This window comes from Tachyglossus aculeatus, chromosome 5, assembly GCF_015852505.1.
Source record: "Tachyglossus aculeatus isolate mTacAcu1 chromosome 5, mTacAcu1.pri, whole genome shotgun sequence".
Classification (NCBI taxonomy): domain Eukaryota; kingdom Metazoa; phylum Chordata; class Mammalia; order Monotremata; family Tachyglossidae; genus Tachyglossus; species Tachyglossus aculeatus.
Genome location: NC_052070.1, coordinates 55,393,110 through 55,461,367, shown reverse-complemented (window position 1 = coordinate 55,461,367; position 68,258 = coordinate 55,393,110). Strand labels below are relative to the sequence as shown.

Below are 68,258 nucleotides of genomic sequence, written 5' to 3'. Positions count from 1 at the left end.
CTTATTGACTTCCATGCTCATTGCCTTCACCAGTTGTTTCAGACATTTAACTCGCGCCTCAAACCTCTGTCCACCTGCGTCCCCCATCTCTTGCCCAAAATGACCTGGCCACATACTTTTTTTAGAAAATTAAAACCATCAAGCATGATCTCCCTAAAATCTCACCTGCTCCTCTCCAGTCCCTCCCTTCTTCTGCCCCTTTTTCACTTCTATCATTTTTCCCCGCAGCATCTAAAGAGATCTCCCATCTCCTCTCAAAATCTACCCCCTCCACGTGTGCCAACCCCGTCCGTTTGCATCTTATTAGAATGCTTGAGTCCTCCCTTCTTCCTCCCTTGATCATCATCTTCAACTGTTCACTCTTCAGTTGCTTTTTCTCCACTGCTTTCAAGCCTGCTCTTGTCTTCTAATCCTAAAAAAACCCTCCCTTGTCCCCGAGGCTCCCTCCAGTTATTGCACCATCTTCCTACCCCCATTTCTCTCCAAACTCTTTGAGCAAATTATCTACAACAGCTGTCTCCATTTCTTCACAGAAACTGTCCTCTCAAAGGTCACCATTGATCTCCTTGCCAGATCCAACAGCCTCTACTCCATCCTGATCCTCCTTGACCTCTCAGCTGCCCTTGAGACTGTTGACCACCCCCTTCCCCTGGTAACATCCAATGTCGCCTTCACTGACACTGTCCTTTCCTGGTTCTCCTCCTATCTCTCTGGCCACTCAATCTCAGTCACTTTTGGGGGCTCCTCCTCTGCCTCCCACCCCCTGAATTTAGGGGTCCCTCAAAGCTCATTTCTGGGCTCCCTCCTATTCTCCAGTCTACACCCATTCCCTTGGAGAACTCATTCACTTCCATGGCTTCCACCACAACCTCTATGTAGAGGATTCCCAACTTTACATCTCCAGCCATGATCTCTCTCCTCCTCTGCAGTCTCACATTTCCTCCTGCCTTCAGACATTTTTAGTTGGGTGTTACACTATCACCTCAAGCTTAACGTGTTCAAGCAAAAACTCCTCATATTCCCACCCAAGCACTGTGCTCCCCATGACTTTCCCATCACTGTAGATAGCACCACCATCCTTCCTCTCTCACAAGCCCATAACCTTGGCATTATCCTCGACACTTACCTCTCTCATTCAACCCATATATTCAATCTGTCATCAAATCCTGATGGTTCAAGCCTCACTTCTCTGAAATCTAACCTTTCCTGTCCATTCAAACTGCTATTACATTGATACAGGCACTTACCCTATCCCATCTTCACTACTGAATCAGCCTCCTTGCTGACCTCCCTGCCTCCTGTCTCTCCCCATTTCAGTCCATACTTCACTCTACAGCCGAGATCATTTTTCTGCAATACCATTCAGTCCACGTTTCCCCACTCTTCATGAACTTCCAGTGGTTTCTCATCCACCTCTGCATCAAGCAGAAACTCTTCACCATAGACTTTAAAGCACTCAATCGCCTTGCCCCCTCCTCCCTTACCTCCCTGATTTTCTATTCTAACCCAGCCCACGGCCTTTGCTTCTCTAATGCCAACCTACTCACTCTACTTCGATCTCATCTATCACACCACTAACCTCTCACCCCTATCCCTCCTGGAACATCCTCCCTTTTCATATCCAACAGCAAATCACTCCCCACCTTCAAAACTTTACTAAAAGTTCATCTCCTCCAAGAAGTTTCCAACCAAACAATGGTATTTATTGAACACTTACTATATGTAGAGAGTACAGCAGAATTAGTAGCCATGTTCCCTGCCTATAATGAGCTTATAGTCTAACGGGGGAGACAGATATTAAAATGAATAATTAATAATATGCAATTTAAATTTAAAGATTTGTCCATCTGTAAAGAGGTTATGCCTTCCCTAAGGCCTCATTTCCTCTTCAACTCCCTTCTATGTCACCCTTGTACTTGGATTTGCATGCTTTTATCACCCCTTCCTCAGTCCTATAGCACTTATTCATTCATTCAATCATATTTATTGAATGCTTACTGTGTGCAGAGCACTGTATTAAGCACTTGGGAAGTACAAGTAGGCAACATATAGAGATGGTCCCTACCCAACAATGAGCTCACAGTCTAGAAGGGGGAGACAGACAACAAAACAAAACATGTAGACAGGTGACTAAACATGTAGACAGGTGACAAAACATGTAGACAGGTGCACTTATGTATGCATCCATAATTTATTTCTTCATATTAATTTCTGTCTCCCTCTCAAGGCTATAAGCTCACTGTGGGCAGGGAATGACTCTACCAACTCCAATGTATTGTACTCTCCCAAGTGATGGGTACAGTGTTCTGCACACATGAAGTGCTCAATAGAAATAATTAATTTATTGTCTGAGTTTCCCCTTGGCCAGGCCTTTCTTCCTCCTCCTAAGCCATCCCTGCTTCTTGCTGTGGCTCTTTTCAGTTATTTCATGAATTCCATCACGTCTTCCTGCTCAGAGTTTGCCGGCTAGGCTGGTTTTCTAAGGGTGAGCACTTGGGTGTTCAAATGACTTTTTTACCCAAATCCTCTTCTTTTCCTGCCTCCTTCTCTCCCCTACCTCTCATCACCATGCTTTCTTTTTAGTTGGATGTGATCTGACCACAGAGCTCAGGTTTAGAGATTACTCCATCAAGAAACATTGAGAGTATCACTTTGATTATTTTATTGTGACCTATGTTTGAACAGGGACACATCTTTTAAAGAGAGGATTTCTTTTGTTTTGTATTCACCCAGGGTGATAAAGGATGCTGTTTCTCATCTTCCTCCATCTCTCATACCTCTACAAATCAGTGGAGGTCCCTCATGTGGGATAGAGAAGACAAATTACTACCTGAGTTGGGAAAGTGTCATCAGTGGTTGGTACTCAGGGACCAAAGACTGTAAGCTCATTGTATCAGTCAGCCAATCATATTTATTGAGCACTTACTTTGTGCAGAACACTGTACTAAGTGCCTGGAAGAGTACCATATAACAGATATATTCCTTGCCCAAAGTGAGCTTACAATCTAAAAGGGGATTTACAGTCTGGTAGGGGAGGGGAAAATGTTTGGGCAGAGAAATGTATAATACAGTGCACTCCCCAAGCACATATTATAGTGCTCTGCATGCATTCAGTCAGTCATTCAATTCTAGTTATTAAGTGGTTGCTGTGTGCAGTGCTTGGGAAAGTACAATTCAACTATAAAAAGTGATATTCCCTGCCCATAGTGGTCTCACAGTCTTGGGTGGGGGCATGGTGGAGAAAGAGACAGACATCAATATAAATAAACAAAACTACAGATACATACATAAGTGCTGTGGGGCTGAGTTGGAGGGAATGAGGATGAGCAAAGGGAGCAAGTCAGGGTAATGCAGAAGGGAATGGGAAAGGTGAAAAGGTGGGGCTTAGTCTGGGAATGTCTCTTGGAGGAGATGTGTCTTCAATAAGGCTTTGAAGTTAGGGAAGAGTAATTGTCTGGTGGATGAGAAGGGAGGGCGTTCAAGGCCAGAGGCAGGATGATACCCAGAGGCCGGTGGTGAGACAGGCAAGGCACGGTGAAAAGGTTAGCACTAGGGGAACAAAGTATGTGGGCTGGGTTGTAGAAGGAGAGAAGTGAGATGAGGTAGGAGGGGGCAAGGTGATGGAGTGCTTTAAAGCAAGGGGTGAGAAGTTTTCATTTGATATGGAGGTGTATAGGCAACCACTGGAGATTTAAGAAGTTGGGGGGGCGCAGTTATGTGTCCTGAACGTTCCTGTAGAAAGATGATCCAGGCAGTGAAGTATGGATTGGAGTGGGGAGAGACAGGAGGTTGGGTGGTCAGCAAGAAGGCTGATGCAGTAATCTAGGCAGGATAGGATGAATGACTGTATTAATGTGGTAGCAGTCTGATAGAGAGGAAAGGGAGGATTTTGGTGATGTTGTGAAGGTGGGACCAAGAGGATTTGGTGATGGATTGAATAGGCAAGTTGAATGAGAGAGAGGAGTCAAGGATAACACTAAGGTTATGGGCTTGTGAGATGGGAAGGATGGTGGTGTCGTCTCCAGTGATGGGAAAGTCCAGGAGAGGACAAGGTTTGGGTGGGTAGACAAGAAGTTCTATTTTGGGCATGTTAAGTTTGAGGTGACGAGAGGACATCCAAGTAGAGGTGTCTTGAAGGCAGGTGATGAGAGCCCAAAGAGAGGGAGATCGGGGAGATATAGATTTGGGTACCATCTGCATAGAGATGGTAGTTGAAGCCATGGGAGTGAATGAGTTCTCCAAGGGAGTTAGTGTAGATGGAGAATAGAAAGGGACCCAGAACTGAACCTTGAAGGACCCCCACAGTTAGGGGATGGGATGCCGAAGATAAGTCCATGAAGGAGACTGAGAATGAACAGCCACAGAGATTGGAGGAGAACCAGGAGAGGGCAGAGTCGGTGAAGCCAAGCTTGGATAATGTTTCCAGGAGTAGTGGGAGGTCCATAGTGTTGTAGGAAGCTGAGAGGTCGAGGAGGATCAGGACAGAGTTGAGGTCATTGGGTTTGGCAAGAAGATCATTGGTGATCTTTGAAAGGACAGTTTCTGTGGAGTAAAGGGGACAGAAACCAGATTGGAGGGGGTTCAGGAGACACTTGGAGGAGAGGAATTTGAGACAGTGAGTATAGATTACTCACTTTAAAGAGTTTGGAAAGGAATGGTAGCAGGGAAATGGGGGCAATAACTGGAGGAATCAGTAGGGTCAAGGGAGGGGTTTTCTTTTAGGATAGGAAGACATGGGTATGTTTGAAGGTAGTGGGGAAGAAGCCATTGGAGAGTGAACAGTTGAAGGTGGCTAGTAGGGAGGGAAAGAAGGGTGTGCACAAGAGTTTTGATAAGGTAGGAAGGGGGTCCGATGCACATTTGAGAGAAGGCAGAAGATCTCTTCTAGAGATAATGCTGGGAAGGATGGGAGAATTGAAAAGGGGGCCAGAAGTGGGAAGGACTGAGGAGTGGCAGGGGAAGTTTTAGGGAACTCATACCTGATGGTGTTAATTTTCTTAATAAAGTAGATGGCCAGATCACTGGGGGCAAGTGATGGGGGAAACAGGGGGACTGGGGGCCTGAGAAGGGAGTTAAATGTCTGAAACAACTAGTAAGGGTGATGGGAATGGGTGTCAATAAGGGAAGAGAAATAGTTTTGTGGGTCAGAGTTACACCATGCAAGGATAAACTTGAAGTGGACAAAGTAGGTCTGATATTTAGATTTCCATTAGCAGTGTTCTGTGGCTCAAACACAAGAGTGAAGGAGGTGGATTGTGCAGGTGATCCAGGGCTGTGGGTTAGTTGTACAAGATTGACGAAGGGATAGAGGAGTGAGGGAGTTGAGTACAGTAGAGAGGGTGGTGTTGAGAGTGTCTATTTTGTCATCAAGAGAGGGTAGATTGGGTATGGCGGTTAAGTGGGGTTTGATGAGTTTAGAAAGTTGGATGGGGTCCAGTGATCAGAGGTCTCTTTGGGAAAATAGCACAGATTTATGGGGAGGAGGAGTGTGGGAAAGGAGGCAAGTGAGAAGGTTGTGATGAGATAAAGGGATTTCAGAGTTGGTGAGGGTGGAGAAGTGCAGTGGTTAGAGATGATGAGAAAGAGGATGTGTCCAAATTGGTGAGTGGGGGAGGTGGGGTGGAACAGGAGATAGGCAGAGTTTAAGAGTGATAGAAGGCGGGCAGCAGTGGAGACATCAGGAACAATTATGTGGATATGGAAGTCCCCAAGGATCAAAGCGGGCATGGAGAAAGAAGGGATGTGAGGAAAGGATCAAAATGGTTAAAGAAGTTCGAGGTAGGACCTTGGAGACAATCGATGACAGCTATTAGAATCTGGAGGGGGTGGTAGAGGTTGATGATATGAGCTTCAAAGGAAGGGAAAGAAAGGGAAGGGGGAGGTAGGAGGATGTGAAAGTGGCACTGGGGCACGAGAAAGAAGCCAACACCTCCTCCTTTCCCAGGGAATCTGGGGGAGTGGGAGAAGAAAAGCTCCCCTCTGGAGAGAGCAGCAGGAGACGCTATGTTGTCTGGGGAGAGCCAGTTTCAGCAATGACGAGGAGGAGGAGTGACTGAGACAGGAACAGGATAAGGATGAAGGAGAGCTCCCCATGATAGAGTGGAGGTTCCACAGGCCACACTTGGTAGCAGCTGTGAAGGGGTGTGGGGAGAGTTGAATTGGAGCAAGTTGATGGATGTGCCGCGCAAGGGGAGGGAGGTAAAGGGTGGGGACAAGTACGGAGGAGTTAGATTACAGGGAATGGGTAGGGAAGGTGAGGTGGGATGAGAGGACTGGGAAGGGCAGAGAGGAGCATGGGGGATTGAAGGGTCGTGGTGAGGTTGGTGAGGTAAATGATAGCAATGTAACAATTACAACTTAATATATGACAGCAATAATAACAATCCAGTGATACCCAGAGGAGACAGTTGAATTGTCCTTGGACCATTCAGTGTGAAAAGGCCAGTGACTAGGGGAGCCCTGGGGTTATAGCTGAATTGTCCCTGGGGCTAGGAGATGGAAGAGTCCAGTGTTCAGAGCAATTTTCAGGAGATGACTATATTGTCGTAGAGGGCTTGGGGGTGAAGATGCCTGAGAAAGGGAGTAAAAAAAGGAGTAAATAGCCTGGGTTGGGCAGAGTAGATGAGAAGGCAGGGACCCTTAAAAAATGTACTACTACTACTACTGCTACTACTAATAATAATGGTATTTGTTAAGCGTTTACTATGTGCAAAGCACTGTTCTAAGCACTGGGGAGATACAAGGTGATCAGGTTGTCCCACGTGGGGCTCACAGTCTTAATCCCCATTTTACAGATGAGGGAACTGAGGCACAGAGAAGTTAAGTGACTTGCCCAAAGTCACAGAGCTGACAATTGGCGGAGCTGAGATTTGAACCCATGACCTCTGACTCCAAAGCCCGTGCTCCTTCCACTGAGCCATGCTGCTTCTCTAATCACACTAATGTATGATTGTGGTGGCTGGTCAGCCACACCTTGATCTGATAGCAGAGAAAGAGGGAAGGGGAAGAAAATGGCCACTTCTTGGCCATGGCAGATTGAGAACAGAATGACCCAGAATCCTGGCGGCGGCAGGGAAGGGTAGGCAATAGACAGTGGTTCTGATGGCTGATGACCTGGTCAGGTTGAGGCCGCTTACAGGAGAGATCTTGGAGTTCTTGGAGAGGTCCCTGGCCCAGTTGGGGGTTGATGGTCTGCTCCAGCTTCTGGGCCTCTGGGTGGATAGGTCCTGACTCTTTTGGCAGGTTCCCAATCCAGGGGATGGTTGATGGTCTGTGCCGGCTTTTGGCCCTCTGTGAGGAGAGATCCCAGCTTCCTCGGGCAGGTCCCCGACCCAGGATGTGTCTGATGGTCTTCTCCAGCTTCTGCACATAGTATGCACTCAAATACCACTGATTGAAGAGCATTAGCCTAGGAGAGGCTCTTCATTCAGCCTGAAAAGGGCATTTTATTCATCATTCAACTTAGAAAAGAACTCTGCTCCACAACTAAGAGAACTTAGACTGAACCTAAAAGAAACTAAGCTGTGGATCAGTAGAGATTTCTAAAAGATGAAATTTCCATCCAACATACTGGCCTTATACATCTTCCAACAGTGTTCACTGCCATCAGATATGGTACTTTTAAGATTCTATAGAATGGGGGAGAGCTGGGAAATATGGTTTCTGATCTACAAAGCGACAATTAAAAAAATATGAGCAACAGGACTCAATTTCACAGTAGGTCTCACTGCCACTCACATAAGAACGATCGCTGAAGGCTAAGGCATCCTGGAACACGTTTATAAGGGGAATCTTCCATGGTGGCATGGAACAAGGAAAGTAAATGAAAACTTCACTGCAGCTTTGTTCGGTTGCTGTTCAGGCAGCAGGACTCCGGCTCCTGGGCCGGGTTGTGGTCTGGCTTTCATATTAGCAGCATCTTGGGAGATGCTGCTGCTTCCAGCTAAGCAACTGGGGGCAAAGGCCAAAGGAAGAGGCCACTGCAGTGTGCTTTAAGCAAGAGTGGGTTAGTCTAAATCAGGCTGCCAGAACTTCATTGTAATGTGTCTGCTGGTCCGATCATATCTGCTTTGCTCCAGTTGGTGTGTTTCCTCCCTGATCTGGATGGAAAGAAGCAGAGAGGATGCTAGGAGGCGTACTGGCTCAGGGGACCATATTCCACCACTTGAAGGAGAAGGGCTTCCTACGGACGTTGGTGCCACAGTGGACGTCTCCCTTCCTCTTGTGATAGGTAGAAAAGTCATCAATGAAGGTGCAGTTGAGTCCCAGGGGCTCCAGCAGGGACCGGACCTTCTCTTCCAGGCAGCAGCGACCGTTGATGACGGGCCCAAAGGGCTTGGGGATCCCCAGGTATTTCCCCAAGACCACCATGTTCACCTGCAGAGAGGGGAGAGAGATTCAGGATGGAGACAACAACCAGCACGATCCCGAGTTTACCCCAGATACTGAGCCCAGAGGATGGGAAGGGAAATGCCATTTCAAGTCTTCTGAATTAATTCCGGAGTTGGGGGTCTCTGGTCACTTACTCTCACCTCCAGACCTCAAGGGATGATCTCAGAGTTCTGGGATGGTTCTGCCACTTGGTTACTGAACGAGGTTGGAAATGATCCTTTCACTAACAAATGGCTGTACTATTGCTTTTTGACTGGGTGATTTCATGACTGAAAAGTGCTTTAAGGTTCTGGACTCAAGACAGTTTATCCTTTCAAAAGCTGGAAGGGATGAAACCTCTTCAATTACATGCCACTAAACAATATTAAATAAACCAGGTATTATTTCTGCAACTTATTAAATCCATAATTTATATTAATGTCTGTCTCTCCCTCTAGACTGTAAAGCTTACCGTAAGTGGGGAACATGTCTACCAAATCTGTTATACTGTACTCTTCCAGGCGCTCTGCCCCCAGTAAGTGCTCAATAAATATGATTGATTAATTAAAAAACATTATAAGGCATTTTTGCAAAATGAACTCAGTGAAGTCTTTTCTTTAACCTTATCATATGTTAGCATAGCAGGGATTATAGTCCAACTTTACAAACTGCGATGCTGAGGCAGAGGGCAGTGCAGTGACTTGCCCAGGAATTTATCTGGAATGTATTTATTTATATGAATGTCTGTCTCCCCCTCTAGACTGCAAACTCCTTGTGGGCAGGGAACATGTTTACCAACTCTGTTATACTGTAATTTCCCAAATGCTTAGTGCAGTGCTCTGCACACAGTAAGTGCTCAGAAAGTGATTGACTGGACATGCAGTCAATGGTGGAATCAGAAAAAGAGTCCATATCTAATTTAGACCTCAGGAACTCATTCATTTATTCATTCAGTTGTACTTATTGAGGGCTTACTGTGTGCAGACCATTAAACTAAGTGATTGAATAGTACAGTTCAACAACAGAGACAATCCCTACACAACAACAGGCTCACAGACTAGAAGAGGGGAGATAGACAACAAAACAAGTAGACAGGCATCAATAGCATCAAAATAAATAGAATTATAGTTATATACACATCATTAATAAAATAAATAGAACAATATGCATATATATACTCAAGTGCTGTGGGATGGGGAGGGGGTAGAGCAAAGGGAGGGAGTTGAGGCAATGGGGAGGAGGAGGAGGAGCAGAGGAAAAGGGGGGGCTCAGTCTGGGAAGGCCTCCTGGAGGAGGTGAGCTGTAGAGACACTACTATCTCAGAGTCCACGATGTTGTCATTGGCTGGTCCTCTTGAAGATGTTCTAAAGAATTTATAGTGATAACCCTGGGTTGTTTAGACTCACACCAGCCTGCTCCCCTCTCCTTACCATGTCTGGGAAGAAAGCTTCAGCTTTGCATTTTTTTGAAGAGTTATTTTCAGTGAGCTGGAAAAGCTGTGGGAGATCAATAATGTCTTGTTCAACCAGGCCCAAATCTCTCTTCAAGATTTCTCGGTTCCAGTCGATACAGCTCTGGAGAGATGGAAAGAAACTTACTCTGTTCCTGAGACCAGATGGGGAAAATCTAGTTTAGGCAATAAACTATTTTAAACCATTCAGAAAACAGCGGGAGACAACCTGAGTTGGTTATGTTTTCTTAGACAATGGAAGTAACAGCTCTGCATGTTAGAGCTTCCTCATCCTGTTATAAGATGTTCTACTTAGCAGTCACTTAAATTATTATTAATAATGATAATAATAATCATAATAATAGTGATATTTGTTAAGCATTTACTATGTTCCAAGTTCTGCACTAAGGATGGGGGTAGATACAAGGAAATTGGATTGGACACAGTCCCTGTCCCACGTGGGGCTCATAATCTCAATCCCCATTTTACAGATGATATAACTGAGGCCCAGAGAAGTGAAGTGACTTGCCCAAGGTCACACACCAGACAAGTGGTGGAGCTGGGATTAGAACCCACGATCTTTGGTTTACAAAGGGGGAAATACCAGGTCAAATGACACCTTCCAACTGCTTCACGCCGCCACCTCCCCATCCCAAGTCCAGCTACAATCCAAATTACCCTAAAAACGTGATTGTTTTTTGGCTAACAGCTGGGCTACACATATCAGAGAAACAATCAAGTACCTTCCTATATACACCCATCAAGGAATTATGAATGAATAGTACCTGGTAACACTCCTCCACTTAGTACTTAGAAACTACGTCCCAGGATTCTTTGTTGTCATACCTGCACATATCTATTGTGTGCGCTCAGTGTTTGGTCCGACAAAATGTCATCTATGGTTTTCTTTTCCTTTCCTATTTTAAGGACAAAAAAAGTCATCATCAAATCACCCCCATAGCAACAAAGCGCTCTCTTGATCCCCCTCTGCCTTCTCCAGACATCACTCCGGCCTCTTGTTCCAATTCCTATCCACACCCCTGCAGCTCTTGACTTTAATTTCCCTTCCTCCAACATTCTCCTTCACTCCCCAGAGTGCACTCTCTAAGGTCCCTTGACCAAATCCCACTGGGCTCTACTTTGTCCTCTTTTCCTTGACCTCTCAGTTGCCTTTGGCACTGGGGCACACTTATTTTGTTAAGTATAGTAAGTGCTTAACAAATACCACAATTATTATTATTATTCCGGCTCCACCACTTGTCAGCTGTGTTACCTTGGATAAGTCAATTAATCTCCGTTTTACAGATGAGGTAACTGACGCACAGAGAAGTTAATACTGAGAGCCTAATATGGTATATGGACTGTGTGCAACCTGATTAGCTTATATCTACCCCAGCACTTAGTACAGAGGCTGGAATATAGTAAGAGTTTAATAAATACCATAAAAAGGAGCTTAAAGCCTGGATATGGCTCACAATCCCCCATAGCACTCATGTACATTCATTGTGAATTCTATGCCTTCCACCACAGCGTGGCTTAGTGGAAAGAGCCTGGGCTTGGGAGTCTAAGGTTGTGGGTTCTAATCCTGGCTCCGCAAGCAGCATGGCTCAGAGGAAAAGAGCACGGCCTTGGGAGTCAGAGGTCATGGGTTCTTATCCCAGCTCTGCCACTTGTCAGCTGTGTGACTTTGGGTAAGTCCCTTCACTTCTCTGTGCCTCAGTTCCCTCATCTGTAAAATGGAGATTAAGACTGTGAGCCCCATGTGGGACAACCTGATTACCTTGTATCTACCCCAGCACTTAGAACAATGCTTGGCACATAGTAAGCGCTTAATAAATGCCATCACTATTATTATTATTACTATTATAATCTACTTTACTCTCCCTGCTCTGTTAGATTGCCAGTTCTTTGAGGGCAGAGCTCATGTCTAAGTGCTCCAGGCTATTTTCCCAAGTGCTTAGTATAGTCAACTATGTACACTTAGTTGCTCAAAAATTCCTATTGGCAGATTGATTGACTCATTGAAGAACAAAGAATGAGATCTGAGGAATAGCTGATGAAGGGAGTCCATATGATTAGCTTGTATCTTCCCCCTTCTAGACTGTGAGCCCGCTGTTGGGTAGGGACCGTCTCTATATGTTGCCAACTTGTACTTCCCAAGCACTTAGTACAGTGCTCTGCACACAGCAAGCGCTCAATAAATACGATTGAATGAATGAATGAATCTACCCCAGCGCTTAGTACAGTGCTTGCACATAGTAAACGCTTAACAAATGCCACAATTATTGTTGTTACTATTCAAAATTCAGTTCACTGTGCCATTCTTTACCAGTGATTAGTGCACAATTAATACCAGAGGAATTTCCAAGTTGGAGAGGGGATGACGCAGGAACAATGAACGGTACCGACCCTCAATCTGTTCGAACATCATGGCAGCTCCATGGCCCTCCAATTGCTTCTCCCGGAAGAGCTGGAAACAGGCAACAGGGCTGGCTAGGAGCAGACGGAAACCCTGGCCAGAAAAATCCTGGGGTCAGTGAGCAGCTCCTCAGTTTGATCCTCCCCCCCAACCCACGGCCTGCTGCTTCCCAGCAAAGTTAGGAAAGTAATCCCAGGACTCAAAGGTCACAAAGACTCTAGCAGCAGCCTGGGTCCATGTCTCCATTCCACGTTCCAGGACTGGTAATGACAATGACCCCCCTAGGCAGAGAAGCTGATCCTGATAGCCCTGATGCCACCCATGCTCAGTCTTGCCACATCCCCTACGATAGAGATTACAAAACAGAAACAGCTTTAGGATGAAGCATGGCCCAGTGGAAAGAGCTTAGGCCTGCAAGTCAGGGGACCTGGTTCTAATTCCAGCTATGTCACCACATCTGCTGTGTGACCTTGAGCAAGCCACTTCACTTCTCTGTACTTCAATTACCTCAATGGTAAAATGGGGATTCAATCCCTGTTCTCCCTCCTACTTTGTCTGTGAGCCCAGTGTGGGACAGGACTATGTCCAACCTGATTATCTTGTAGCTACTTTAATGCTTATTATAGTGTTGGCACATTTTAAACATCCAACAAATACTATTAAAAAACTAAGCAACAACCCCTCCCCCAGCCAAGATTGGCTCATAGCATTACTAGTGAATTTTTCTTTGACACAGAGTTCGGCCCTAGGCAGTTTTTTAATAGGCCTATTATTAATAATAATGATGATAATTACAACAATGGCACTTGTTAAGCACTTATTGTGTGCCAAGAACTGTTCTAAGCACTGGATTGGATACAAAATAATTGGGTTGGACACAGTCCCTGTCCTGCATGAGGGTCACAGTCTTAATCCCCATTTTACAGATGAGGGAACTGAGGCACAGAGAAGTGAAGTGACTTGACCAAGGTCAGACGGCAGACAAATTGCAGAGCCGGGATTAGAACCCACATCCTCTGACTCACAGGCCCGAGCTCTTTCCACTGGGCCACGCTGCTTCCCGAGGTTTATTGAGGTGAGAGAGATTGAAGTTACCTAGTAATTCAGTGATGGCCTGAACCCAGAGCCCTAGTGTGGTTCATTTAAGTCAAACCTTATGGAGCCCCATGAATAACTGAGAATCTTGATGACTACCCTGGGCTTACATTAGGGGCCTGTAGGTGTTTCCTGATAGCCATGAGCACAAAGACCATATTGTTGCCCCCTGCCATTCCTCCAACCCGTGGCTAAGTCTCGGCATTCCTGTCACTCACCCATGAAGAAACCACAGCCTCAGGGAAACAGGGAGGGTGAGCTGGGGAGGTACACTCCCGCCCAACCCGGTTCTTTCACCTTTCCTTTCCGGGCTCGGACGAAGCTCAGGAACTCATCCACATGGCCCACGAGGAGCCAGTCAGAGAAGAGTTTGATGGGGGCCTGCACTCTCTGTGCATAGAGGAAGTCCCACACAGGCTTGACTATCTCTCGGCCACCGGTCCTGTCAGTCACACAGACCAATGAACAGACGACAACGTGCTCAGTTAAAAAGTGTCCGGGACGAGAGCTGCAATTTGCATCATTTATTTACCCCTCCTTCAGCCCCTTAGCACTTAAATACATACCTGTAATTTATTTATGCATATCAATTATTCTGTCTTGCATTCTAGACTGCAAGTTCGTTGTGGACAGGGAATGCGCCTATCAACTCTGTTATATTGTAATCTCCAAGGGCTTAGTACATGTTCTGCACATGGTAAAAGCTCAATATAGTAAGGTGAATTCTCCCTTGGAAAGTTGTTCATTCAGCTGGTTACAAACAGGAGAAAGTTGTAAAGGTAAGCCAGCAGGCTTTTATGATGGTGGGATGAGAAGCAGGATGACAAAGTGGGATTGAGCAAGGACCTGGGAGTTAGAAGGTCATAGATTCTAATCCCAGCCCTGCCACTTACCTGCTGTGTGACCCTGGGCAAATCACTTCACTGCCCTGGGCCTCATTTACCTCATCTTTAAAATGGGGATTGAGACTGTGAGCCCCATATGGAACAGGGACTGTGTCCAACTTGATTTGGTTGTAGCCACCCCAGTGCTTAGTAGAGTGTCTGGCACATAGTAAGCACTTAAATACCCTTATTATTGTTATTAATAAATATGATTGATTGATTGATTGATGTTGACTGGGACTTTATCTGATGCTGCTCAAGGCAGAAGAGTATCCTGGTTCTAACACAATTATGGCCAAGGTAGAACTAAGCACTTTGCCTCTTTTTCCCCTTGTTATATTCCTGCCTGCCACCCAGAGAAGTCAGCATCATTTTTCTCCCATTGTCTAGATGGAGGATCTGACTTGGAGGAATTGTTTTGATCATCCAGGCAATTAGGCAAGGTGGTGATGATATGATTGAGTGCCTACTGGTTGCGGTAGACTTAGAGCTATACCAGACATACCAAAAGACATTAGCACAGACCCCAAAGGATTCCAAGCCCCTTTCCATTCTCCTTCGAGTGAATTGGAGTGACATAAGATGAGGCTGGAAATCACAGCGTTTCTGCAAGCGAATGAGAAACGCTCTTTTCCACAGCTGAGAGAAGCAACTTCAAAGTCTTCAGGAGGACCTACTCAGATCTGTTTCTCTAGCAGCTCCCCCTGCAACCCCAGATTCAGTCATTCATTCAATCGTATTTATTGAGCGCTTACTGTGTGCAGAGCACTGTACTAAGCACTTGGGAAGTACAAGTTGGCAACATATAGAGACGGGCCCTCCCCAACAGCGGGCTCACAGTCTAGAATGGGAAGACAGACAACAAAACATGTAGACAGATGTTGTCCGACCCCCAACCCCCCACCAAGGGTGTTCAGTGTGCTGCCCAGGTCCAGCAGGGCTCTAGGTCTGTCCTCGCCCCTTCTTACCTGGGGAAGATATTGCTGCCGACGAGGACCCTACCCAGAGGGTATTCCTTCCCCCGGACGCTGACAGGGGGACTGACCTCCAGATTGCCGAAGGAAGTAAGGCCGTCGACCCATTCTGACCCTGAGTTTCGGGTCACATACCCAAAATCTGGGCCCTAAAAAAAAGAAGGAGACATCCCCCGCACCCCCCGGAAAACTGCCAGTTAGAAAAGCATGGCCCGGCTAGGGCAAAAGCATCAAAAGCCTCAGTCTTCACGGTTGGATCAGGAACAGTGCTCTGCACACAGTAAGTGCTCAATAAACATGATTGATCTATTGATTTAATCGGGAAAGACTAGATGAAAATAATTGAGGCATAGACATCTCTAGTAATAATGTTAATGGTATTTACTGAGGGCTTATTCTATGTCAATCTCAGTGCTAAGCACTGGCTAGGTAGTAGATAATCAGATTAGACACAGTCCCTGTTCAGCGCATGACTCAAATCTAAGAAAATAAGCAGCTTATTAGTGCCAAAGGGACTCCTTCAAAGTTGGGCAAATCCGTTCTTCTTTAAGCCGAGAGTCAATGCCATTGATCATTCAGCCATTCCCATGGCTCCTAGCAACCCAACCCAACTGCCTGCCACACACAAAAATACATCTAGCAGAGGTTGGTGGATAAATTTCCAAATAAATCCATTTATTTCAAGAGACAAACACACAGATTGGACTCTTCCATTGATGGCATAAACCACACTGTCATTTTAGGTCTTAATCGTACCTGGGCACAAATCATCGTACATTGCGACAAGTGGCTCAGGGAGCCTGCCAGTTATCTCGGGTCAGGGGACCACTTCCATCTTAGAGAGGCTTCCCATACCCTATCACCTCAGACTCCTGCTGGGTCTGTGTTTAACACTGGTGTCACCCCTGGCAACTTTAAGACTCCAATTTAATAGGTGTCTCAGTCAGCCAGTCAGTCAATCTTATTTATTGAGCACTTACTGTGTGCAGAGCACTGTACTAAGTGCTTGGAGAGTACAATATAACATTAAACAGACACATTCCCTGCCCACAATGAGCTTACAGTCTAGAGGGGGAGACAGACATTTATACAAATAAATAAATGACATATGTACATAACTGCTCTGGGGTTGGGCGGGGGACGCATAAAGGGAGCAAGTCAGGGTGACGCAGAAGGGAATTCTTCCAAATTGAGCACCTTCTCTGTTAGGAGCACTGAATGAACACTTGGGAGAATAGGAGAGAGTAGCAGACCTGGCTCCAGCCCTCATTCATTCAGTCATATTTATTGAGTGCTTATGGTGTGCAGAGCACTGTACTAAGTGCTTGAAACCTACCTCATGTTGCCCTTAAATAACCTGTTGAGGTTTTCACTGGCATGTACAGAGATGGGTGTTTCAGTATCTAATGCCCAGGCTGATCTAGCTTCCTCACCATCTCCCTGTGGCATGCTCAGTGGCGGGAGAGAGGGAAAGGCTCTCCTCTGATGCCCCTGGGTCCTGGCGGGCATTCTGGAACACAGTTCCCAGTGACAAGGGGTGTCCCTTACTGCTGGGGGCACTGATCAAGCAGCATGACGTAGTAGAGAATGGACCTGGGAATTGGAAGGTCCTGGGTTCTAATTCCAGCTCTGCCACTTGTCTGCTATGTGACCTTGGGCAAGTCACTTCACTTCTCTGTGCCTCAGTTACCACACCTGTAAAATGGGGATCGAGACCATGAGCCCCATGTGGGTCAGGCACTGTGTCCAACCCAATTACTTGTATCCACCCCAGTGCTTAGAACAGTACCTGGCACACCATAAGCACTTAAATACCCTAATTATTATTACTAATGCAATGATTCAATACCTGGCGGCAGCCCGGTCTGCGTCTCCTGCAAAGCTGTTCCCCTTTCTGCCAGCCTACTCCCCGTTTCCCAAAGACCCCCAACCCAGAGACAGATGAGGATGGCTCAGACCGGATCATGTCCCATGATCATTACCACTGCTGAGGTCAATGTTGACTTCACAGAGACTCACGGGATTGGCCCCAAACCTCATGGGAAGGGCCCCAAGAACAAGACGACTGAGCCAGCCCTAACTTACCCCAGTCACGTACCAACACATACTTGAAAGGGAAATCTTTCAGCCCTCCATCTCGCGGGGAATCAAAGACGACGGGCAGTGTTTTGTGAGGAGCCTGGATGTAGCCGACCTCCATCTCATCCTGGGAAGGGGGCAGAAAGGAGACTTTGGTGAAATCAGGCAGGCTGGATTGTACATCTGTTCACGACTGGGGCTGCCTAGTTGCAGAGGTGATTTTCTCCTGTGCTTGTCAACCTCCAGCATCGTAGCCACCCTGGAGCCCAGGAAAACGAGGTGGATGAATCAGCCATGGAAAGTTATGTAGACTTGTCCACTCGTTCCCTTACCTTAGTGCAGTGCCTTACTTCAGTAGCCGAACGAAGACGGGAATCAGTTCCTACTGTGAGTCAGTGGAAGGTTTGGAACTGAAAGATTCTGGGTTGGTGTGGTCAAAGCAGTGGATTCAGGAATCTGCTTGGCCCGCCTGACTGCAATTGTTGCGGCTGAAAGTAGGGCGTGTGGCTGAGAAGCAATGTGGCTCACTGGAAAGAGCCCGGGCTTTGGAGTCAGAGGTCATGGGTTCAAATCACTGCTCTGCCAATTGTCAGCTGTGTCACCTGGGTGAGTCACTTAACTTCTCTGTGCCTCAGTTACCTCATCTGTAAAATGGGGATTAAGACTGTGAGTCCCCTCGTGGGACAACCTGATTACCTTGTAACCTCCCCAGTGCTTAGAACATAGTAAGCACTTAATAAATGCCATCGTCGGGTTTTACACTGGGCAGTTCAGTTTGCATCTGTTTTTCACAAATTAAAATATTTGGGTGGGAAGGAATGCCAGCCATGTTCTCAGAGGACCCGCTAATCGAAAAACAGGTGGAGGGGTTTTGTGGAAGGTGACCCAAATTCTGCCCCTCTTTCTGCAAAGTGCTGAGTGGACACCCTATGTTTTTTCCAAGAAATTAGAAAGTTTTGTCTTGATGCTGCTGCTCCTTGATCCCTGATCTTTAGGAGCTGCAGCCAAGATCACGCTACATCCAAGCTCATCATTTATAATTAGTAGTATCATAGATTATACTAATTATATGATACTAATAGTAGTATTACGGGCAGGGAACATATCTACCAATGCTGTTCTATTGTAATAATAATAATTGTGGTATTTGAGTGCTTGCTATGTACCAGACACAGTACCAAGTGTTGGGGTAAATACAAGCAAAGTGGGTTGGACACAGTCCCTGCCCCACGAAGGTGGGGCTCACAGTCTCAATCCCCATTTCACAGATGAGGTAACTGAGGCCCAGAGAAGTGAAGTGATTTGCCAAAGATCACATAGCAGACAAGTGACAGAGCAGCATTAGAATCCATGATCTTCTGGCTCCCAAGCCTGCCTGTGCTCTAGCCACACCTGTACTCTTCCAAGTGCTTAATACAGTGCTCTGCACACAGTAAGTGCTCACTAAATAGCATTGATTGATTGCTAATAATTCTGGTGTTTGTTAAGTACCTACTGTGTGCCAAGCACTGGAGATCATCAGGTCTCATGTGGGCTCACAGTCTAAGTAGGAGGGAGATCAGGCATTGAATCCTCCAATTTGCAGATGAGAGAACTAAGGCACAAAGAAGTGAAGTGACTTCCCCAAGGTCACACAGCAGGCAAGTGGCAGAGCTGGGATTAGAACCCAGGTCCTCTGACTCCTAGGCCCGGGCTCTTTCCACTAGGCCACAATGCTTCTCATTACTGAACAGCTTTCCAAAAGCTTCAGTTAAGTTTGGGTTGGATTGTTCCTCTGAGAATCACTTGTCTACATTTGGTCACACCCTCACTTCCAACTACCCCAGTATGGAGGTATGATCTCTGTAAATTTGTTATTTTCTAGGATTTGTACTCTTAAATTTTAAGCACTGAAATTTGAATATTTTGTTTGAGAGAGTATGTGTGTGTGTGCGTGTTTTTCACTTTGGACAACCTCTTTAGGATGAAGACTCAATGCGGGTGTTTGGAACTGGCTTTTCAGGTGGTATGGAACCCCAAAGATGTCTGGCATTTGACCTCGAATGTGGCACTCACTGCATACATATGGAATCCCAACTGGCACCACCAGTACCAGTGTTTTGAATAACTGGCAAGTTTTTCTAAGGTGATAAGGATAGTGCTTAGTAAAGTGCTGTGCACACAGGAAGTGCTCAGTACCATTGACTGACTGACTGACTTGCCTGGTCTCCCCACTTAGGAAGTAAGTTCCTCAAGGGCTGATACCATGTGGTGTTCTTGTGTTCAAATTCTCCACAGCCAGAGCCTAGAACATATATTAACATACATAATAATCAGTGGTAATTAATGAGCACTTACTATGTGCCAAGCAATGTACTAAGTGCTTGGGAAAGTACAACAGATTGAGTAGACATGTTCCCTGCCCACAAGAAGCTTACAGCCTTGAGATTAAATTACAGGTATGTACATAAATACTATGAAGCTGAAAGTGGGGTGAATATCAAGTGTTTAAGTGGTACAGATCCAAGTACATAGGCAATGGAGAATGGAGAGTAAGTTGAAATGAGGGCTTTGTCAGGGAAGGCCTCTTGGAGGAGATGTGATTTTAATAAAGCTTTCAATTTGGGGTGAGTGGTGGTCTATACTCTTAATGATGATGTTGATGATGACGAATCTCCTCTAAGGAGGCAAGGAGGAGTCCTTGGGAACTTCTTACCCCCATCACTGCAAGGAAGTCATTTTTCCTATCAGAAATCTTTCTTTGTCCCCAATACTAGCTCAGCTAGTGAGAAGCAGCATTGCTTAGCGGATAGAGCACAGGGCTGGAAGTCAGAAGGTCATGAGTTCTAATCCCACTCCACCACTTGTCTGCTGTGTCACCTTGGGCAAATCACTTCACTTCTCTGTGCCGAGTTCCCTCATCTGTGAAATGGGAATTGAGACTGTGAGCCACACATGGGACAGGGACTGTGTCCAAACTGATTTCTTGTATCACCCCAGTGTTTAACATAATAGCTGGCACATAGTGAGCACTTAATACCACAATTATTATTAGCTCATTTACAAGGAACTGTCTAGAATGGACACATGTAGGGCTAGGACTGGTGGTATCTTTGTCTAGGATGCTAAATTAGGATTCTCTAATGCACATTGCCCCTCTCAGGGTCACACCTGGAGAGTTTCCAGTACTCTACCAGTCTTGACTACAGGAGGGAGAGTCAAGCAGAGGCATGCCTATTCCATTTTTAGCTTGGTCAGTGGCTAGCGAGTGGAAGGCAATCTGCTACAAGTCAAAGCTCACCTGTGTTGGGCAGCAGCCGCAAGAGAGAGAGTCGAGGGTGGAGACTCAAGTTTACTGTGCGGAAGGAGGCAAAGGTAAACCATTTTTGTATTTTTACCAAGAAAACTCTATGGATATACTTACTGGAATGATTGCAGATGGAGGTGAGGTTTTCTGGGAGAGATATGTCCATGGCATCCCTATGAGTAGGAGACGACTCGACAGTATAAGACATGACAAATTCGCTCCGAATTTCTAGTGTATCTGGTGCTGGACTGGGGTTATAAATTCCTGGTTTCACCTCCTGTCTTTTGGGACTGACTCCAGAAATTCTCCGAGTCAGATTCCCATAGCTCTTTACATCACCCCGGGAGGATTTCAGACCTCAAACCCCTCATCATTATGATTTACCTGGATCCACACGTCCAGATCGTTTACCTCTTCAGGGCAGATGGTCAGCTTGCACTTAGCTTTCTTGGCAAGAGCTGTCACGGAGTCAACAAAACGCTGGTTTTCTTTTATGCTGCAGAGAGCAAGGCAGACTGACTCAGTCTCCTGTGCTCTGAGTCTCAAGGCATGGTAATCCAGGTTGGCCAGAAAACTAGTTGGCAACACTCAGGGAGGGTGGAGGTCTCCTTGAGAGCAACCCGCAGGTCCAGGGGATCCCGCGTGTCAGGACTGGTGGAGGGGCAGCTTTGATGGACGGGTGGGAAGGGGAAGGGGGTAAGGGGATGCTGCCTCAGGGCCCCCTGGGCTGCTGCTTGGGCTAATACTGAAGGCCAGGCCCAGACAAGGCATGGTGTGTGCGCACCTCTCCTCCCAACCCTGCTTTCATACCGACTCAGAGGAGCAGCCAATCCTCCAGACTTTAACGCAGTTAAAGTCTGCTCCTAGTTATCACACCCTCTCCTACCATTCCTTCACCAATTTCTGCCTGGGAGTCAGAAGTTGTGGGTTCTCATCCTGGATCTGCCACATATCTGCTGTGTGACCTTGGGCAAGTCATTTCACTTTTCTAGGACTCTGTTACCTCATCTGTAAAATGGGAATCAAGACAGTGATCCCCATTTCATTCATTCAATCGCATTGAGCACTTACTGTTTGCAGAGCACTGTACTAAGCACTTGGGAAGTAGAAGTTGGCAACATATAGAGATGGTCCCTACCCAACAGCGGGTTTACAGTCTAGAAGGCTCATATTTGGGACAGGTACTATGTCCAACCTACCTAGTATCTACCCCAGCACTTAGTACAGTGCTTGACACAAGGTTTATCAAATACCACAATTATTATTATTATTATTGTTATGAAGTGATTACTATGTAGATACAAGCTAATCAGGTGGACACAGTCCATGTCCCATACGGGGCTCACAGTCTTAATCCCCATTTTTCAGATGATGTCACAGGCATGGAGAAGTGAAGTGACTAGCCCAAGGTCACACAGCAGACAAGTGGTAGAGCCAGGATTAGAACCCATGATCTTCTGACTTCCACGCCCATGCTCTACCCCTAGGCCATGCTGCTTCTCTAGCTTCTCCTTGAGTGCGTTATTTATACCCACTGCCTTCACTTTCCCTCCCCTAATTCTCTCCTTAACCCTCTCCAATCTGGCTTTTGCCCCTTTCTCTGCTTGGAAACTGCCTAAGGTCACCGATGATATCCTTCTTGAAAACAATTTAATGGATTCTACTTTATCCTAATCCTCCTCTACCTCTCAGCTGCCTCAACCCTGTGGACCACCCTCGTTTCCTGGAAACATTATTTAACCTTGGCTTCATTGACACAGTCCTCTCCTGGTTCTCTTCCTATCTCTCTGGCTGCTCTTTCTCAGTCTCTTTCGTAGGCTCCTCTTCTGCCTTCCACCTTCCAACTCTGGGAGTCATCATCAATTGTATTTATTGCAGCACTGTATTGAGTCCTGCAAGGCTTAGCTATGGGTCCCTTTCTACTCTCCATCTATATCCACTCCCTTAGAGAATTCACTTGGTCCCATGGCTTCAACTATAATCTCTATTCAGATGATCCCCAAATCTACCTCTATAGCCATGACGTCTCTGCAGTCATACATTTCCTCCTACCTTCAGGACAACTCTACTTGGATGTCCCACAGACACCTTAAATTTAACATGTCCAAAAACAGCATTCCTCATCTTCCCACCCAAACTTTCCTTCCCGTGAACTTCCCATCAGTATAGCCAATACCACCACCTTCCCTGTCTCACAAGCCCTTAACCTTGGCATCACCTTCAACTCATCTCTCATTCATCCCACACATTCAGTCTGTCACGAAACCCTGCTGGCTCCACCTTCAAAACATTGCTAAAGTCTGCCTATCCACTCTATCCCAACTGCTGCTATGCTGACCCAAACACTCATTATAACCCACTTTGACTACTTTAATCAGCCTCCTTACAGATCTCCCTGACTTATCTCTTTCCACTCCAGTCCTTATTTCACTCCACCGCCTAGAGCAGTCTACATCTGCCACTCTTCAAGAACCTCCAGTGGTTGCCCATCCACCTCCACGCCAAAACAGAAACTTCTTACCCTCAGCTTTAAAACACTCAATCAGCTCTTCCTGTCACACTTTACGTTGCCGATTTTCTACAACTCAAACTATACACTTCACTCCTCTGAATGCCAACCTACTCACTGAACTTCAATCTCATCTTTCTCACCAGTAGAGAAGCAGCGTAGGTCAGTGGAAAAGAGCACAGGCTTTGGAGTCAGAGGTCATGGGTTCAAATCCCGGCTCCACCAATTGTCAGCAGTGTGACTTTGGGCAAGTCACTTAACATCTCTGTTCCTCAGTTACCTCATCTGTAAAATGGGGATTAGTAGTGAGCCCCACATTGGACAACCTGATCACCTTGTAACCTCCCCAGTGCTTAGAACAGAGCTTTGAACATAGTAAGCACTTAATAAATGCCATTATTATTATTATTATTATAAAATTGGGAGAAGCAGTGTGGCTCAGTGGAAAGAGCACAGGCTTTGGTGTCAAAGGTCATGGGTTCAAATCCTGGCTCTGCCAATTGTCAGCTGTGTGACTTTGGGCAAGTCACTTAACTTCCCTGTGCCTCAGTTATCTCATCTGTAAAATGGAGATTAAGACTGAGCACCCCCATGGGACAACCTGATCACCTTGCTACCTTCCCAGCACTTAGAACAGTGCTTTGCACATAGTAAGCACTTAATAAATACCATTATTATTTTTATTTTCCTCCCTTTAACCTGTGACTCCCTCCCCCTTCATGTAAAACAGACCATTCTCCCTACCTTAAAAGCCATATTAAAATCATGCCTTCCCCAGCTAAGCCCTCATTTCCCCTACTCCCTCTCCCTTATCTATGTCACCTATGCACGTGAATCTTTTACTTTTAAGAACTTGCTTGTCAGTCTATGACTGCATTTTACGGTACCCTCCCAAATGCATAGTACAGTGCTCTGTATCCAGTAAGTACTTATGAATATCATTGATTAATCAATTAGGGGACACTGGGGACAGCACATAGCATCCCAGGAGGCCCCACCCCACAACGCCAGGCAGACCCCCCTCACCTGCACACATACACCTCCTGAGGGGCCAGAGTGTTGGGAGTCATGATCCAGGGAGCCACACGGAACACCACCGTGTCTTCGAAGATCGGGGCCTCGGGGATGTCCTAACAAAGGCAGAACAAGAGGCCATGGCCTGATTCCCCTCCTCAACCTAACCCATCCTCTACCTCCTGACCTTTCTTCCCCTGCACCCGATGGAGAGGAATGAATGTGATCTTCCATGACGACCACATCTCCTGCATCTCAACATCCCCAACCCTCTCTTCTTTCCTAAATCTCATCTTCCATGCCCACATCCCCTGCAACTCAAAATTCGCAACCTCTCTTTTCTCCTAGATCTCAGCCTCCATCTAGCACCCTGCAACCCACATCTCGCTCTAGCCTTTTTTGCCTCCCGGCCTCCATTATCCATTGGCTCCATTCTATCCTGCCTTCATGCTCCCCTCAGCCTCCCTGAAGTTTTAATCCTTCCCAATTTCCCTACAGTCTCCATTCTCCCCAGCTCCCACAGTCTCAGTCCTCCCCCAACCCCCAGCACCTGCTCTTTCCTAGCCCCTCCCCTTGTCCTCTCCCAGCCCTGGCCATCTCCCCCAGAGCTCCATACCCGCCTGTACCTGATGGACCCGGCCCAGCAGTGTGACCGAGAAGGGAACCAGGCCAGAGAAGTCGGCATCAGGGAAGGCGAGCCCCTCTATATAGAAGGTTCTGTCCTGCTGGCCATTCACTGGCTCCAGTACATGTGAGGCCTTGTGTGGCCCCAGTACCATCTCAAACTGGGCCTGAAAGCCTTCATCTGTGAGCCAGTGAAAGAAGGGAGAACAAAGTGAGATTTGGGACCAAACCCACTCTAAGTGTACACTAGTCACTGGGGTCAGGGGACAGTGAAGGAGGAGGGAAGAAGAAGATGGAGTGCTTGGGGAGGAGGAGGAGGAGGAGGAAGAGGGAGAGGAACTTAACAGTACTCACTTTTGCTTTGAAAAACTCTGACTTTTTTCATCTTGGACATGGGGATGTGCAAAACCAACTTGTGCTGGGCAAAGAATTCCTCAGGGCCCTGTGCTCTCAGAACCATCAAGGACATGTCTTTCAGGTCTAGAATGAAAGAATGACAGGGATGACAAACTGAGGCAGAGGGGAGCAAACACCCAGGCTAAGGGAAGCCAAATGGAGGAGATTGAGGGACTTCAGGCTCCCCCATCTAGCTCATTATCTCGTTTAGTCTCAGCAGTCAACAGCTGGTGAAGATTTTCTAAGAGGAATCAAGCCCTTCGATGCCCCAAAGGTATGGTGATTGCAGTTCAGATACACAGCATGCAAGACCTCTAGCTCAGTGATATGTAGAATAGTCTCTGCTCACTGCTTACTGTCTCTAGGATGTATGAGACCTTGAGTAGCCCCAGGCCCCATCTCAAACCTGGGCCTGAAGGCCTTCACCTGTGAGACTTTTCATTTTTTTTTCCCTTAAATATGATACTTAAGCACATACTATGTGTCAAGCTCTGAGAAAAACACAAGATAATTAGTTCAGACACAGTCCCTGTCCCACATGGGGCTCACAGTTTAAAGTACAAGGGAGTAGGATTTAATCCACATTTTACAAATGAAGTAACTGAGGCACAGAAAAATGAAGTGATTTGCCCAAGGTCACACACAGAAAAGTCACAGAGCTGGGCTTAAAACTCAGGTCCTCTGACCCTCAGGCCTGTACTCTTTCTACTGGGCCACGCTGCTTCCCTGCTTCATTCCACAACATTTCCTTCATCCATTTAATCCAACAGGCTCAGTGGGCAGTTTAAAAAAAATCTACTTTGGCAAGTCCGGTCCTCATTATGACTTAATGGAAAGATCACAGATCTTGAAGTCAGAGGACCTGGGTTCCAATCCCAACTGTGCCATATACCTATTTGTTCTGATGATTTTGACACCTGTCTACATGTTTTGTTTTGTTGTCTCCCTCTTCTAGACTGTGAGACTGTTGTTGGGTAGGGACCATCTCTATATGTTGCCCACCTGTACTTCCCAAGGGCTTAGTACAGTGCTCTGCACACAGTAAGAGCTCAATAACTACAATTAAATTAATGAATATGCCTGCTATATGACCTTGGGAAAGTAACTTAACTCAGTGCCTCAGTTACCTCATCTGTAAAATGGGGATTGAATACCACTCACTCCTACTTAGACTGTGAGCCCCATGTGGGACAGGGACTATGTCCGATCTGATTAACTTGTATCTACCCCAGTGCTTAGAACAGTGTTTTCCACATAAGTGCTTAACAAGTACCATAATAATAATAATTGTTATTATTATTATTATTTCAGGCCAAGGTAGCCTGACCCCATGCCTGTATTTTAGCCAGCTTTTCTAAAATGTCCTGTTTCCCATGTGAAATCAAAATGGATTTGCACGGCAGTCATTATAAAATGAGTAATTTATATAGCTCTAGCCATTGCCCAGTCGATTCTGCAATGATCATGGACCAACTCAACCAGAATGGCTTGTTCTTCTTCTCTGTCAGTCAGTTGTCAACCGTATGTATTGAGCACTTACTGTGTACAGAGAACCAAACTAAGCACTGTGGAGAGTATAATGTAACAGACACATTCTCTGCCCACAGCGAGTAAATTGGCCCTGCCCCAGCTGACCCTGTCTCTTCCTTGCCTCGTTAATCCAACAGTTCAGCACAACCCAGTGCCTCCCAATCTGGGTAGAGGAATGCAGCAGGCAGGGTGGGAGAGCCCAGGCTTTGGAGTCAGAGGTCATGTGTTCAAGTCCCGGCTCCACCAATTGTCAGCTGTGTGACTTTGGACAAGTCACTTAACTTCTCTGTGCTAGTTACCTCATCTGTAAAATGGGAATTAAGACTGTGAGGCCCCCGTGGGACAACCTGATCACCTTGTAGCTTCCCCAGTGCTTAGAACAGTGCTTTGCACATAGTAAGTGCTTAATAAATGCCATTATTATTATGATGATGCCTGCTCCAGAGCTGCTACTCTCCCCTCCTTCCTCCACCCCATTCTGCTGCCCCAAACCTTCCCCACACCCCAATCTCTTTGGGGCTCAAATGCAGAATGGGCTAAAGGCAGCCAAGAAGAGTGAGGGTGAGTGGAGATGGGCTCCAAAGATGGGGAGCCATCTAACCAGAAGTTTGGGTGTTTTTTTTTTTTAAAAAAAAAAGGGCGTGAGGAAAGTGGGACCAGTGCAGATGAAGGGTGAGGAGACATTAAAGAAGGGTTTGAGAGAGAGAGAGAGAGAGGCAGATGAGGAAAGAATGAAAAGTAGCATGGTGTAGTGGCTAGAGCCTGGGCATCAGAAGATCATGGGTTCTAATCCAGGCTCTGCCACTTGTCTGCTGTGCAACCTTAGGCAAGTCACTTCACTTCTCTGTGCTTCAGTTACCTCGTCTGTAAAATGGGGATCAGGATTATGAGCCCCATGTGGGACAGGGACTGTCCTCAACCCAATAACCTTGTGTCCAACCCAGCATTTAGTACAGTGTCTGACACATAGTAAGTGTTTAAAAAATATCATAAATATTAAAGAATGACCAATAAGGACTTGTTAAAACAATATTTTGTCTCTAATAATTTCTAAAGGACACCTTTTATTAATGATAAAGTTCAAGTCCCATATAAAATGTTTAAAAGATGTCCTATAAAACCCACTAGATTGTAAGCAACATAAGGGTAGGGCTCATATCTACCTACTGTATTGTGCTCTCCATAAATTGCTTAATAAAGTGCTCTGTACATAATAAGTGCTCAATAAACCCTATTGATTGAAAATCATCAAGCATGCATGATCCTCAGTCTACAGCAGCCAAGCCTCATGAACTGAAGAACATTGACCCAAAAGCCTCATTTGGTCAAGAGCCACAGAATAAAACCAATTCCTTCAGCCAAAACATCAAGCTGGAGTTCCTGGGGGGCAGGAGGTTAAGGGACATGGATAGAGGTGAGTGAAGGATGGCCAGACCAAGAGCTGTTTATTGCACCTCTCCCCACCTGGGGTTCATATGGGTTGCCAGGGGGGCTTTGCTATTAGTCAGTCATATTTTTTGAACACGTACTGTGTGCAGAGCACTGTACTAAGTGAAGGGGGTAGTACAAAACAACAAACCCATTTCCTGTCCATAACAAACTTACAGTCTAGAGGGGAACAGAGACATTAATATAAATAAATGAATTACAGATATGTACATAAGTGCTGTGGGGCTAGTAGGAGGGGTGAATAAAAGGAGCAAGTCGGGGAGTGGGAGAAGAGGAGAGAAGGGCTTAGTCAGAGAAGGCTTCTTGGAAGAGATCTGCTTTCAGTAAGGGTTTGAAGTGTGTGGAGAATAATTGTCTGTTGGATACCAGGAGAGAGGGCATTCCAGACCAGTGGTAGGATGTGGGTGAGAGGTCGGCGGCAAGACAGATGAATTCCAATCACAGTGAGTAGGTTAGCATTAGAGGAGCCAGGTGTGTGGGTTGGGTTGTAGTAGCAGAGTAATGAGGTGAGGTAGGAGGGGGCAAGGTGATTGAGTGCTTTAAAGCCAATGGTGAGGAGTTTCTATTTGATACAGAGGTGGATGGGCAACCACTGGAAGTTCTTGAGGAGAAGGGAAAAGTGGCCTGAACCATTTAGTAGACAAATGATCTGGGCAGCAGAGTGAGGCATGGACTGGTGTAGAGCGAGACAGGAGGCAGAGAGGTCATCAAGGAGTCAAGAAGTAATCAAGGCAGGATAAGATAAGTGATTGCATCATCACATGGAGTCCCCCGACTATCGTGGTGAAATAAAGCCCAGCTGAGCTGGTCTTCTTCTGCCAGCCACAAAAGCAAGTGAATAGGCACCATATGCGGCTCACTTCTGCTTCTGTTTGGCTACCCTCCGATCTAAGGCTTCACCCAGGAGCCCAGCCCACACTGTACCTCTGCTGCCGAGCACCTTGTCATCATCCTTGTCCAAGCCCACAGCTTGGGGACCATCCCGGTCACAGTTGACCAGCAGGACAGCACCATGGCCCCGAGGGCCCCAGGTCCAGTTTCTCTGTGGATGCCAAACAAAATAAAGGTGATGGGTAAACAGCCTCCTCAGAGCCTGGAGTCAGAAGTTCATGACTCCAGCTCCCACAGCGGGGCTTTCTGGATTCCTCACCCTACCCCCTCACCCCCTGATGAGGGAAGTCTAGCCCATCTTCCATTTTCCCCCATTAAAATCAAATTGTGGCTGCTTTCACCTTGTCCACCTCCTTCGGGCTTTGGTTGACTTTTCCGCTGCGTGTTGTATCTGCATCCAGGGATATGTCTGACATGAAACATGGAGAAAATAACCAGTAATGAGAGCAGCCTCAGTCAGGCAACTCTTGACAATCCATATTAGTGAAGGGGAAAAGCAGCACAGATAAAACAAAGGAATGGATGACACAAAATGGAAACTGTGGTGTAGGCCTTGGCTGGATCCATGTGGCTTGGAACCACTGTGGAGGACTAAAAGTTGGGAACTAGGCAACCCCATGAGAGAAGCTTGGAGAGAAGGCAGTAATTTGAAGTAGACTGGTTTCAAGGCTCTCCTTCAGCAGCTTCTTACCTAGGTGCTTGCTTCTCACCTGTGATCTCTCTTTTCCATTACACCCACGGTCATGCTATTTGCAGCTCTTGATTTAATCTTCTATCTGTTTTTTTCCTCACCTGTCTCTTTCCTCCCTAACTTCAAAACCTTCCCCAAAGTCACCTCCTCCTCAGATACATTTCCTCATTAATTTGCCATATTCCAGGTCATTCCACCCCATCAGCTATTCTAACACTGGAATATTATATCTGGTTATGAGAAGTAGCATGACCTAGTCGACAGAATATTGACCCGGGAGCCAGAGGATCTGGGTTCTAATCTCAGCTCTGCCATTTGCCTGCTGGGTGACCTTGGGCAAGTCACTTAACTTCTCAGTGCCTCAGTTTCCTTGTCTGTAAAATGAGGATTCAATACTTGTTATCCATCCTGTTTACACTGTGAACCCCATGTGTGGCAAGGACTCTGTCTAACCTGATTATTTTTTTAATCTTATCCAGAGCTTAATAGGTGTTTAGCAATTAGTAAGCACTTAAACACCATTATTATTATTACTATTTACTCATTTATGGTTAACATTTGTATTCACATTCAGCTTCTAAGGATAGGGATTACCCCATTTATGTATGTTTTCCACCTTCCTACTCCAGTGCTCTCCACAGAATAGGCACTCAGTAAACGCTGCTTAGGATTTATAAAGATTTATTGACTCTATCAAGTCCCCAACTTTACTTACCAACTCCAGTGAGGTAGAGAACAGCCTTGCCCAGTACAGGGCCTGCTCTGGGGCCATAATATGAAATCCAAACCTGGGAAAACAGCTCAAGTTGACACATCATACTCAATTCCCTTAGTAACTGCTGGCAAAGACCTCATAATGTCAAGCATGAGAAGTAGCGTGGTTAGTGGAAAGAGCACAGACTTGGGAGTCAGAGGTCATGGGTTCTAATCTCAGCTCCACCATTTGTCAGCTGTGTGACTTTGAGCAAGTCACTTAACTTCTCTGAGCCTCAGTTACCTCATCTGTAAAATGGGGATTAAGACTGAGCCCCATATGGGACAACCTGCTTACCTTGTATCCACCTCAGCACTTAGAACAGTGCTTGGCACATAGTAAGGATTTAAATACCATCATTATTATTATAAACACCTTGGGAGACTGGGCCAGGAGGATTGTGTCTGACACTTCCCTCCTGGGCCCCACAGGAACAGGGAGGAAGTTCATTATGATTGGCCCAAAAATTTCACATGTCCATCTAATGGGCACCAATAGAGCCTTCCCTCAATCATCCACAATGTCTCTCAGGTTTACTCTGGAGACATTCAAAAATCATCTTCCCTCACCCACCCAAAGAAACACATAACACATAAGGGAAAGTCCCTGACTTTCCCATCTCTGTTGACGGCACTACCATCCTTCCCGTCTCACAAGCCCGCAACCTTGGTGTCATCCTCGACTCCGCTCTCTCATTCACCCCTCACACCCAAGCCGTCACCAAAACCTGCCGGTCTCAGCTCTGCAACATTGCCAAGATCCGCCCTTTCCTCTCCATCCAAACCGCTACCCTGCTCATTCAAGCTCTCATCCTATCCCGTCTGTACTACTGCACCAGCCTTCTCTCTGATCTCCCATCCTCGTGTCTCTCGCCACTTCAATCCATACTTCATGCTGCTGCCCGGATTATCTTTGTCCAGAAACGCTCTGGACATATTACTCCCCTCCTCAAAAACCTCCAATGGCTACCGATCAATCTGCGCATCAGGCAGAAACTCCTCACCCTGGGCTTCAAGGCTCTCCATCACCTCGCCCCCTCCTACCTCACCTCCCTTCTCTCCTTCTACTGCCCAGCCCGCACCCTCCGCTCCTCCACCACTAATCTCCTCACTGTACCTCGCTCTCGACTGTCCCGCCATCGACCCCCGGCCCACGTCATCCCCCGGGCCTGGAATGCCCTCCCTCTGCCCATCCGCCAAGCTAGCTCTCTTCCTCCCTTCAAGGCCCTGCTGAGAGCTCACCTCCTCCAGGAGGCCTTCCCAGACTGAGCCCCTTCTTTCCTCTCCCCCTCGTCCCCCTCTCCATCTCCCCGTCTTACCTCCTTCCCTTCCCCACAGCACCTGTATATATGTATATATGGTTGTACATATTTATTACTCTATTTATTTATTTATTTAGTTTACTTGTACATTTCTATCCTACTTATTTTATTTTGTTGGTATGTTTGGTTCTGTTCTCTGTCTCCCCCTTTTAGACTGTGAGCCCACTGTTGGGTAGGGACTGTCTCTATGTGATGCCAATTTGTACTTCCCAAGCACTTAGTACAGTGCTCTGCACATAGTAAGCGCCCAATAAATACGATTGATTGATTGATTGATTGATAAGATTAGATTTCCTGGGAGAATCTATCCATTTAACTTAGAGCCATTACTAGCATATCTAGTGTTCCCCACTGTGTGCTAAAGCCATCTGATATGGGGAAAGAGAAAACACTGCAGATGAAGCATTTTCCCACAAGCACCATGGTTATATCCAGTTTTCCTTTCATGCAAGGATACACAGTAGTGAACACTAGAGCTCAGTATGGGAGGGCCAAGATGGGCAGTGAATATTTCAACCCAACAAGGAGGTGACCAACTAAGGGAACAGGGTTCATTAACATCTCTCCCCAGGCCCCACAATCATGATCACCTCCTCTTTGTTGATGGTCAAGCTCGGAGCACTCAATATCACCACAACCTCCACTGTGGGGTTCAAGGACCATTTGGATAGCCCGGTGGGGGTCTTCTTGACGGGGAAGCTGTTGGCGGTATCGATGACAACTCCCCTGGTGCTGGTGATGTTGAAGGCAGTGCTACCTCTTGGGGCACATCTAGGAGAGACCAGTGGGTAAAGGATAAATGAGAGCTAATTCAATTCCACAACATTCCGAGTCAACTCTACAATATTCACTGGCCCACAAAGTAGGAGGGAGAAGAGGAATTGGATCCCCATTTTACAGATTTGCAAGCAGAGGCCCAGAGAAATTAAGTGACTTATCCAAGGTCCCCCAGCTGGCAAACGGCAAAGCAGAGATTAGATAGGTTGCTCATCTGGCATCCCACAGTCCTTTTGGAAATTATTTTCTTTTACCAGAAAGCTTGCAAAATTCAGTTTCGCTTAAATTGAATTCCTCTTTGCACCACTGGTAGAGTTTCTGAAATTCTAGGTGTCCTTGAGTGTACACATCTACCTTTAACTCTTGTTCTATGAACTGGGTAACCAGAGGGCTGCAGTGCCAGAGTCATAAGAGTTGTCAGGAGAGGGTTCAACCTTAAGGAATGAGGTCAAGATCATTTTTCTCTCCTCCTTTAAGAATTAAACCATTGCCATCAGTTCATTCAACTGAGTCAGGGAAGTGGAGGACAAGAGTAGTAGCCTTGCCGAAGTTGGAGCTGCCACTGCCACTACCACACAGAAAGTGCCTGGGCTATGCACTAATAATAATAGTATTTGTTAAGCACTTACAATGTGTCTAGCACACTGTGGTAGGTACAATATAGACATAGACCCTGTCCCACCCAGGGCTTACAGTATTATGGAGATGGAAAACAGGTGTTCTATCCCCTTTAAGAGATGTGGAAACTGAGACCCAGAAAAGTTAAGTGACTTGCCCAAGGTCACCCAGCAGGTAAGAGGAGGGGTTGGGACTGGAAGGCAGAAATCCTGACCTTCAGTCCCATCTGACTCTGAGATAAGACCCTTCCCGAATGTTTCCTGGTAAACATTTCCCTGCCTTAGTTCAGCAGCCTCCAGCATCCCTGTGGCCCCATCTCCATGGAGACCATCCAAGCACTGTCCATGAAGAGTCAGCAAACACAGAGCTGTTTGTGGTGGCCAGTGAAAAGCAAAAAGTGTTGGGCTTGTGATCCTCTCAGCTCGAGACTGGGGATTCAAGACACCCGATCCTGCTTCATGAACTCGTGACCTCTTTTGTTTTGACCTGACCCAGCTGTGCAGGCACCGAACAGTCTTGCAATCAATCAAATTTATTGAGCGCTTACTGTGTGCAGAGCACTGTACTAAGCACTTGGGAAGTACAAGTCGGCAACACAGAGACAGTCCCTACCCAACAGCGGGCTCACAGTCTGGAAGGGGGAGGTCTTGGGTTCTAATCCCGGCTCCGCCGCTTGCCGGCTGTGTGACTTTGGGCAAGTCACTTAGCTTCTCTGGGCCTCAGTGACCTCATCTATAAAATGAGGATTAAGACTGTGAGCCCCCGTGGGGCAGTCTTATTGCCTTGTAACCTCCCCAGCGCTTAGAACAGTGCTTTGCACATAGTAAGTGCTTAATAAGCACCATTATCATTATTAATCCCCACTTTCCAGAGGACGGGCTTTGGAGTCAGAGGTCATGGGTTCAAATCCAGGCTCCTCCAATTGTCAGCTGTGTGACTTGAGGCAAGTCACTCAATTATTCAATCGTATTGAGCGCTTACTGTGTGCAAAGCACTGCACTAAGCTCTTGGGAAGTACAAGTTGGCAATATATAGAGACGGTCCCTACCCAACAGTGGGCTCACAGTCTAGAATTATGTTGCCAACTTGTACTTCCCAAGCACCTAGCACAGTGCTCCGCACACAGTAAGCGTTCAATAAATATGGATAAATGAATGAATTTATCTGTACCTCACCTCATCTGTAAAATGGGGGTTAATACTGTGAGCTGCCCGTGGGACAACCTGATCACCTTGTAACCTCCCCGGTGCTTGGCACAAATGCCATCATCGTTATTTTTATTAGGTAACCGAGAAGTGAGTGCTCTGCACACAGTAAGCGCTCAATAAATATGGTTAAATGAATGAATTTATCTGTACCTCACCTCATTTGTAAAATGGGGGTTAAGACTGTGAGCCACCCGTGGGATAACCTGATCACCTTGTAACCTCCCCAGCGCTTAGCACAATGAAAGACAACTTGGCTAAGTTTCTAGGGCCTTGCACGCCAAAGGGCACATATTCTGGAAGACTATTTTAGGCCCTGCAACACCCAGCAGTGGTATACATTCACGCCACCTCAGGGAATGAGGTCAGGGTAATTTTCCTCTCCTCTAAGAATTATCTATCATCTTCCGTTCATTCAAGCCAAATAATGCACCATGAGATGTCTATGGGCTATACTAATCCTATCATACTTTCCTAAGTACTGTTGATTAATATGATTGTTTCCCCCGCCCCTCACTTGGAAGTAACTGCCAATTGTGTCTTGAAATTTACAGATATGCAAGCCCTAGTCTACTTTTTCCTGAATGTGAAGGTCCATACTTGGCTGCTATTTATTTCCTTGAAGTTGGCAATGTGGATTTCATGAGCTGTATAAACATGTAACCTATTGAATGTGGCTGTCCCACTTAACTTGGCTCCAGAAAGTTGTATTACTAGGCTGATATCATGCACATGGAATCTTTTAATTGTGCAAACACCCACACCACTTCCCACCCCCAGCCTCTTAACTACCCCTCTTTTTACAGCAAATGTCCCCCTAAAATTTAATGCTGCTGCCCAAGGATATAATTCATCCAAGAACAAATCCTACAATTCCAACTATTCAGGGAAACAGGCCAGCTCCAGCCTATCTTCCTTGACAGCTCTCTGTATTCCCTGGTAGCACTCTGCCACTTTGCAGAAGGACAGATTTTTCCCACACCAGATTTCAGCCTATGTTTGGAGAGTGTTTGAACAATCGGAGTTCAGCTACTCCGTAGTTCAGTGATTGTCTGGAGGAGAAAGGTTCAAGGGATTTCGAAATGACTTTTTTCTCTCGAGAGAACAGGGCTAAAGCAGTTCCTCGTCAATGGTTAAAACTCTGTACAGATGAGGCCACAGAAAGGGAAGATTTTTCCTGGGTATTTCTACTTGGATCTTCTCCCCACTTCACAGCACCTGAGGTCGATCAGTCAGTCACTGGGCCAATCGTGTTTATTAAGAGCTTACTGTATGCCGACCACTGTACTAAGTGGTTGGGAGTGTACAACAATATAATAGACACATTCCCAGCCTAAAACGAGTTTGTAGTCTAGATGTGGGAGACAGAGCTGTGGGATATTGCATATTGCCCTGTTGACAGGGCTTACCGCAGGGGCCTGGCCCTAGCTCCTATTTAGGTATCGACGCCTTATCCTGGCTGCAGAGTTTTTGCAGATGCTGATGAAGTTTCGAACTCTTCCAAATAGGGCTATCCATAATGGAAAGGTCTAAGCCAAAGTGTCAGACAAAGTCGATTCAACTGTGCTGGGCTGCTGTGGCGTGGGAAAAAGTCAAAGGCAGATGATCAAGTCTGACAATGGCAGAGACTCAAGTTTTTACTGAACAAAAGGTGGCAACGGTAAACCACTTCTATAACTTTACCAAGAAAGCTTTGAAGAAAAAGCCCCCGTTTTCTTCTCCTCCTCCCCATCCCCCGGCCCTACCTCCTTCCCCTCCCCACAGCACCTGTATATGTTTGTACAGATTTATTACTCTGTTTTACTTGTACATATTTACTATTCTATTTATTTTCTTAATGATGTGCATTTAGCTTTCATTCTACCTGTTTTGACGACTTGACTCCTGTTCACGTTTTGTTTTGTTGTCTGTCTCCCCCTTCTAGACTGTGAGCCCGTTGTTGGGTAGGGACCAACTCCATATGTTGCCAACTTGTACTTCCCAAGAGCTTAATACAGTGCTCTGCACACAGTAAGCGTTCAATAATTCACTGAATTATTAATTCATTGAATAATATTCATTCATTGAATGAATGAATGAAGATGTACATTCCAGAATGAACTTATGATAGAATATGGGATGTTCTGAAGAGGGTGTGTCCATGGAGTTTCTGTGGGTCAGAAATGACTGAAGGAGGGTCCTGGCCTTAGTTCCTATTAAGCACTTAGTACAGTGCTTGGCACACAGTAAGTGCTCAATAAACACGATTGAATGAATTTAGGGCTTAAGCAAGTGATGGGGTGTTGCTGGCTCATGGCCTTCAGAGAAAAAAGTGAGGGGGTAGAAACCCTCAGTGCCCTCCTTCCCTCTGCCCCCAGGCTGTTAAAGACAGCAATTGTAATAATAATGGTACCTTGATTTTATGAACTGCTTTTACTCCAAAGCACCTTCCCATTACTCATCTCATTTTTGTCCTCCCAACATCCCTGGGAGGTAAAGGAAAGGCAGGTATTATTATCCCCATTTTATAGATGAGGAACCTGAGGCCTAAGAAGCGTGTGGCCTAGTGGAAAGAGTAAGGACCTGGGAGTGAGAGGACCTGGGTCCTGGCTCTGCTGACGGCCTGCTGTGGGACCTCGGGTTAGTCACTTAAAATCCACGTGCTTCTGTTTCCTCATCTGTAAAATTGGGGATCCAATTCCTCTTCTCCCTGCTACTTAAACTGTGAGCCCATGTGGGAAAGGGGCTGTGTCCTACTTGATGATCTTGTATCCACACCAGCTTTTAGTACAATTCTTGATGCATAGTAAATACTTAAATTCCATTATTTTAATTTAGAGGAGTGAAATGACTTGTCCAAGGTCACACAGCAGGCCAGGCCCTCCGCAACACCCAGATATATCCTCTTTCCTCTGTATTTCACAGTAAAGAGACATGTATGAGAAAGGGGAGAGAAGGAAAGTACATTCTGTTCAAGAACCCGGCTTAATCCATGAACTGTTGCCCAGAATAATTTCCAAAGCTTTCTGAAGTCTAGTCCTCTAGAATGTAAGCTTGTAGTGGGCAGGGAACATGTCTACCAACTCTGTTACGCTGTACTCTCCCAAGCAGAGTGGCCTAATGGATAGAGCAAGAGCCTGGGAGTCAGGAGGACCTGGATTCCAATCCCAGCTCTGCCACTTGTCTGCTGCGTGACCTTGGGCAAGTCACTTCACTTCTCTGGGCCTCAGTTACCTTGTCAGTTAAATGGGGAATAAGACTTTGAGTCCCATGTGGGACAGGACTGCATCCTACCAGATCAGCTTGAACCTACCCCAGCTCTTAGTGCAGTGGCTGGCACGTGGTAAGTACTTAAATACCACAGAAAAAGTGGTCAATACAGTATTCTGTACAAAGTAAGCACTCAATAAATACAACTGATTGATTCTTGCACATTCTGGTTGGGAGGAAACTGAAACAGCAATGGGTAAGGTGGCAGTGTTCCGAGCCCATAGTTTCTACCTGGGTAAATGACACACTGCTTCATTCTGTCCCAAGGTGACCCTAAGGTACCGGCCATCTCAAAGTCAAATGCTATCTTGTGGCCGCCTGAGCCAGCAGGCTGAACTTGGAAGTGAGGGTGGGATACCGTTCCCACAACCAAAGCTGCTAGATTGACAGCCCAAACCAGGAATGCAGAAGGTATCCCTCACCCCCGTGCCAATCACATTAGGTATGGAGGAGAGGGGAGGGCAAAGATTGGATAAACTGAGGCCAGAAGCTGGAATGGCCCAGGAGCACAGGTGATAAATACCTGCAGACTAACCTTCTGTGCCGAGGATCGAGACTTGCAGCAGACAGCTGCAGGGCGCCTCTGCCCAGAGCATGTGAAGCCCTCTCTAGCTGCACCAAGTGAGGAGCCGTGGGACGAGTGAGGGTCCTGTCCCGCTGGACGCTCATAGGGCTGGAAGCCAGGTGCTTCGCTATGGGTATGTAACGCATGAATGGATTCCTCCCAAGTGGAAAATACTCATGGGTGGGAGCTACGGTCTTCCCCAGGGGGGTGTAACTCAAGTGGATTCTACCGGAGTGGGAAGTGCACATGGGTGAGAGCTATGGGGGTGCCACCCCACCATGTGCAAACAAGCTGTAAGGAAATTCTGCCTGGGTGGGACCTGGGTGTTCTGTTATGTGCAAGTAGTATATAAGTGTGTTCCTCCTGTTGGGGAAGTTTTAATATTACTGGCTCAGTGGAAAGAGCATGGGCTTTGGAGTCAGAGGTCATAGTTTCAAATCCCTACTCCACCAATTGTCAGCTGTGTAACTTTGGGCAAGTCACTTAACTGTGCCTCGGTTACCTCATCTGTAAAATGAGGATTAAGACTGTGAGCCCCCTGTGGGACAAACTGATCTCCTTGTAATGTCCCCAGTGCTTAGAACAGTGCTTGGCAAATAGTAAGCGCTTAATAAATGCCATCATTATTATTAATTAATCACATTCCTCCCAAAAGGGAAGTTCAATTCATTGCACCTAAACAATTTAATTCAATTCACCTCGTGGAATAAATTTTGTATATTCATTCAATCATTTATTGAGTGCTTACTGTGTGCACAGCACTGAACTAAGCGCTTGGGAAGTACAAGTCAGCAACATAGTAAGTAGGAGTAATAGTAGGAGTAATAGCAATAGTATTTATTAAACAACTACTGTATGTAGAGCTCTGTACTAAGCACTGGGGAAAAAAATACACTAGTGAGATTTAGACATGACTCAGGCTTTCTGTCCTCGGCCTCTCCCTCTCGCTCTCTCCCCCCCACCCTCTCTGTTTCGATTCGAGAACAAACCCGTCCCCGGGTGACACATGCCCATCCAAAAAGCCAACTCCTTGCCTTTCTTCAACTCTCTCCTTCAACATCCCTACTGAAAAAAATCACATCACCTCCAGGAAGCCTTCCTTGACTAAGCTGGAAATCATGAGGGCAAGGATAATGTCTACCTACTCTACTGCAGTCTCCCAAGGGCTTACATTTACAGCATCTCTAGCATCCGCCCTATCCTCTTTATCCAACCTGTTACCATGCTAATTTAAAAGTTTGTCATGTCACGCCTTGCTACAGCATCAGCCTCCTCCTTGTTCTCCCTGTCTCCTGTCCCTCCCCTCTCTAGTAGATCCTTCTGCTGTCCAGATCATTTTTTTCTAAAATGATCAGTCCACATCTCACCACCCTTCAAATACCTCTAATAGCTGCCCATCCGCCTCGGCAAACAGAAGCTTCTTACTAGTGGCTTTAAGGATTCAATCAGCTCTCACCTTCCTACTTCATCTCACTAATCCACTTCAACCTAGTCTTATATATTTCACTCCTGTGATGCCTACCTGCTCACTGTACCTCTTTCTCGACTATCTTACCATTGACCCCTTACCCAGCCCTCCCTCTCCTTTCATATCAGATGGACCACCATTTTCCCAATTTTTAAAGCCATCCTAAAAAAATAATAATAATAATCACATCTCTTCCAAGAGAACTTCCCCAACTAAGCCCTCATTTTCCCTACTCCCTCTTCCTCCTGCACCACCTATGGGCTTGGGTTTGAATCCTTTAAGCACTTGATATAAAACCCACCTTCAGCCCCATAACATATTCTTGTATACATATTCTTACACTGCCATTTGCTCTATCTATATTTCAGTATCTGTCACCCCCTTTACACCATAAGGTCCTTGTGGGAAGGGATTGTTCTACATGGCTCAGCAGAAAGAGCCCAGGCTTGGGAGTCAGAGGTCATGGGTTCTAATCCCGGCTCTGCCGCTTGTCAGCTGTGTGACGCTGGGCAATTCACTTCCCTTCTCTGTGCCTCAGTTACCTCATCTGTAAAATGGGGATTAAGACTGTGATCCTCATGTGGGACAACCTGATTATCTTGTAACCCCCCAGCACTTAGAACAGTGCTTGGCACATAGTGAGCACTTAACAAATGCTATTATTATCATCACCAACTACATTGTTCTGTACTCTCTCAAATGTGTGATAAGTGCTCTGCACATGGTAAGCACTCAATAAATGCCATTGATTGATTAGCTCTTATCCTTCCACCCTATTTTCCCTCTCTACTGCCTCACCCATGCACTTAATCCCACCCACTCTGTGCTGAGGTATTTACCCTGCCCCTTAGTACTTTTGTCCATAGCCTTAATCTTCACTGCTTCCCTTATCTGTAATTTATTTTTATGTCTGCTTCTCCATTAGGTTGTAAATTTCTTGAGAGCAGGGATCATGTGCACTAACTGTATTGTACTCTCCCAAATGTTAGTACAGTGCTCTGCACAGAGTGAGCACTCAAATACAGTTTAGTTGGTTGACGATAGTACCGTTGTTGGGTAGGGACCGTCTCTATATGTTGCCGACTTGTAATTCCCAAGCGCTTAGTCCAGTGCTCTGCACACAGTAAGTGCTCAGTTAATATAGTTGAATGAATGAATCTTCCTTCACCTTGTTCAAGGCCTCTGCAGGCAAAAAGAGTTGTCCCTAAAAGTTAAATGCTACTGTCCATTGCACCTCTTCTGTGTCAACTCATTCTCTGTTTTGTCTGCCTGCTTTGCTTAGGCTGCCTACCCTCAGGAATTTATTATTAGTATTACTAGTAGTAGAATATTTGATAAGCATTTACTATGTGTCAAGCACTGTTCTGATTGCTGGGATAGATACCAATTAATCAGATTGGAAACAGACCCTGTCCCATGTGGGGCTTACAGTCTAAGTAGGAGGGAGAACAGGTATTGAATCCTCATTTTACAAATGAGGAAGTTGAGGCACAGGTAATTTAAGTGACTTGCACAGGTCCCACAGCAGGCAAACAGTGAAGCTAGAATTAGAACTCAGGTCCTCTGACCCTCAGGTCCAGACTCTTTCCACTAGGCAAGGCTGCTTCCCAGGGATCAGGCATGTAATGGAAGCTGAACTGTGAGCAAATTGTGGGGAGGGCACATTTCTTCAGCTCTCTTGAATTGTACTCTGCCAAGGGCTTAATACAGTGCTGTGCACCAGTCAACAAATATTGAGATTGATTGAATCTCATTCACAGGGACCTTCTTGATAGTAAGATAGACTTCCTACCGACTGGGATGATTTTGGTAGTGCTCTGTGACATTAGGAATCGGTGAACTGCTTGTCTTGTTCCTTTTAGACCATGGAATAACCAATGTGCAGAGAAGCAGTGTGGCCAAATGGACAGAGCAGTGTCCTAGGAACTGGGAGACCCGGGTTCTAGTTCTGACTCTGCCACTTGTTTGCTGTTTGAATTTGGGACAATCACTACACTTCCATGTGTCTGTTTCCTCATCTGTAAAATGGGGATTCAATACCACTCCTTCCTCCACTTAGTTTGCATGCTGCATGTGGGACAGAGACTCTGTCCAACCAGATTATCTTGTATCTATCTCTGTGCCTAGTGTTTGGCACATAGTAATTGCTTAACAAATAACTATTTTTAGATCTCATTTTATTCCAAAGCCCTCAACAAGTGCTAATTATGATTTTCCCCAAATCAAAATGACAAAATTGTGTAAAGAGGGTTTCCTCTCTCTTTAAAGCATTCACAGATTCAAACATGTCTGTGCAAAGTGTGCAAATTCCTGAATGTTTTTACTTGTGTTTCTTCTTATCTTGCCTAATTTGTTTTGTCAACCTAGAGAAGTGTCAGAGAATGACTTTGTTGGAGGATTTAGATTCAGCTGTTCCAAGCCGGTCAGAGCAGTTTTTGGTCAGATATACCCTACCAGCAGACTAACCAGGTCAGAGTGTTCATTCTGTTTATGGTTGCATCACTGAAGACAGCAGTAAATAACATTTGCCCCTGCACTTAGGGCTTCTTGGGATCAGGTATACCTAGGTTAAAGTACTCAGACAAGGACCTGATTAACTTGTATCTACCAGGTGCTTAAAATAGTGTTTGACAAATAGTAAGCACTTAAGCACCATAACAATAATAATAAGAAGAAGGGCTTGTTCGCTGTCATCCCACAGGATCAAGGAAATGGCATAGCCTAGTGGAAAAAGTACAGAAATGGGAGTCAGAGGACCTGGGTTCTAACTCCAGCTCCACCACTTGCTTGCTATGTGACCTTGGGCAAGTCACTTAACTTCTCTGTACCTCAGTTCCCTCATCTGCAAAATGGGGATTCAATACCCATTCCCCCTCCTGTACAGACTGGGAGTCTCATGTGGGACAAGGGCTGTGCCTCATATTTACCCTAGGGCTTAGAACAGTGCTTGACACAAAGTAAGCACTTAAAATACCATGCAAAAACAAAGTCAGATACTGAAGTGGGATTGGGGCTGTCCTGGAGGAAATCCCATCTAGTTCCACTGGGGAGTTGGCAGCTATCGATCTGCTTAGCTTAGCATGTGAGGTAAGCTACTTCAATTCCTGCTTTTGCCAGAGTCTGGAGTGGGTTTCTTTGCCCCATTACTAACTGGTTTCTTAGTCATCAAAAAAAAAAAAAAAAGAAATCTGGGATCACAAGTAACTACTCCACAGCAGATGAATACCAGAGGTGAGAAGCTCTCAGGATCTTGAAAGAAAAATAAGGAAGTTTAAAAAAGCAAATCACTGGGGATATGGGATTCAGTCAAGTACAACAACCTGGAGTTTCAGGTAGCTCTCATGGAAGCAGCATGGTGTAGTAGATAGAGCTTGGGCCTGGGGGGAGGTCAGAAGGTCATGAGTTATAATCCCAGCTCTGCCATTTGTCTGCTGTGTGACCTTGAATAAGTCACTTCACTTCTCTGGGCTTCAGTTACCTCATCTGTAAAATGGAGATTGAGACAGTGAGCCCAATATGGAACAGGGACTCTGTCCAACCCGGTTTGCTTGTATCCACCCCAGTGCTTAGTACAGTGCCTGGCACATAGTAAGGGCTAAACAAATACCATTATCATTGTTATTATTATTCTTATTAGGGACAGTAGCCTCTAGGAGATAAGATCAATAAAAAAGTCAAGATTCCTAAATGTTAAAAATCCAATAGCTACTGGATGTGGGAAATCCTTCCTTTTGAGTTGGTGAGTGGGCATGTGTGTGTGTCTGTATATACATTTGCTGAATTGCATGGAAATGCCAACATTTTACCACATCAAGGTCAATAAATTAAATCAAGCCAGAACTTGGTTTGTTCAAGTGTTTACTCCACGATGTGCTCAAAGTTCCCTTCACATGCAGAGAGGGCTAAAGAACCCACATCTGTCTTTTCTGTTACTAGTCCCTCACAAAAACATTACCTTCAGCTGCATCATCATGATATATAAAGGGCAGTGAGATCATCCTTCTATATTTTGAAGAATACCTCATGTCAGATACTTGGAATTATGTGGTAAACTAGAATGTACTTGGTTTCCTACATATACTCCCATGAAAGCATAGTTCACTTTCAAAATCAGATCACCTGAGGTGCCATTTAAGACCATTATATTTGTTTGCCTTTGGGTGATCTTGGAATACTGCCAAGTAATAGCCAGCAATCTTTCCCAAATCCATAGACTGCAAAACAGCCCTTCTTGTAATTGTAATAATAGTGGTAGTGATGATATTTACTAAACGCTTACTGACTGCAATGCTTTCTCTCTTCCAAATAATCATAATAATAGGAAGCAGTGTGGTCTAGTCATAATCCTGGGAGTCAGAAGGAGATGGGTTTTAATCTCAGCTCCGCCACTTGTCTGCTGTGTGACCTTGGGCAAATCACTAAATGTATTTGAGCCTCAGTTACCTCATCTGTAAAATAGGGATTAAGACTGTGTGAAACATGGACTGTGTCCAAACTGATTAGCTTGTATCTAACCCAGCACTTAGTATAATGCCTGGCACATAGAAAGCACTTAAAAAAAAACAGTGGGAGTTGTATTTGTTAAATGCTTACCATGTGCCTAGAACTTTACTAAGCATTGGGGTAGATATGAGATAATCAGGTCCCACATGGAAAAACACAGTCCAAGTAGGAGGGAGAACAGGTATCAAATCCCCATTTTGCAGATGCAGGAACTGAGTCACAGAGAAGTTAAGTAACTTCTTCAATACAACACAGCAGGTAAATATCAGAGCCACAATTAAAACCCAGGTCGTCTCTCAAGCTAATGCTCTTGCAGCCAAACGCTTTCCTCAAAAATCATGCGTTTCAGGTTTTTGACTATTGTTGGGGTTCTCCTCTTGTCTACAAATACCCCTCAACTTTCTCAAAAAGAGTGGGCCCAATGCTCTAGAAGAATGAAAAGTAGAGTGGTGGGCTTAGTACAGTGCTTTGCATACAGTAAGACCTCAATAAATACCATTAAATAAATCAATACCACTGATTGATAGACTGATGTTCCTGTTGATCCCTCTCAAAATACAATTGATTTCTTATTTTAAATAGAGGTACTATCCTGAAGAAGAATCGTACAGTGCCTGGTGGATTCATTCTCCCACTATGAAAATCCTAAAACCTTCATGAGGAGCAGAATTTTTGCAAAGCCAAAATGAATAAGTCAGTGGTATTGTTACAGAACAGAGTGTTGTACTAAGCACTTAGGAAGGTGCAATGTCTACCAACTATAATTGAGCAGGCTTACAGTTTGGAGGGGGAGACTAAAATTAGTATAAAATTACAGATACATACCTAAGCGTGGTACAAAAAGTTCTATAGCCTGCAAGGCATAAAGTCTCAAAGTGTGAGCTCCTGGCCATTAATGCTTTGTTTCCCGTAGATGAATCTCCTCTCCAGCAGGCTCTGCTAAGAACCACGTTCTCCCAGGCCTACCGTTTGGGAGCACAGTCGGGGAGAAGCAGCTGCTGTCACTAATTAAAAAGTGATTTCAAGCTTGTGCCCACTCCCAGCACTCAGTATAGTGTCTGGCACATTGTATTTGTTAAGCACCTACTATAAAAAAATGGATTTGTTGAGCATCTGCTATGTACAGAGCACTGTACTAAGCACTTGAGAGAGTACAAAGGAATTGGTAGACACGTTCCCTGCCCATAAGGAGCTTACAGCCTAGAGGCATTCTTACCCCCACAGCCATCTGTTTCTAATTTCCACCCTTCTTTCTCAACCTGAGTCTAGTCCCACTAAAACGCCATGGTTGGTCCTGGCAGGTGAGTCAGACAATGGAAAGAACAGTTAATCCAAAGCAATGGGGCCTATGTCTTGTTTTATGCGGTTGAGTCGTCTCCAATCCTAAATGACACTATGGATACATCTTTCCCAAAATGCCCCACCTCCATCTGCAATCATTCTGGTACTGTAGTCCATAGAGTTTTCTTGGTTAAAAAAAACAGAAGTGGTTTATCATTTCCTCCTTCCACTCAGTAAACTTGAGTCTATGCACTAGACTCACCTATTTGTTTTGTTGTCTGTCTCCCCCTTCTAGACTATGAGCCTGTTGTTGAGTAGGGACCATCTGTATATGTTGCCAACTTGTACTTCTCAAGCGCTTAGTACAGTGCTCTGCACACAGTAAGCGCTCAATAAATACGAGTGAATGAATGAATGAATGAATACATACAATTGAATGAATGACTCTCTCCCATGCCACTGCTGCCCAGCACAGGTGAGTTTTGACTAGTCCACTCTTATTTGATCCCAGTGGCAAACATTCCAGAGATACAAGGGAAGATTGTAGGACTATCATTTGTTAAATGCTTAATATGGGACTAGCACTGTTCTAAGTGCTAGGGTAGTTACAAGTTAATTAGGTTAGATACAGTCCCTGTCCCACATGGGGCTCACAGTCTAAGTATACATGATTTTCCATTAGTGTGATAAATACCTCTCAGCTAGAAGAGCACTTTCTATGTTATGAGTAGCAATCAAGAAGAAGGATTACTGTTCCATGGGTGTATTTACAAGCCTATGCTTCTGGGGAGAATAGAGCTGGAAGCAATGATTGCCTCACAGAACAGATAAAGTAGTTTCCCCACTCAAGAAGCTCATGTTCAGAAACATTTTGACAGACAGGCATACACATAGATAGCTTGTTATCAGCCGGGAACATGCCTACTAATTCTGTTGTATTGTAGTCTCCCAAGCACTTAGTACAATGCCCTGCAAATAGTAAGCCCTCAAATACCATTGATTGATTAGACAGAGTCTCAGATTAAGTGTTGATGGGTGGTTCTTTTTCTCACTCTGTGACTTTGTGCCACATTTTTTCCCCTTTGTAAAATGAACATATTAAATAAAGTCTATTCCTTCCCAAACTCAAGTAAGATATGAGATAAAATTAGCTGATTTTTTGGTTGGATACAGTATCTTTCCTAACATCAAATGCCATAAATGGCCTTATTTCCTTTCTCACTGACTGTGTCATTTGTTAAACGCTTACTCTGTGGCAGGCATTGCACCAAACACTGGGGTACATACAAGCTCATCATGTTGGACAAAGTCCATGTCCCATAAAAGGCTCACAGTCTTAATCCCCATTTTACAGATGAGGTAACCAAGACACGGAGAAGTTGTGACTTGCATAAGCTCACGCAGCAGAGAAGTTGTGGAGCAGCATTAGAATCCAATCCCCAGGCCCATGTTCTACCCACTAAGTCACGCTGCTTCTCACATAAGCATTTGAGAAGCAGCATGGCCTAGAGGATAGGGCATGGCCTGGAAATCAAAAAGGACTGGGTTCTAATTCCGGCACCTCCACGTGTAGGCTGTGTAACTTTGGCAAGTCACTTCACTTTTCTATGCCTTAGTTACCGCACCTGAAAAATGAGGTTTAAGACTGTGAGTTCTATGTGGGACAGGGACTGGATCCAACCCAATTATCTTGTGTCTACCCCAGCGCTTAGTACAGTGCCTGGCACACAGTAAGTGCTTAAAAAAATACCACCACTCTTGTTATTATTATTACTGACAAATACCATTAAAAAAGAAAAGGAATACAAGACCCAGGACTAAGTGGGGCTTTAAGAATCAGAGGTCCTCTGCCTCTCTTTCAGCCCAAGGGGCTACAGGACAATAGATTCCACCTAGCAGACACAGCAACAATTGAGCCCAGTGAATTCTCTCAGTCAGGTGGATCCTTCTCAGTTTGGCTTATAATATAGCTGGCTCACCCGACAACTTCTGCCTGGAGAAACAGGCTGCCAGAACTCAAACCTGAACCAAGCAAACAAAGCCCTAGTGAGCTCCCAGGACACGGATAAGAAAGTTCCACGTGCTTACCCCCAAACGTCAACCAGAGTCTCAGTCCCCACCGCACAGACAGCATAAGTAGGGCATTCCACTGACACACGGACGAATCCAGGTTGAGACATGTTATTTCCCTTCAAGGTTTAGCTGTGACCTGGTGCAGTTGCCTTTATACTACCCAGGTGAGTCAGTAAATTAGGATTGAAGAACCCTTGTGCTTTGCCCCGCCCCGTGTCTTTTTAATGGCTGAAGACACCTATATACCGCCTTCTCATTCTCTGCTAATGGAAAGAGAGCTGTCAGTCAAGTTGTCTCCAGTTGGGTATCAGTCCCAAAGACTGAAGATGTATTATATTAATGCTTCATATTTGGAGAGACCAATCAATGGTATTTATTGAGCATTTATTATGTGCAGAGAGCACTGTGCTAAGTGCTTGAGAGAGTATAATACAACAGAATAAGCGGACACATTACCTGCCCAAAACAAGCTTATGGTCTAGAGGAAATGCTACTGAAGAGATTTTCCCATTATTGTTTATGTGCCTGAAAAGGGCAACAAGACCCACAATTCTGATCTCATTTCCTCTTTTCCCATTTCCTTCTGCATCGCTCTGATTTATTCCCATTATTCACCCCTCTGACAGCCCCACAGCATTTATGTACATATACGTAATTTATTTATATTAATGTCTGTGAGCTTGTCATGGGCAGGGAATGTGTGTACTGATTCTGCTGAATGGTACTCTTCCAAGCACTTAGTACAGTGCTCTGCACATAGTAAATGCTTAATAAATATGACTGATTGATTGATTATGCACACACAAAACTCCTGTCCTCTGTTATGTTGTGATGTTTAATGTTTTCAACACCTGGCACTGTTTTCTCTTTTTGTTCCTGGCCTCTCAATCCTTATGAAGGTTTTGCTCAAAGAGAGCCTCTACCTTCTTGATAAATGACAGTATTTAGAGACCTGTGTAGCATGTGCTTACTGGAAAGAGCCCTGGTAACTGAAAGACAAAGGAACTTCAGTGGTGAGTGCCACCTGGCATTTTCAGCACTGGGGCCCAGCCTGAGTCACAACCTCCTGGAACAGTCATTGGCATTGGCAATGGCACTGAGCTAAGACAGGATCAACAAGGATCCAAAGAGCAGGGTCCAAAGTATTTAGCCAGACTGATAACCTTTTTCCTCCTCAGTCAGACATTTTAGGAAGGAAAGTCAATCAATCAATCAATCAATCAGTTGTATTTATTGAGTATTTACTTTGTGCAGTGTACTGTACTCCCCCTCTAGACTGTAAGCTTGCTGTGGGCAGGGAATGTGTCTATTATACTGTACTCTCCCATATCATCTTCTCCAGGGGAGAGGCCCAACAGCCATCAGTTTTCATGTGTCTTCATGCGGATTATGAAGACGGGGCCTATATGGTATCTAAATAGGTGAGCAGAATTGAAAAAAAGTGAAAATACTGTTGGAATCCCCCCTGCTGCTTAATGGCCTTGGTGTTCCTAGTCTAATTTTCAATCTAGCAAATTGGTACTGGTATAAAGTTTTAGTCACAGCTGAGAATGCTAGGTTGTGCATGGCGGGGTTAAAACAAAGCAAAACAAAACAAAAAAATTTTGGTTTGTCAATCATGCAAGTAACAATCAATCAGTGATATTTATTGAGCATTTACTGTGAGTAGAGCACTGTACTAAGTGCTTGTAAGACCAATATTTACTGAGCACCTACTGTTCTGCATCTGCTAGAGAGGTCTATCCTAAAGTCTATCCTGGGAGGCCTTCCCAGACTGAGACCCCCTTTTTCCTCTCCTCCTCCCCATCCCCCCCTCCGCACCTTCTTCCCCTCCCCACAGTACCTGTATCTATTTGTACAGATGTATTACTCTATTTATTTCACTTGTGCAGTGTAGCTCAGTGGAAAGAGCCTGGGCTTGGGAGTCAGAGGTCATGGGTTTGAATCCTGACTCTGCCACATGTATGCTGTGTGACCTTGGGCAAATCACTTAACTTCTCTGAGCCTCAGTTACCTCATCTGTAAAATGGGGATTAAGATTGTGAGCCCCACATGGGACACCCTGATCACCTTGTACCCCCCCAGCACTTAGAACAGTACTTTGCACATAGTAAGCACTTAACAAATGCCATAATAATAATAATAATTATTACTATTCTATTTATTTTGTTAATGATGTGCATATAGCTGTAATTCTATTTGTTCTGACAATTTTGACACCTGTCTACATGCTGTTTTGTTGTCTGTCTCCCCCTTCTAGACTGTGAGCCCGTAGTTGGGTAGGGACCATCCCTATATGTTGCTGACTTGTATTTCCCAAGTGCTTAGTACGGTGCATAGTAAGTGCTCAATAAATACAACTGAATGAATGAATGAATGAATAAAGTGTTTGGGAGAGTACAATAGAGTTAATATAAATGATTCCTGTCCTCCAAGAACATACAGACTGGAGGGCGAGACTGAATGGAAATAAATTATAGATAGAGGAAGAAGGAAAAGTGGGGATGCAGAAGATATGCAGTATGTAATATTGCAACATGCAATATAAAATAAACAAGATATGAAATATGATTCACAAATCAATATGTACAGAAGTGTTTCAGGTTGTTGAGAATGCATGTGAAGTTGGTGCTGAATGGCAATTGGGGGAACTCTCATGAGGGAGAAAAATTGATCAAGGAAGCTCTTAGGGAGGTGATGTGATTTCAGAAAGGCTTTGAAACTGGGGAAAGCTGTGGTCTGAGGATTTGGGGTGGGAGCAAATTCCAAGGAGGAGGAATGTCTTGATCAGTACTAGGATGGGATGTAGTGCGAGAAGAGAATGTATTCATAGTAAGAAGAAAGTTGATTAATACCTACAAGCCAATGGTTAGGCTTTTCTGTTTGCCCGTTGTTGGGTAGGGACTGTCTCTAGTGTCCCCCAGTGCTTAGTGTATTCCCCAGCGCTTAGAACAGTGCTTTGCACATAGTAAGTGCTTAGCGAATACCATCATTATTATTATTATTACAGGTCACCAACTTGTACTTCCCAAGCGCTTAGTACAGTGCTCTGCATACAGTAAGTGCTCAATAAATATGATTAAATGAATGAATGAATGAATGCAACTGATGGTTTTTGAGGGGAGGGGAGAATGATATTTTAGAAAAATGATGTGGGCACCCACCTAAAGTATGGACCAGGGAAGGTAGAGGGTGGAGACAGGGAAACCACTGAGGAGCCAAATGCAACCTAATGGGAAATACCACGACCAAGTCGGTGGCCATTTGGAAGGCGAGGAAGGGGTAGATTCTGAAAATGCAGCAGAAGAACTGGTAGGATTTAGTGACAGACTAAATACGGGGGTTGAAAAAGAGAGGCAGAGCTCAAGGACAATGCCAAGGTTGTGGGCTTTAGAGAATAATAATGATGGAATTTATTAAGTGCTTACTATGTGCAAAACACTTTTCTAAGCGCTGGGGTGGTTACAAGGTGATCAGGTTGTCCCACGGGGGGCTCACAGTCTTCACCCCCATTTTACAGATGAAGGAACTGAGGCACAGAGAAGTCAGGTGACTTGCCCAAAGTCACACAGCTGACAATTGGCAGAGCCAGAATTTGAACCCACAACCTCTGACTCCAAATTACGGGCTCTTTCCACTGATCCACGCTGCTTCTCATGGGGCGGGGAGGATGGTGGTGTTGCCAACTGTGCCAGAACCACTTCCTCGTGCAACCTCCAGATTCACCCACATTAACCCAGGTCTGCAATGTATTTATTTATTAATTATTTATTTATTCATATTAATGTCTGCCTCCCCCTGTAGACTGTAAGCTCATTGTGGGCAGGGAAAGTGAATATTTTTATACTGCTTAGTAAAGTGCTTTGCACACTGTAAACACTCAATAAATACAGTTGAATGAATGAATGAAGTTAACAACTGATGTCTGGGAGAGCTGATATCCTGTTGTGACCCGGTCCCTTCTCTGATTATCTGCCTGGAACCTGGACGGGTCCTGAGGCTGCTCGGGCTGCCAGCCAGGCAACAATCAGTCAGTCATTCAGTCAGTCAATTGTATTTATTAAGTGCTTACTGTGTGCAGAGCATTGTACTAAGCACTTGGGAGAGTACAATACAACAGACACATTCCCGGCCCACAGTGAGCTTATAGTCTTTAGGGGGAGACACACATTAATATAAATAAATAAAATTACAGTTGCGTACATAAGTGCTGTGGGGATGAGAGGACAGAGTGAATAAAGGTAGCAAGTCAGGGCAATAGAGAAGGGAGTGGGAGAAGAGCAAAGGAGGGCTTAGACAGGGAAGGCCTCTTGGAGGAGATGTCCCTTCAATTAAGCTTTCAAGGTGGGGAGAGTAATTGTCTGTCGGATATGAGGGGGGAGGGCATTCCAGGCCAGAGGCAGGACATGAATGAGAGGTCGGCGGTGAGAGAGATGAGATCGAGGTACAGTTTGGAGGTTAGCATTAGAGAAGGGAAGTATGCAGGCTGGGTTGTAGAAGGAGAAAAGAGAGGTGAGGTAGGAGGGGGCAAGGTGACTGAGTGCTTTAAAGCCGGTAGTAAGGAGTTTCTATTTGATGTGGAGGTGGATGGGCAGCCACTACAGATTCTTGAGGAGTGGGGAAACATGGCCTGAACATTTCTGTAGAAAAGCGATCCAGGCAGCAGAGGGAAGTATGGAGTACAATGGGAAGAGACAGGAAGGAGGCAAGGAGATCAGCGAGGAGGCTGATATAATAATCAAGTTGGGATGGATAATCAATCATATTTATTGAGCGCTTACTGTGTGCAGAGCACTGTACTAAGCGCTTGGGAAGTACAAGTTGGCAACACATAGAGACAGTCCCTACCCAACAGTGGGCTCACAGTCTAAAAGGGGAGACAGAGAACAAAACCAAACATACTAACAAAATAAAATAAATAGAATAGATATGTACAGGTAAAATAAATAGAGTAATAAATATGTACAAACATATATACATATATACAGGATAAGTGCTTGGACTAAGTGTGTTGGCAGTTTGAATGGAGAGAAAGGTTATTAATAATAATAATGATGGTATTTGTTAAGTTTTACTATGTGTCAAGCACTGTTCTAAGCATTGGGGGAGATGCAAGGTTATCAGGTTGTCCCAGGCAAGGCTCACAGTCTTAATTCCCATATTACAGATGAGGTAACTGAGGCACAGAGAAGTTAAGTGACTTGTCCAAAGTCACACAGCTGACAAGTGGTGGAGCTGGGATTAGAACCCACATCCTCTGACTCCCAAGCCCACGCTCTTTCCACTAAGTCACGCTGCTTCTGCTTACTGTGTGCACAACACAGTACTAAGCACTCGGGAGAGTACGGCACAACAATATAACAGACACATTCCCTGCCCAGAAGAAGCTTACAGTCTAGAGGAGGTCAGGACTGGGAGAGTGGCAAGGCCCAAGATGCTCTCTGTGTGGATGACAGGCTCCTGAGGTGGGACTGTGGACGTGCAGCGAGCAAGGGCTTCAGAGCAAAGCCTGGGGGCCAGAGTCACATCGACAGCGATCGCGAGAATCAGCTGGGTACAGATGGGGGCAACCCTTCAAGGAAGAGAAGTCATGGGGGAGCAGACAAGGAAGACACTTTGTTCTTTATTTCATATTACAAAAGTCGATTAGTTTTGAACCAAACACTTCCAAGCTCAAAAGTGAGAGAAAAAATATTCCCTTTGAATCTGAGTGTGAAACAATGTGCCACTCCATCAACAAGGGGATATGTGGCTCTCTCTTCCAAGAGTCCAGAGTCCCTGTCAGTGGCACGGATCCTCCTGGCCAGCAAGGAATTAACTGCCCATCTAGAGGAAGACCACTCTCTGACACCACACAGGGGCCCTTTGGGGCCTTGAAGACAAATATCCTTCCCAAATCAACAAACACAGGGGACTGTGAGTAGAGAGACTTTCCTCCACATCAAGATGTAGATGGGTAAGGCCCAGGTCATGACACCTGCCAGCAGGAAATGGTTTTTTTCTGCAAAGTTGTGTAATGCACTCAGTGTTGTTTGTGTAGATGTTATGAGCTGATGGTGCAACACGGTTGATGTCACAATCGATTAGCCTTTTTTCAGTAATCACCACTGACTCTGCCTGATTACTTTTCCTTTGTGTGTGTGAGTTGACAGAGCCAGATTTAACAGAGTTTAGACAAGTGAGCTGTTTGGGAGAAGTGAGCTGAGCTCTAGGGCACATATAATCTGGGTTCTTCTAATGGTCAGAAATCTGATGTGCTGCAACATGTACGAGAAGTGAACCAACACTCATCCCAGCTCTGAGATTGACTGACTGGGAATACCCAGTCACTCTGAAGCCAAAAATTAAGAAAATTTAGATTGAGGCAACTCAGATGAACAGGCTTGTCACTTCTGAGGCAAATGTGGTTTGTATGTTGAGATTTTTTATCCGAATGATCAAGGTGTCTTATTGCTAGTTGTCAAACGCACCAGATGGTCGCTCAAATTTCCACTTCATTTGCTTGTGTAGATCCAGCGTGCTCAGTGGAAAGAGCACGGGCTTTGGAGTCAGAGGTCATGGGTTCAAATCCCAGCTCTGCCAATTGTCAGCTGTGTGACTTTGGGCAAGTCACTTAACTTCTCTGGGCCTCAGTTCCCTCATCTGTAAAATGGAGATGAAGACTGTGAGCCCCCGTGGGACAACCTGATCACCTTGTAACCTCCCCAGTGTTTAGAACAATTCTTGGCACATAGTAAGCATTTAATAAATGCCATCATTATTATTATTATTATTACCCATACACTGTCCTGCTGCCTGGTTGACCTAGCTGTGGCTCAATTTCGCATTGGTAGAATAACTGAGTCTGATCAAACCTAGTATTTACAAAAAGTGCTTCTTCCATGAATGAAGAGGATCTAAGTAGTAGTACTGAGCACGTACCCAGTGCAAGGAATCATTATAAGCACATGAGAAAATACAAAAGAAGTACTATCCAACCGGAGTAGACAAAAATACTAAAAAATAGTGGAATCCAAAAGAATAAATTGAATATTCAATTAAATATACATTGAAGGCAAGTCTTTGTGGGAGAGGAATGTGTCTGTTGCATTTTACACTCCCAAGCATTTAGTACAATGCTCTTCATATAGTTAGTGCTCAATAAATAACATTGATGATATATAAACAAGTGCAAGGATGAGTAGAGACACATATGTTCTAGAAGTAACTACTGGATTGCTATAACTGGGGGAGGAGAACAGATGGGATTTGTGGAGGGATTTGAAGATGAGGAAGGTTGGTGTCTTGCAGATTTGATACAGGGAGAGAACTCCAGACTGGGGAAGCAGAGAGAGAAAGGGATCACCTCGTTTTCTCCTGTCCCGCCATCGACCCCCGGCCCACGCCCTCCCCCTGGCCTGGAATGCCCTCCCTCTGCACATCAGCCAAGCTAGCTCTCTTCCTCCCTTCAAAACCCTACTGAGAGCTCACCTCCTCCAGGAGGCCTTCCCAGACTGAGCCCCCTGTTTCCTCTCCTCCTCCCCATCCCCCGCCGCCCTACCTCCTTCCCCTCCCCACGGTACCTGTATGTATGTTTGTACAGATTTATTACTCTATTTCACTTGTACATATTTACTATTCCATTTATTTTGTTAATGATGTGCATCTAGCTTTACTTCTATTTATTCTGATGACACCTGTCCACATGTTTTGTCTTGTTGCCTGCCTCGCCCTTCTAGACTGTGAGCCCGTTGTTGGGTGGGGACCGTCTCTATATGTTTCCAACTTGTAATTCCCAAGTGCTTAGTACAGTGCTCTGCACACAGTAAGCTCTCAATAAATATGATTGAATGAATGAATGAATGAGTGAGGAGACTGAAGAATTTAAACTGGGGAATCACAAGTAAGTAGAGTTGATGTGTAGAGTGAAGCCAATTGAGTAGAATAGAAGCTTATATAAAGGGAAATTTCCCAATGCAATTTTGTATACACAGACATAGGCTGATCCCTCTAGATGGTTGCACATTGGCTTGACACATTTTGCTCTTCAAAATGATACTCAGGTAAAGTCCTGAATGCTAAATGGGTAGCATATATTGTCTACTAATCAATCGCCTCATCGTTCAAATTACTAGGTCTCCTGATCTTCAGAGCAGGGGGTGGTTAATAATAATGATGGCATTTGTTAAGTGCTTTCTATGTGCCAAGCACTGTTCTAAACACTGGGGGAGATACAAGATAATCAGTTTGTCCCACTTGGGGCTTACAGTCTTAATCCCTATTTTACAGATGAGGTAACTGAGGAACAGAGAAGTTGAGTGACTTGCCTGAAGTCACACAGGTGACAAGTGATGGAGCCGGGATTAGAATCCATGACCTCTGAATCCCAAGTCTGTGCTCTTTCCTCTGAGCCCTGTTGAGGGAGGTGGGACTTTCTGTGAAGCTCTGTAGATGGAAAGGATTTGTGCAAGGTGAGCGGGCTAAGGCTGTGAGCAAAGACAGCTTCCTCCAAAACCAAAGCCTGGGGCTGACCCCCATGGCAGTGGTGGGGGGAGCCCAATAATAATAATGGCATTTATTAAACACTTACTATGTGCAAAGCACTGTTCTGAGCGCCGGGGAGGTTACAAGGTTATCAGGTTGTCCCACAGGGGGCTCACATTCTTAATCCCCATTTTACCGATGAGGGAACTGAGGCACAGAGAAATTAAGTGACTTGCCCAAAGTCACAGAGCTGACAAGTGGTGAAGCCAGGACTTGAACCCATGACCTCTGACTCCAAAGCCCGTGCTCTTTCCACTGAGCCACCCTGAGCTGCCGCAGCTGGGACTCTCCTGACTGGACTTGAAGAGCTGCCTCTGCTACCACTGTTGCCGGGCTGTGTGAGGGAAGGGGAATGCTGAACCAGGAATACGGCAGACCCACCTCCCCTCTTGATCAGCCCGGGCTCTGGCACATGGAATCCCTTTTCCCTCCCCTCATAGCAGGAAATCAGCACAAATCAATCAATCATATCTACTGAGCACTTACTGAGTGCAAAGCACTGTACTAAGTGTTTGGGAGAGTACCAAATAACAACAAACAGACACATTGTTGCCCACAAGGAGCTCACAGACCAAAGCGTCTCTGTCTTGGCTCCTTTGTAGACTTCATCTGCCCAAGGTCAGTCAGTCAGTCAATCAGTCAGCCAACTGTACTTTCTCAGTACTTACTGTGTGCAGAGCACTGTAGTAAAGCACTCGGAAGAGTACAATAATAAACAGGCACATTCCCTATCCACAGTGAGCTCACAGTCTAGCTGGGGAGACAGAAATTAATATAAATAAATGAATAAATAATCTGTCTCTGCACTCATCAGCCCGGAGCTGGTAAGGCAGGAATGTACCTCTGGCTTCTTGCCAGAACCTGCACCCTCTGGCCTCAGCCCTGGGATAGGTAGAAGAGACAAAACCCTATGTTTGTTTCCTTTTTATGTCAAAAAAATGAAAAACAATAGATCCCCTGGGACTAGCAGGAGTCAGGGGCTAGCAGGTGACTCCAGAACCAGGGAATGTTGCGGCCACTGCCCGGCCCAACAGGGCCGTACATGGGGGCGGGCACCAGACGAGTGTCAGATTGTGTCAAATGACTTGCAAGGCAAGGTGGCTCTATGTAGGGTTGTAGTTCAACCCCTTCTACTAAAGATTGATAGTTTCGATAGGACACTTAGAAAAATTGGTCAATTAACCAAACTCCTCTTATGCAAATCATTCATTCAATCATATTTATTGAGTGCTTACCGTGTGCAGGGCACTGTACTAAGCATTTGGGAGAGTACAATAAACAATAAACAGACACATTTCCTGCCCGCAAGGAACTTACAGTCACACCCCTATCATTGTTGAGATCACCTGTCTCCCCCTTCTAGACTGTGAGCCCGTTGTTGGATAGGGACCGTCTCTGTATGTTGCTGACTTGTACTTCCCAAGCGCTTAGTACAGTGCTCTGCACACAGTAAACACTCAACATATATGATTGATTGAATGAATGAATGAATCACCTCTCAAAGGTCTTACCCACCTTTGCCCATTGCTTACTTTGTCCTTGGGGCCTGAGAGTCTGTCCCCGAGGACAATGTGGTGCTGAAGTAGTCAGAATCTATTATTACTACTACTACTATCACCGAGCAGTATTCCTACAACCCCTCTGCACATGGATCGTGGCTCAATGGAAAGAGCACAGGCTTTGGAGTCAGAGGTCACGGGTTCAAATCCTGCCTCTGCCAATTGTCAGCTGTGTGACCTTGGGCAAGTCATTTAACTTTTCTGTGCCTCAGTTCCCTCATCTGTAAAATGGGGGTTAAAACTGTGAGCCCCCTATGGGACAACCTGATCACCTTGTAACCCCCCCAGCACTTAGAACAGTGCTTTGCACATAGTAAGTGCTTAATAAATGCCATTATTATTATTGGATGTGTCCCTTTAAATACTTGATATTCACCCCACCCTCAGCCTCATAGCATTTATTGTAAATATCGGTGATTTATTTATTTATATTGTCAGTCTCTTCTAGACTGTAAGCTCCTTGTGAGCAGTACAGTGCTCTGCAAACAATAAGCACTCAATTAATACCATAAATTGATTCACTTGTTTTATAACAGTGCACAACAAGTCTAGCCAGGGGATCCTCCCCAAATTCTATTTTTCCTCTTTCCTATGGATCATTTCTGGCCAGTACTTCACTTAGGTATGATTTCCTTTTACTCCCTCCGTTTCTTCTGTTGTTTTAGTGTAGACTATCTGAGAAGCAGCATGGCTTAATGGAAAGAGCCCAGGCTTGGAAGTCAGAGGACATGGGTTCTAATCCCAGCTCTGCCACTTGTCTGTTGTGTGACCTGGGGCGAGCCACTTCATTTCTCTGTGCCTCAGTTCTCTCATCTGTAAAATGGGGACAAAGGCTGTGAGCCCCACGTGGGACAGCCTGATTACGAAGCGCTCAGTAAATACGATTGAATGAATGAGTCCTTCCCAGACTGAGCCCCCTCCTTCCTCTCCCCCTCTTCCCCCTCCCTATCCCCCCCAGCCTTTCCTCCTTCCCCTCCCCACGGCACCTGCATATATTTTTGTACATATTTATTACTCTATTTATTTTACTTGTACATATTTACTATTCTATTTATTTTATTTTGTTAATATGTTTTGTTTTGTTGTCTGTCTCCCCCTTCTAGACTGTGAGCCCACTGTTGGGTAGGAACCGTCTCTAGATGTTGCCAACTTGTACTTCCCAAGCGCTTAGTACAGTGCTCTGCACACAGTAAGCACTCAATAAATACGATTAAATGAATAAATGAAGGAATTACCTATCTACCCCAGCGCTTAAAACAGTGCTTGGCACATAGTAAGCGCTTAACAAATATCATCGTTATTATTTTTACTGATTATTATTATTACTATTCCTATTATTTCTGAAGACCATACATTTTAAAATTTTTATTAAAACTCTGAGACTGTATCCTGTTGACTTAGTGAATCATAAAGCCGTTCACATTTCACCATGTTTTTCCGAGAATGTAACCAAAGTATTACACAAGTTTCTACTGAATTATTGACTTAAGAAGGAGTGAAGGACCTGGGATTATTTCATGAGGACAAGAAGTCTGGGGATGATTTAGTGGTTGGGTGTACTCAGAGGAAAGGTTACACTCTTTCTCCATAGACAATTTCAAGTTCAAGTGTTGGGGTGGAGAGGAGAGAACCATTTCCTAGGGAGCCTGCTCCCCAAGATAACAGTAAGAGATGATGGTATTCAGAGACAATACTAAGATAGACTTAATGGTGCCAATGGTAAATGGACCAAAAGCCCTGCTGCAAAGGCCAGGGGGTAGGGGTGTAGGGGTGGAGAGGGAACTCATCTACCTATTAACTGACCCAAACAGATATGCACAGTGGCAAAGAGGACAATTTTAAAGTGGCAAGAGACTTATTTGATTCGTCTTGTCAAGTGTATGTAACATGCCAGCACATGCTAAGCCTCTGTGGGGGACAGCGTGGGCAGAGAAGGAAGTGACCAATATTGCTCCACCCTCTGGATGGTGATCAAGTGAACCAAGGGAGATAAAATATCAGCTCAAGAGCAGGGAACTGCCCTCAAGCCCCCAGAGGCTCTGGCCCCCAGATTCTCTTGGAAGCAGCTTGGCCTATTGGAAAGAGCACAGGCCTGAGAGTCAGAGGACGTGGATTCGAATCCTGACTCTGCCACTTATCTGCTGTGAGACCTTGGGTGAGTCACTTCACTTCTCTGGGCCTCAGTTCCCTCATCTGTAAAATGGGGATTAAAACTGTGAGTCCCTTGAGGGACTGGGACTGTGACCAACCCGATTATCTTCTATCTACCCCAGGTCTTAGTACAGTGCTTGGAATATAGAAAGTTCTTAACAAATACCACCATTATCATTATTCTTGCCTCTTTACCCCTAAACTCTCGCTTAAGTTCTTCATCACTTTTTGCCCCAGGTTGGTATGGTGTTCTTGCCCCTGGAGTCTGCTCCTGGGTTGGATTTTTCACTCTGAGGTCCTGGGTTTTGTGGTGTTTGGATCCTTTGGTAGAGGAGCACTCTACTAGGTGAAAAGCATCTGTGAGACCCATTCAATAAACTCAGTTCTAGTCACATAACATTCCCAGACTGAGCCCCTTCCTTCCTCTCCCGCTCCTCCCCGTCTCATCCCCCCGCCTTACCTCCTTCCCCTCCCCACAGCACCTGTATATATGTATATATGTTTGTATGTATTTATTACTCTATTTATTTATTTATTTTATTTGCACACATTTATTCTATTTACTTTATTTTGTTAATATGTTTTGTTTTGTTCTCTATCTCCCCCTTCTAGACTGTGAGCCCACTGTTGGGTAGGGACTGTCTCTATATGTTGCCAACTTGTACTTCCCAAGCACTTAGTACAGTGCTCTGCACACTGTAAGAGCTCAATAAATACGACTGAACAAATGAATGAATAACGGGTGTTGCCTGTTGTTCGATAACTGCTCGGATGAGAAACTGGAGAAGGAATCGTGTGAGATCTTGATTAATAACAGGTACTGGAGTTCCGTCCCCTGGTTTCTTTGCTGAATCCCTCAAACTATCAATTCATTTTCTGATAGACATATCATGACTTCAGTTACCATCTCTATGCATATTATACCCAATTCTACATCTCCAGCCCTGACCTCTCTCCTTCCCCAAAGTCTCCTTTGTCCCCTGCCTTCAGGACATGTCCACCTGGATGTCCTGCCGACACCTCAAACTAACTACTTATCTTCCCAAACAAACACAGTGTCTTTCCCATCACTGTAGACTATATCCCTATCCTCTCTATCTCGTAAGCCCAAGACCTTGGCATTGTCCTCAACTCATCTCTCTCATTCCACCCATAAACTCAATCTGTCTCCAAATCCTTTTGATTTTACCTTCACAACATTGCTAAAATCCACCCTTTCCTCTCCAACTGAACTGCTACTACTCTGACCCAAGCACTTCTCTCATTCCACCTTGAATATTGCATCTCCCTCCTCAATGACCTCCTTGCCTCCTGTCTCTCCCCACTCAGTCCATACTTGACTCTGCTGCAAGGATCAATTTTCTTAACAAAACATTCAGTGCATTTCTCTCCATTCCTCAAGAACTTCCAATGGCTGCCCATCCACCTCTGCATCAAGCAGAAACTCCTTAACATCGACTTTAAAGCACTCAATCCGGTCACCCCGTTGTACCTCACATGACTGATCCTCTACTAGAGTCATTCATTCATTCAATCGTATTTATTGAGCGCTTACTGTGTGCAGAGCACTGTACTAAGCGCTTGGGAAGTACAGGTTGATGGCAGGCCGCAAACCACCGTGGTCAGAAGCAGCTGTATTTCTGTAGCAAAAATCTCCTCCCCTTGGTCCACAGCTGTTGCCTAAGGGCAATTAGACATTTTGGTAAGTGGCTAGTATCAGGAAACCATCCTGATAGAGTCTCCACAAAGTGACACCCCTTCTGATCTTTGCTGCAAGGGTGAGATGTTGGGGCACAAGAGGGGAAGCGCTGACATCACCATTGTTGTAACAACAATAAAAATAAACAAGGCATCCTTAAGCAAAATATATCCTAGGAACTCCAGAATTCCCCAACTTAAAGATGCATTTGCATAATCATAAAGAGATTTCATCTAAACAAAATTTGCTGCAAATCCTTGTTATGCCTTTCTCCGTGACGGAAGAAATAATAAAAACCCATTTAATGAAGACAAAAGCATTTAACCAAAGATGTGATAAAATTTGATGGTATAAAACAGCCCCAGTAAACACTGTTACAATCATGTTTACTGAGCACTGACTGTGTGCAGAGCACTATACTAAGCACTTGGGTGAATTAATTATAGCAACAACACAGAGTTGGCAAACACATTCCCTGCCCACAATGAGCTTACAGTCTAGAGGACAAGCTTATATTAAATACACAGTAGCCTGCGTAAGTGGTTGGAAAAAAAATAGAATGCACAAAACAACCCGCCCTGGACACTTTCGCAGTACACAGAAAACATATTTAATATACATGCATGCCACAAATATGAACATAGCTAACGTCAAAATTAGCCAGAAATTGATTTGTAGATATTCCTTAAGGAATAATAGCCACAGAAATCAAAACGATCTCACCTTGAGGACTGAAAACCAGTCTTGCTACTATATGCAGTTACGCAACAGTAATTACAGTAAGAATTTTCAGTCGATTCTAATGTTAACTGAATGTACCACTCTGCTTTCTAATTGTTCATTTAGCAAAAACAGTTGAAAATAAACCAAGCTTATTTTCTGCATGTACAGTCTGCTGGATTTCACAATGGTATATGCCAGTAAACTGATTACTCCTCAAAGATTGAAACTGTATATCAGATACTTTCTTTAGATTTATAAAACCAGGAAGTGGACTTGGTGCTGTTTCCTACACCTACCCTGTATCTAATGCAAGTTTTAAAGTCTACATATTGTTTTGTCTTTATAATCAGTCATATTCACTGAGTGTTTACTATGTGCAGAGCACTATACTAAACACTTGGAAGAGTACAGAGTTGTTAGACAAATTCCCTGCCTAAAAGGAGTATCAATATTCCAAGTTATCTCCCACGATTATCAATATTAGTAATATCAATCAATGGCATTTATTAAGTGCTTACTATGAGCAGAGCATTGTTCTATGAGCTTCGGAGAGTACAATAAAGCAGAATTAGCAGTCTCATGTCCTGCCCATTACTTAGTCGTATTTATTGAGCACTTACTGTGTACAGAGAACTATACTAAGCGCTTGGAAGAGTACAGTATAACAACACACATTCCCTGCCCACTTGTTAAGTGTCTACTATGTGTCAAGCACTGCTTAAAGCAAATTGGACATAGTCCCTGTCCTACACAGGTCTCACAATCCATTTTCTTCAAAGTTCCTCTCGTTATATCGAAAAGAAATCCACTCACTCTGATATTAGTAATCACATCATTCGCTACAGGTTGTTTCACCACAAACTGGTCAGAGCCTTCTAGGTGAATCTCTTATGAAATAATTTAAGAAGCAGAAGGCAGGCCTTATGGTTTACCTTGAAGAGCTTTACCTTGAAGAGCTTTACCTTGAAGAGCTCCTTTTCAATAGTCACTGAAGTTCAGTGAAACCTTGAGGTGCCTCATAGCAAGTCACAGTCACCTGCTCCACTGACCCTGGGCTTCACTGCAATGCAGCACTGGATTGTCCAAGCGCTTGCCAATGATCCCTGCTACACATGACATTTCAGACTAGAAAATACATAAAAAGTCATGAACCTTCACTTATCTGAAAAGGGATTATAAATATATTCCACATGGAAAGACCCCTGGTGAAAAGTGAGACCTAATGCCAATAGAATGCCCCTCCCCCCCAAAAAAAAAGAATTGAGGGGAGGGAACCTCCAAACTCAGGAAAAAATAAAAAATAATAGCTTTGAAACTGAAGCCTTGGCACATAAATGACTGAGACCTCCTTTAACTGATTAAATCATGCAAAACCACCTCCTGGAGAGGTTAAAATGCAAATTAGAGTTTGGCAAACCCCATTAGATTGTCAAATACAGATTTTATGAAGAACCCCATCTGTTCCTGCAGAGACATGGATATGCAATGTGACTGGAACTGCAACACTTGCATCCATGCAGCAGAATATTGCAAGTATGCAGGTTATGACTGCAATGGCAAAGCTTTGGGAACAATACCTCACAGAATGGAGTTCACATGCACCTCCCACCTCCATTAAGTGTCATTGGAAGGTGTGGACCAACTATTTCTTTAAATTCAGTGCTAAAAGCCATTTGCAATGGCTTTCATTTTCAGATGACTCTTTTCTGCTAACAAATTATCACAGGGCAATTGATTTTTAATATCTTTCATCAATAGCTTATTTCCTAGTTAATGTTATCTATATTTATTCTTTTACAAAACTTAAGTTTTGAGCAGTGGTGTTGCCTCCTGGATAGAGCATGGGACTGGGAGTCAAGAGACCTGCTGTGTGACTCTGGACAAGCCACTTTTTTAAAATGGTATTTGCTAAGTGCTTACTATGTGCCAGACACTGTTCTAAGCACTCAACTTTTCTGCTCCTCGGTTTCCTCAACTGTAAAAATGAGGATACCTGTTCTCCCTGCAACTGTGACCCTTCCCCCAGGTAGGACAGGGACTATGCCTCACACTTAGTACAGTGCATAGTGGGGAGTAAGTGTTTAAACCAATACCACATCTCGCAACACTGGAGGGGTAGGGAAAATGGACCGGACTGGAGCAGCTTCTCCCTTGCAAGAAATCCATGGTGGTTACGGGGGACTGAAACGGTGAGGAGAGAAAACCACTTACCAACTGAAACTTTCCCTTTTACAGAAGTGTCCCACAGGTTGGCCTTTTATCCCTCATATTTTGAAGATAAAGCCTACATCACATAATTAAGTACCCTACCCAAGGCTATAAAGCAAGTCCAGCCCAAACATTTCTTTCCCCTAGTGCCAGCTGAACTATGCCCTGATCTCATCACCTATCCCTTTCCCATGTCCTCTCACCAGCCTGGAACTCCCTCCTACTCCATATAATAATAGTGGGATTTATTAAGTGCTTACCATGTGCCAAGCAATGTACTAAGCACCAGAGTAGATGCAAAATTAATAGTTCCCAAATGGGGCTCACAGTCTGAGAGGGAAAACAGGTATTGAATCCCTGTTTTACAGATGAGGGAACTGAGACACAGAGAAGCTAAGTGACTTGTCCAAGGTCACACAGCATGTAAGTGGTGGAGCAGAGATTAGAACCCAGATACTCCGATTCTCAAGCCTGTGCTCTTTCTACTGGACCATGCTGCTTCTCTACACTAAAGCACCACTCTCCCACCTTCAAAGAGGCCTTCCCCAATTAAGGTCTTTTTCCCCAGCTTCCCTCTCCTTTCTGAATCATCTATGCACCTGGATCGATGACCTTTGGGCATTTGATATTGGGCTCAATAAATACGATTGATTGATTGATTGATTTGATATTCACTGCACCTTCAACCCCACTGTACTTATGCACCTGTCTTTAAATTACATACCTTTAATTATTTATTTATATTATATCTAATATAAGATTATGTAAATATATATATAATTATGGTACTTGTTAAGTGCTTACAGTGTGCCAAGAATTGCTCTAAGCACTTGGATAGATACAAGGTAATCATGTGGTCCCACGTGGGGCTCAAAGTCTTAATCCCATTTTATAGATGAGGTAACTGAGGCACAGAGAAGTTAAGTGACTTGCCCAAAGTCACATAGCTGACAAGTGGCAAGGTCGAGATTAGAACCCATGTTCTCTGACTCCCAAGCCTGTGTTCTTTCCACTAAGCCATGCTGCTTCTCTGATGTCTGTCTCTCCCTCTAGACCATAAACTCGTTGTGGGCAGGGAACATGCCTGCTAATTCTGTTATATTGTACTCTCCCAAGCACTTAGTATAGTGCTGTACACAAGTTAGTGCTCAATAAATACCATCAATTGATTGATCGAGTGACTGAGGAGATATGAAGTCCTGGACAAGAGGGCCAGGACCTTGAGGAAGGGGCAAGTAAGGCGATAACAAGCACTGGGACAGAAGGAACATATCACCACACACACACACACACACACTCTCTCTCTCTCTCTCCTCCAACACCCCCAGTTATTAGCCTTGATGGCAGCTAGAAGGGAGGAAAGCAAGTGTCTGCAGGGAGGATGCCCAAGCCACTATATGGGTTTATCTATCAATCAGTCAGTCAATGGTATTGAGCCCTGACTGGGCTAGGAGCACTGTGCTCAGCACTTTGGAGTTTACAGTAGAATGAGTAGACACAATTCCTGTCCTCAGGAAATTTACACTCTAGCAAAGGAGATAGACTCGGAAATGATTTTCAGATTGGGGGTACTTAGATGTCCAAATAAGTGCTGCATAATTGGGGTAGGATGCTTAAGTGGTACCTGGGGGTGGGGGGCACTAGCTTCACCCCCTTGCTACTGTCATCTCTTAGCATGACTGTCCTTGGCAAGTAAAGGAGGCAAAGGGGCAAGGAGGGCTCCTGAATGGCATCCTGCTGGGGATATGCTCCTTTAAGACAGTACCAGAGGGTGGCTGTGAGAAAAATGCCAGCCAGTTGTACTCCATGTTCCAGAGGACAGAGCGCGAGAAAATGGCCTTAAATCAAAGGTAGGGGAGCCTCTTGACTGGAAGAGAACCCCCATGGCCTAGTAGAAAGAACACGGGCCTGAGAGTCAGAGGACCTGGGTTCTAATCCTGGCTTTACCGATCACTTTCTGTGTCACCCTGGGCAAGTCACTTAACCTCTCTGTGCCTTAGTTCTGCTGTTCTCCCTCCTACTTAGACTGTGAGCCCCATGTGGGACAGGGACTATGCCCAACTTAATTAACTCGTATCTACCCCAGTGCTTCGAATAGTGTTTAACATAGAGTAACCACTTAACGAATACTATTAATAAAAAAATAAAAGTCTGAGGGAAAACACCGGGGCTGACTATTGAGGGAGCAGCCTCCATCTCAGAGGGACTTTTTAAAAAAATGAAGTAGACAACTTGGACTTAACTATCAGGGTAAAGATGCCAGTTTTATTTCTTTCTTTGAGGGGCCTCACCTATTTCTACCCTAAATAGCTATTACTATGATTTATTATTATTTTTGCTACTGCTGTTGTTACTCTTACTATTATTGTTATTATTTGATGCATAACTATGACTCGTAAATGCTTTGAAATAATAAGAATGTATTATAGGTAAGGAATTTTTTTGAGTGCTGGTAGTGGTAGTGGCCAAATTACTGGCCTGGAAAAACTCCCTCACCTACCTCACTGACTTACCCTTCATAGATACCCATTTGCCTCAGATGATTTAGGGATTTGTCTGCTTTGAAGCAAAGGACTACACCATTTACCTAATGAGGTCCCTTAGGTCTAGGATGCTATCCTAGAAAAATCTCATCAGTTTTTTCTTCTTAACATTTCCTGGGTCCATTTCTTCCTTTCCAAACAGTTACCACCCTGCTCCAAGTAAGTGTTTATCACATTCCAACTAGACCGTATCAGCCACCTCATTGGTCTCCTGGCTTCCATACTTTCCCCTCTTCATTCCACACATCACTCTGCTGCCCAGATCATTTTTCTAAAACACTGATCTGTCCTTACCTCCCTAATCCTCATAAACTTTTGATGGCAACCCATCAAGCAGAAATTACTAAGACCTTCACAGAACTACCAACAGGATCCCGGCTGGAGTTTCTAATTCCCCCATTTCCCTTGGATTGCTCTGGATAGAAAGTGGTCCATTTTAGTCCTATTTAAGATTGTACAGCTCAGCAGCTCCAGTTTCAATCCCATGAGGCAAAAGCTTCGAAGTCCAATAGCCATCACTGATATTTTAGATAGGTAATAAGAATTAAGATGCGCCAGTTTGCGGTAATACCCAAAAAAGCTTCTGTGACATCGACACGTCTGCAGGAGATGTGACCATAATGAGGCTTTGAAGGGGAGGAGAGTGATGGTGTGGCATATATGGTAGGGGAGGGAGTTCCAGGCTAGTTGGAGGATGTGGGAAAGGGGTTGGTGGCAATAACGATATAAATATAATAATAATAATGGCATTTATTAAGCACTTACTATCTGCAAAGATCAAGGCACAGTGAGCAAGCTGGCACTAGAGGAGCTAAATGTGCACACTGCACTAATAGAAGCTGTGCATGGGCTAAGAACATAGCAGGAAAGCCCTGAGGCAAAGGGCTAGTTCAGCTAAAGGGCTGGTTGCCACCATTACTATTAGGGGGCTCTCACAAGTGTCAGGTTCTGGGCAACTGAGTTAAGTGGCAACTTCAATATCAAAGCTCTGACAGAGGAGAAGAAGCAGAAGGAGGAGTAGGAGGAGGAGAAAGAAAGGAAGAAAATAGCCAGATGTAAATCTCTCTCTCTCTGTCTCTCTCCCTCCATTCTTATTTCTCTTTCCCTCTCTCCCCCAGTTGTTGAGTTAGGCAGCAGCTTCAAAGCTCGGACAGAAAGGAGGAAGATTAAGAGGAGGAGGAGGAAGAGGAGGAAGAAAATAGCCAGATGTCAAAATCTCTCTCCCCCCCCCCCCCCCCCCCCGCCACTTCTTATTTCCCTTTCCCCTCTCTCCCCTAATTCTCATAAATTTCAAAGAGGGTATATGGGTATGATGGATGGATGTGTGTATGAATGTGGAAGAGGGTTGTGCCGTGGTTCAAAATTGAGCAGAAGACC

General features: G+C 45.0%; 1 protein-coding gene and 1 non-coding gene across 2 annotated transcripts; one reads left to right on the top strand and one right to left on the bottom strand.

The window, feature by feature from the left end:
• Positions 1–7,900: 7,900 nt before the first annotated feature.
• Positions 7,901–47,582, bottom strand: LOC119928439 (protein-arginine deiminase type-4-like). Its single transcript, XM_038746697.1, has 16 exons — positions 47,491–47,582; positions 32,327–32,507; positions 30,377–30,449; positions 29,312–29,379; positions 29,004–29,121; positions 25,059–25,184; positions 24,707–24,885; positions 24,093–24,196; positions 20,942–21,053; positions 17,291–17,398; positions 15,187–15,341; positions 13,632–13,776; positions 12,230–12,332; positions 10,667–10,737; positions 9,801–9,944; positions 7,901–8,376 (listed from the first exon to the last, which is right to left on the bottom strand). The coding sequence occupies exons 1-16, from the start codon at positions 47,580–47,582 to the stop codon at positions 8,143–8,145; spliced, it is 2,013 nt and encodes a 670-aa protein (XP_038602625.1). The 3' UTR covers positions 7,901–8,142.
• Positions 20,404–20,541, top strand: LOC119928987. Its single transcript, XR_005451131.1, has one exon. It is a non-coding gene; the product is annotated as a small nucleolar RNA SNORA7 (small nucleolar RNA).
• Positions 47,583–68,258: the final 20,676 nt, after the last annotated feature.

Bases quoted from the DNA above. Each gene is read 5' to 3' on its own strand.
- LOC119928439 (XM_038746697.1), bottom strand. From the start codon at position 47,582: ATGTCTCAACCTGGATTCGTCCGTGTGTCAGTGGAATGCCCTACTTAT. The intron at 24,886-25,058 runs GTGAGTACTGTT...ACTGGCTCACAG, and splicing joins CAGAGTTTTTCAAAGCAAAA to ATGAAGGCTTTCAGGCCCAG. The intron at 13,777-15,186 runs GTAAGAAGGGGC...TGTGACTGACAG, and splicing joins GGCAGCAATATCTTCCCCAG to GACCGGTGGCCGAGAGATAG.